A 68784-nucleotide genomic window follows, 5' to 3' on the forward strand; every position below is an offset into this window, starting at 1 on the left:
CTTCCTCCTGCATCGGCTAGTCCTACTTCGCATGCGAGTAGAGTACAACATAGATAAGGTATAGGACATGTTCTATCCCCTAATCCTGTATGAACTACGTTATGTACGCAGTCCCGTAGCCCGTGTCTGACACCCCCCCCCTCTCAAATCCGTCCGGCACGCAAGCCAAGCCGGTGAATCGACCCCGCCGCCGCCTTCCTAGCAGGTCCGCTGGCTTCCAAACCCCTGCTAAAGCGGCAGCGAGGGGAGGCGAGAATGCGGAGGGGCGGCGGCGGCGGCTAGGGTTGGGGCGCTGCCCCTATGAGGAGAGCGATGCGGGGGCTCTTTGCTTTTTTCCGTAAGCTCTCAACTTAAGAGGGGCTGCGTTCATCTGTCTTTTTATCCATGATGGTGGCCCAATCTCACAGATAGAATTGCTCCATAGTGATGCCTCGTTCATAGAGTCCACAGATACTTTTAGTACCATTTCTCCTTCACTACTTGGACATTCCTTCTTGCATTGCTTCAGATCGGACGAAGATGGTGCTTCCTGCAGCTCCTCACTAGCTCGGTAATGTAGATCATGATAAGATAGAAGATACGCACTTAATAAGTATTTAACTTGAATTCAAATCCCTTGCAAGCAGATTCAGAAATACCATAAACTTATTTATATCTTGCTCACTTTGTTGCATACTGATGTCATTCTGTTTGGACGCTCTGTGGCATCCATCGGGCTCAAACACTTTTGAGTGTAAATACCATGTTGCTCTCGCTCGCGCCTTAATAACACAGCATTAGCTTCAGTAATGCCATGAAATGCCAGAAACTGTGACCACCACCTGCGAAGAACACGTCCGACTGATTCATATCAAGTTCAACTATACTAATTTTGGCAAGGGGGCCGAAAATGACGACCACACGATTGTTTACACGAGTATAGAACACCACATCGATCTTTGATATTTACCTCAGCCACATTTGGATCCGGAAATAATCTAGGCATTAGTCCTGTATCCAATGGTTAGGGGGCGTGGGGGACCTTTAGTCATGGTTGGAACAACCAATCATGATTAAAAATCACCCTTTAGTTCTAGGTAGTGTTACCAATCGGGACTAAAAGTTCAGAACTTTTAGGCTCCAACCGGGATTAAAGGACCCTTCATATGTCAGTTTAAAACAAATTCATTCTATCTAGAATCATATGTGCTATGTAGATAGGATGGTAAGGAAATGTGCTATGTAGATAGGATGGTAAGGAAGTTATGCGAGATAAGAGGTCTTGGGTTAGTCCCGCAGATCACAAGAGTTGGTGTTGCATGCAAATTATTTTTTTGGTCTTGCGGGCCTTTTGTTCTAGCCAATGCAACTGTATGGTAACGTGTGGCCAATGGAATAAACTCTACTCGAGTGTTCTAGCTATCATCCTTAATTGTGTTTGTTAACGTTAATTAAGGTTACGGGTTCAATTTATCCGCAAAAAAAAGGTTACGGGTTCAAGATTAGGTCTTCATATATGGGGCCGGACTTAAAAAGGAGAGATTAGCGCGGAGTGTACCGTGACAATGGATCCGTCGTCAAAAAAGCTGAGGTTACTGGAACACGATTGCAAGATCTTGTCACGCTGGTGCAGAAATGTCCATTCATATCTTACTGGGACTACTAGTACTGCTTATCACTTGTTAGTTGCTCCATTACGGGAGGTACTGCAACTTGAGCACACCTGCAGTTGTTAACTTGTTATGGCTACTGCAACTTTGGCAGTTGGCCTCATCCTGTCAAAAGGGTATCCAGTGGACACTGGTGCATGTCTTAGCTTGGCTTGGCACTTAGTCCTGTTTGGGGGAGAGCTTCTAGGAGTGTCGGCTACTCCAACGAAGCCCCAAACAAAAGCTCCCCAAACTGGCCAACTTACAAGACAAACTTGTACATTCAATGAAACGAACAGTAGCATCCAGTGCTTTCAAACAAAAGACACCATCGCAGAGGCGGATTGATGCACTACCTGGTACTATCTTCTCGACGATCGACCGTGACATTCCACAGGGTGGTTTCTATGATCTGCATGGTACAGACATCGCCCACCCTGATCCCATTATCGAGGCAGAAACTCTTCCAGCCTCCAACCAGCTGGCAGCAATTCTGGTACACGTTTAGGCGCGCCTGCCAAGACTTGGTGCTGCTGGTAGAAGTTTTGAGCGTGATCATGCAGCGTTGTCGAAGTCCAATCGCCTCGCAGAAGGCCAGTGGCAAATTCTGCAAGAATTGCAATTGCAAGTAAACAATTGTTGACAATCACAGAAGTCCAATCAACCAACAAACTATGTCAGCAATTGTTGACAATCAATGTATCACTGTGGATGAAAAATGACTCCTAGTGCTGTAGTTACTTATCATTTTGTTTCCTGTTGTGATAACACGCATACATATATTATCAGTAACTATAGCATCAAATAAAAATGTAAGTTCATGTCTCGGCATTCTGAAATGTAAGCTAGTCGGCAGAGGGCTTGCATGCATATACAACAGCAACAAAGCCCTTAAAAGTTTTGCATGCATATCCTAGCAAATTTCAGTTCAGTTTTTGCTAAAAGTTGGAACATGTTTATCCTATTTATAACTTTTTACTCACAATCAATAGAGACAGTTGGGCTTACGAGATGACTTTCAATTGTGCAGGCATTGATCTCCTTCTTTATCCAAGCAGGTGGCCCAATCTCAAAGACACTTTTTGTCCTACCCTTGTTCAAATAATTCATGGAGCGTTGAATCATCTTTTGTCCATCAGTACTGGACTTGTCTTTCTTGCTCTTAGGGGTTTCTTGCTGATCACAAGTACATGTTAATGTTGATAATTCACAAGACAAAAAGGGGCAAATGCTTCAGCATGTAACTCACATAGCAGAACTGATTCATCTTTTCCTCATGACATGTGATAAGTACATTCCACAGTGTGGTTTCGATGACATTGAAGGTGCAGGTATCCCCTTCCTTGAGATGGTTCTCCTGGCAGAACTGCCTCCAACCCTGCACAAGCAGGTAGCTGCTTGTTTTGCATGGGAGTCCATGCACAAGCCAAGATCTAGTACCATCTGTTGTTGAGACTCTCAGTGTTATTGTACAAGGTTCCCACAGCCCAATAGCATCACAGAAAGCTTTTGCCAAAGCCTGCAATAATTGCAACACATATAAATGAATACAATATCTAACATTATTTCAAATCTAGTATGTCAATTCATTGACTAGTTTCATCCCGTTAGCATGCACATGTATTATCAGTAGTTAGAGGCAATCAAATGAAGATGTTGGCTCAATCTCTCCATAATGAAAAAAAAGAAGCTGACAGAAGTCTCCGATGCCAATAAAACCATGACTTAGAATGTTTACAGCTCAGATTCCTATAGAACATATGATTTTATCTTATTTAATAATGAAATGCAAGGTTGTGCTTACAAGATGCTTTTCAAGTGTGTTGGTGTTGATCTGCTTCTTTATCCATGACGGCGGCCCAATCTTGTAGATCGAGTTCCTTTGTAATGATGTCTTGTTCTTACGCTTACGGTTCTGAATGGAAACAGATGGTGCTTTCTGCAGCTTCTCACTATGTGGTAATGTTGATCCTTGATAAGACAACAGAGACATTCACTTCAGTATTTAACTCATTCTAATCCATTACTAGAAGATTCAAAATATAATAAAGTTATGTATCACTTGCTCACTTTGCTGAGCTTTGTTTTCCTTCTGCTTGGAATATCTCTGAAATCCATCAGAGCCAAACACTTTGACAGTGAACACCATGCTGCCCTCATACCTTACCAGCAGAGCATTAGATTCAGTAATGTCATGAAACACCATAAACTGTGACCAGCCACCTGTGAAGAACATGTCCGATCGATCTGCCTCAAGCTTAATGTTATAAACTTTGCCATGGGGTCCCAAAACAATGGCCATATGATTGTTCCGGTGCTCTTTGGGGATGTGCTGTTGCACAAACTTAGCAGGTATTAGCTGCAATAATACATCAAAAGAGTAAAGTGAGGCCATCCAGTAAATGAAAATAAAGTGAGCAAAAAGAATTAGCAGCAACAGTCTGCGAACCATCTTTTCCATGAAATCGGTTGGAAGCACAATGATGAACTGTGGCTTACGAGCGGTGGCTTTGCCACTCACGGCTGCTTCAACTGAATAAAATAAGAGTTACAGACAACCAGTTTGAACTGGAAATAGAAATTCATTCTTAGTACTTAAGAATTAGAAGCAGGCAAGATCACATATACCATTTCGGTTCAAATATCTTCTTGCAAAGCTTCCCTATCCCCAATTATTAACAAGAACATTTTAAATCTTTACAGAATCAGGTAAATGCTTGAACACAAAACAGAAATCTACTTTATCATAAAAGGAGATAACATGCTTTTTAGAGTCTCTCGGAGAAAAGGGAGAAATAGGCTAGAAAGTCCCACCAAGGAAAAAACATGTACCCCCTAATTAAGTCGGTTCACATTGATTAGCAAATTACGACCACTGGATTCTATTTCTCTGGGCTTGAAAGAGGAAACAGAATAGTCAGCGCTTACCACAGAAAGAAACTAGCTGTGAAATTCTGTGGGCTGCTAGGCTACATCAAGTAATCACTAAACGGAAATCATATACTCTTAATTCTGTAAAGGTAACTTCTTGCAAGCTCCTGACCCCCAAATATTTTGAACATAGAAATTTTCTCCCCCTCTTTGATGAAGAATAACTTGCACATTTTAAGGACAACACCGTTGCAGCATTACAATTAGGTTTCAGAGGCCAAGCGGATCACCCACATTACTGATAGATGTTCCATTTTAGGCAAACGGTGGTCCTGCAAAATCAGGGGTTACAATTTGTTTCCTTTCTCAACCGAAATTGGGTTTACAATCTTTCTTATCTTATATAGAACCAAAAGAGGGTCCGCAGTGAGGGAAGAACAGGATAAAATTACAGAAAAAGCTGAAGCACCCATCAAATTCAGGTGACTAATTCCTAATTCATTTGAGACTCCGACAACCGGAGAAGGAACCAAATTCGCAATTCTTGAATCCTATATTCTTGCAAAAGGCGCGGAATCTTTGTTACCTGGAGGCGGAGCGGGAGCGCCGAGGTCACTGAGGCAGCGGGTGTCGTCGAAGGCCTTGACGGTGAGCACGCCGCGGCCGCGGTGGCGGAGGACGAGGAGCCACCCTGCGTCGACGCCGCACGCGTCCGCGAGCTCGGGCCAGCCGCGGCCCAGGAAGGCGCCGTCACCGTCGCGCCCGACCTCGACGCGCCAGAAAACCTTTCCCTTGCTGCCGAGTGGGCCGACGACGAGGGCCTCCCCGGCGCCGATGTCCTCGGCGAGCTCGTCGGGGACGCGCTGCAGAGTGGAAGAAAAAGATCAGCCATTTAGACGGCCGGCCCCCGCGGCGGCGAGAAAAAGCGCCGGCCTTTACAGACCAGACTGTCGCAGGTGAACGGCAGCAGCACCCTGAGGTGCTTGGCGGCCGCGACGTGGTCGCCGGACGACGCCATGGCTGGGCAGAGTGGGGTTTTCCGCCGGGGTACTAGTACTAGACTACTAGTGGAGTGGGGTGGAGAGTGAGGCTGTCTGAGACTTGGGGTACCCAAAGCTTTCCCCTGTTGATAATCTGGTCGTACCTCCAACTACCCTGGTACATTTGGTCAACCCTGTTCATTGGCACTTGGCAGAGAGAATTACACTCTTCATCAATGTATTAAAAACACAGTAAATTGAAAAACTTACCAAGGTGACTTCCAAGCTGGTATGATTGGGCTGACATTTGGACTTGTAATTTCTGTAAAATGTATCGCAAAAAGTTTGCAAAAGACCCCATCTGCGTAAGGGATTTCACTTGATCCAACAATTTTGTACTTTCATAGGTTATCAAACCCGAGGGTAATTGTTTTAGTTATATTTGTTTGGAGTTTGATGGGGCCACTTACCAAGGTTAGATTTTTTTTCTTCAGTTTATGTATGTACGTTGCAAGGGTTCGTTGTGGACCTAAGATTGACCCTTTAAGTAGGTTAACATTCTGGTTTTTTAATCTGTACGGTAAATTATGTGTAGATAGTACGACCAGTGTGGCACCGTGTTTAGTAGGTTTATTATGTGTGCATTGTCAGCATTATTTTTCATTTTCCAAAAAGAAATCTAAGCTTTAGTTTTAGCTCAGTTTGATAAGTATCAGGGTCTGTTTGTTTTGCGCTTGCTTAAGTTTAGAACTTAAGTTTAGTTCCAATAAATTCTTAAATACCATGTGATTTATTGGGACTAAAGGTTCATAAGTCTATAAGTTCAAAGTTGTAGCTTACCAGAGTTAACAGGTGCTTTTGACAGGGGTATCTTTCATTTATCGCTGCTCAGCACCCCCTTCCGCACCCACATTAAATGATCAGGGGTATAAAAATCTTTAGCTCTTTGCATGACTTTAGTCCTGACAACCAAATAGGGTGGGACTTAAGTTTAGTCCCTATAAGAACCAAACAGCGTCTTAATCAAGATTTTTCTTGATTAAAAACATATAGTTCGGTCAGATTCAAAGCCACCGCAATGAAACTGAACTTTTAGCCTCAATGCAGTAGGTTTACAAACAACGTGAATTTTGACTCGCTACTTCTGATTGCTATCTATGAAGTTAACTATTGAGCCTGTCAACAATCCAAGATTAAAGGTTGGCTAGAACCTGATTTTTTTCCATGAACCTGCCATTAAGAGAAAGAAAATTACAGCAGCGTGCTTCCTTCAGAAGAACCCCCGAAGTACACCCGAAGTACAGAGACACACCACGCAGAGGGTAATGCACCAACCAACACCGCAACACGAGCAACAAAATACCCAACACCAGCACCCACCAACAACAGACCTAACACCCTGCGGAGAAAACAAAGGTACACCATGATCAGCCGCACAAGAAGCCTAAACCAAGCAAGATGATGCCATCAAGAAGGTAATGACACCAGGACACCACCACCATCAGTCCATCCTGGGTAGGACAGCGTAGGCTTTCGCCCAGCAACCAACGGTGTTAGAAGGCCTTAACAATGCCCGCAGCGAAGTAAGCTATGTGCTCGGACGCAGCCGTTGTCGGCTCCAGCGAACGTCGGGCAGAGCTTTCACCTATGGCACTTCAAGACACCGCATGGTGCAGAAGCTCAGGAACGCCTCAGCGAGCAGATCACAGCGATAACGAAGAGGCACATCCACAAGGCAAGGGTCTAGAAGAGAACTCTCTCCGAGCAGCGACGACGACGACAACAGAGGAAGGGGTGGCAACATCCAGCCATCGCCAACAGCTACGGGGACCCATGTCCTGAGGCCGGGTAGGCCGGGTAGCGCAGGGCAGTGGAGACTGCCAGCGGGCAAATCCAGCCACCGCACCCGCAGAAGGGGCGCGGATGTCACGATCGGCGACGGCAGGTACCAGCAGGAAGGCGACCGCCCCGAGAGCGGGGGAGTGATCCAGGCCTGGAGCAGGCGCTGGAGGTGGGGAAGCCATGGCGGCCCACACCGGCGAGCAAGACAACCTTGGGGAGGAGGGCGCGACCTGGGCGGGGGTGGTGCGAGGGGAGAGGGGGAAGGGAAGTAGAGGAGGGAGGCTTGGGGAGGCATGCGCCCGGACGCTAACTTCGGTGCCGCCGCTGGGCGTCGTCGCCGCTGCTGGCAACGGCTGGACTAGGGTTTGGAGGGAGCGTTGGCGGCGGGCAGGGTCACCCTGAGTCGCCCAGAGCAGACGACGCGGGGGACGGGTCGCGGGGCTCCATCGCCTAGAACCTGAATCTTTAGCTAGCTTACAAACTTGAAACATCCTCTCCGGTCTCCATCACCACCCGATCAAATTTAATCAATTCGATGAAGTTAAGCCAATAACATCGATCATGTAACTGCACCTGAGTCTGCAGACAGGACTTCCCTGAAGTGTTCAAATCAAGCACTTAACAGTACAAGTCAAAGTACTGGTAAAACCTGTTCATCCAATGCTAGGAACAATACTGAATTGATGTACTAACTTGTCCTAGGTTACCGAGGCTCGATGATGACATGCCACAGGGTAGTGTCGACAATTTTGAAGGTGCACACATCCCCTACCTTGATCCCATTATCCTGGCAGAATCTCGTCAGACCATTAACATGGTGGCTGCTGTGATTGTACGGGATAACACGTGCCTGCCAAGATGTGATGCTGCTCATTGAGGTCTTGAGGGTGATCTTGCAAGGTTCCCGGATTCCAATCGCCTTACAGAAGACCGGTGGCAAATACTGCATCAATTGTAATCACAAAGGTCAGTTAACTTATTTCTGTAGGCAGTTGCCAATGATCCATGTATCACACAGGTTGCTGGATCTCAATTCCTGTTCATGTGGGATTTGATAACATGTTCTTGAAATTCATGCACATGATAGATGTTACGAAAAGAGCTTATACCATGACAAAATAAGTACTTAATACATTGATCTGTTTCATAGCATGTACATACATTTTATCAATTGATCTGTATGACAGCATCTGCATATATATTATCACTAATTAAAGCATCAAGTAAAAGTGTTGGTTCCTGTTTCTGCATTTCAAAATGTAACTGTCTGCAGAAACTTTAAATGCCAAGGAACTAGTTCAGTTGGTCAATGGCAGGGATGCCCAGATCACCCAATTCAAGTCCTCATCAAGGCGAATTTCTCAATTAAAAATCCATCTAGTTCCTCCTAGGTTGGTCGATTTTTTTTTAAAAAAAAACCTTAGATGACATAACCTAGCAAAATTTCAGTTCAGATTCTTGCTAAAAATGAGAATATGTTTATCCTATTTCTAATTTTCTCACATTCTTAGACAAGTGATTGTACTTACGAGAGTATTTCTAATTGCCCACATATTGATCTCCTTCTTTATCCAAGCTGGTGGTCCAATCTCAAAGATGCATCCTGTCTTTGATGACGCCTTGCACCATGAAATCATAGAACCTTTGGAACTCTTTTGTTCTTCATTACTTGACCTGTTGTTCACTCTTTTACGCTTCATACTAGAACCTGAAGGTTTTTCTTGCAGCTTTTGAGTACATGTTATAATGTTAATGCTGATACTTTATAATACAAAAAGGGACAAGTGCTTCAGCATTTAACTCACATAGCAGGGCAGATCTATCTGTTCTTTATAGCGCGTGATAATGACATGCCACACTGTGGTTTCGATAACATTGAAGGTGCAGATGTCACCTTTCTTGAGACTGTTCTCCTGGCAGAACCTCCTCCAGCCCTTTATAAGCAGGTAGCTGCGGCAATTCTTGATTGAGATACCACACACCTGCCAAGATCCGGTACTGTCCATTGACGTCTTCAGTGTGATCATACATGATTCCCGCAACCCAATCGCATCACAAAAATCTGTTGCTAAAGCCTGTTTAAATTGCAATTACAATGGTTTCAGTAAGCATTCTGCGATTCACTATCTATCAGTGGACAAATACCAATTGCTAGATCTAAACTCAGATTCTGGGTTCGATTAAAAGATCCTCAAGTGCATATACATGACAAATGCTATATATATATATATATATATATATATATATATATCTGATATAAAATCAATATATTGATTTGTTTCTTCCTCTTAACATGTGCATATACTGTCTGCAATTTCAGTATGAAATAATGAAATGAACCTGCTGGCCTCTGTTTCTCTATAGGGAAAATAAAAAAACTGTCGACTGAAGTCTCAGATCTAATCCCTTAGCAACTTTTAAGCTCATATTCTTGTTGAACATATTATCTTACAAAATAGGGAAATTTTTGTGCTTACAAGATACTTTTCAAGTGTGTGCCCGTTGATCACTTTCTTTATCCATGATGGGGGCCCAATCTCATAGAAAGATTTCCTGTGAAATGCTGCCTTATTTAAAGAACTCCTGGAGCCGTCTAGTCTCTTGTTCCTTTTACTTCTTGACCACTTGTTCTTGCTCATATGCATCCTACTGGAAATAGTAGGATATTCCTGCTGTTTTGATTGTGTGTTAATGTTCATGTTTGATAAGATAAAAGGGAGAGGTGCTTCAGTACTAACTCAAATAACAGAGCTGATTCATTGTTTCCTTACACCGTGTGACAACAACGTGCCACATTGTGGCCTCCACGACATTGAAGGTGCAGATGTCTCCTATCTTGAGGCTGTTCTCCTTGCAGAACCTCCTCCAACCCTTCCTAAGCTGGTAGCTCCCCTTCTTCGATGGGAGAGCAAGCACCTGCCAGGATTCAGTACTGCTCATTGAGGTCTTGAGCGTGATTGTGCAATGTTTCGGCAGCCCAATTGCACCACAGAAAGCTGCTGACAAAGCCTGCAATAATTGCAATCATGTTGATTTTAGTAAGCAGGCGATGATACACTTTATATTACAGTGGATGAATACTGACTGCTAGATCTGAACTCTGTTTATCTGGGTTCAATAAAAGGTTCTTCTAGTGCATATACTGATATAAATGACAAATACAACTGCTGACAATATAATTTAATAATATTGATTTGTCCCTTCCTGTTAGTATGCACATATATTAGCTGTAGTTAAAGCATCAAATGATCAAAGGAACACGTTGGTCTTTGTTTCTCCATATGGAAATCAAAGCTGTTGACTCAAGTCTCAGATGCCACTCCCTAGAAACTCAACATGGAAATACAATTTATCTTATTCAACAAGGAAATGGTTGTGCTTACAAGTTCCCTTTTAAGTGAGTTGGCATTTATCTCCTTCTTTATCCATGATGGCGGCCCAATCTTGAAGACAGATTTCTTCCATAATGGTGCCTTCTTTAGACGAGTAATGGGGCCTTTTTGCCTCTTTTGTCCATCGCTGCTAAGCCAATTACTGTTGCAACGCTTCTGAATGGAAACAGATGATTCTTCCTGCCGCTCTTGAATATATGGTAATGTTGATACTTGATAAGACAAAAGACATGCACTTCAGTATTCCACACATGATCAAATTCATTGCTAACAGATTCAAAGAGAAGAGCTAAATCTCACATGAGTGTTTTAGAGGGCTTGCCAACAGGGATAGTTTATATCAAAATTACAGTTACAAAGCAGTTCAGCCACTTTTTAGAATGATGGTTTAACAAAGTTATAGTTCTAGGTCCTCCCATAGGCGATAACACTTGATTTTTTTTATTCTAGCACAATGTTAGAACTAATCTAAGACATAGATCTTAGAAAGTTGGATGTTGCAACGTCAAGTGTTGGAATCCTCCAAAACACTCAAGTGTTGTATAGACGCTCCCAATTCAACATATAAAAAAACTTAATCATCTTTTGCTCACTTTGTTGCATTCTGATGTCCTTGTGTTTGGACTCTCTCTGGCGTCCGTCAACCTCAAAGACTTTGACTGTAAACACCATGTTGCCCTCGTACGTCAACAGCAAAGAATTATCTTCAGTGATGTCATGAAGCACCAGAAACTGTGACCAGCCACCTCTGAAGAACACTTCTGAACGATTCATCTCGAGCTCGATAGAAGAAACTTTGCCAAGGGGGCCGGAAACAATGGCCTTACGGTTGTCCAAGTGCTCTTTGGGATGTATTGCACAAACTTAGCAGGTATTAGCTGCAAGAACACACAAAAAGAGGAAAGTCAGGCCATTCCGATCAAACAAAGTGAGAAAACAAATTTGTAGCAACAGTCCGCAAACCATCTTTTCCATGAAATCTTTTGGAAGCACTCTAAGGAACTGCGGCTTACGGGCAGTGTCCTGGCTGCCCATGGTTGCTTCAACTGAACAAAATGAGTTACAAACAATCACTTTGGAGTGAATACGAGTAATCATGAATTGGTAGCAGCCTACTTTAGAAGTTAGCCAACATCCAGTATACTCCTTGTCTGGTAAAAAACTTCTTGACCCTCAATTGCTTAGAAGATCTATTTCTTCCTTTCAATAATCATGAACTATATTATAACGAGTTCGATGCTGGAAATCAGCTTTTCAGTGTCCAAGAAGACCACTAACATTACTGACCTCTCATTTTTTTCCAGTAGAAAACAATCCTACAGCAGGAAGAAAAAGGGTTTGCATTTACAAGTTACAAGGGAAGAAAACGGGGAGAACACAGACGGGTACTCAAAAATCTTTTATCAGCCCAAGTATTCATGACATTATGGGGAATTTGACTGATACTACCTTGACAACATGAGACAATATGGGGAATCGATCTTCTATTTATTACCTGCTCCTGAAGGTGGTTGCGCGCCATGCTCCCTGAGGAGGCAGCAGTCGGCGTCGAAGGCCTTGACGGAGAGCACGCCGCGGCCGCGGTGGCGGAGGACGAGGAGCCACCTCGGGGCGACGCCGCACGCGGCCGCGAACCCTGGCCACCCGCGGCCCAGGAACGCGCCATCGCCGTCCCACCCGACCTCGACGCGCCAAGGCTTTGCCTTTCCGCCGGTAGGGCCGACGACGAGGGCCTCGTCGCTGCCGATCTCCGCGGCGAGCTCGTCGGTGATGCGCTGCGAATAAAGCAGGTGCAAGAAAACAAGATCAGTCAGTCCCACGGCCGGGCCGGAGCCGCGCGCGCCGGTGGATCGGACGAGCGCTGGGCACGCACCAGGGTGTCGGAGGTGAAGGGCAGCAGCACCCTTGGGTGCGCGGCAAACGGCGCCATTGGGGACTCCGGCGGCCACAGACCCACAGTGAGTGGGGAAAAGCGATAGCTTGGTTTGGTCATGTCTACTGCATTTCCATTTTGACTGTCAAAACCTGGTAAACTCTGTCCAAAAGGTGTGCCGTGTAATGTGTGAACGCTCTTTCCCATCTCCAGTCTGTCGAAGAAAAAAAAGTCTCTCCAAGAAATTTGCATTTTTTTCCTCGTATATCTTTTCAGTTTTGATCAGTCTTACGCTTCATTTGACTTAAGTGGCATACTTAAGATTTCTACTCAATCGCATTTTATAACTTTGTCTATGGAAATTAGAGAGGTGTTATTCATCTCATGCGGCCAATTCTAACCGTTTGATAGACAATGGGTATTGCAAAAGCATATGATGATATGAAGGTGGATGTAGGTTTGGTTTACGTAATTTCTTTCCTATTCTCTTATTTGATTTCATTAGGTTTGGGATATATTTTTTTAGATAATGTCCTTTATAGAAGAGAATCACATCACATGTATGTGGTGGCAACTAGTTCGCATGTTTAATTTTTTTCTTGAACACATAGGAGAGCTAGGTATCAATATATTAAGAAGTAATAAAGGAAAAAAACTGCGTTACAGAATTAGGGCTCTGTAACCCACCTCGTACAAAAGACCAGGTAGTTCGCATGTTCACACCATGGTGCCTGAAAGTTTTGGTATTTTTCTGGAGCCTAAACTGTAGGATGTGTGAAAGAATTATACCGATAGAGAATGTAGGATGCTTTTATGAAGTTAAACAGTCTCATTTCATATGTCACTGCCTAAATTTCATATGTTTTAGTTTTTAAACATGGGCAAGTATAAAAAAGTTTTAATTATAGATACACTTTTATTATTCCTACCACTGTACCAAATCTACATGGAAGGGGATCCAACTCGCCTTCAGCATGTAACCTTGGATTCAAAGCAACATCTACCGAAGCACCAGGTCACGCTGCTTTATTCAAGAGCGGGCAAAAACACCTATGGAACTATTTGACATTTGAAGACTTCCAAACTATTAAGATCTTAACAAGACTAGAGCATTAGTCGCAATGTTATGTGAGTAAAGACTTGAGTCAAGTTCACAGCCGTACATTTGGACTGATTTTTTCAGTGTGAGAGCACTGTGTTATGAACAACCGATAACTTTAACCTTGGCTACATCTGATTGCTCTCTTCCTCATGTTTAACTATTGTGTCTGATAAGAATATGATAAGTTCAACTTTGGCTGCAACCTGAAATTTGCAACAATCATCGTGCAATTTTTCTCTCCACAATCAACCCACATCTAATTTTTAGCCGCACAACTTTGGAACACACAGGAACACCAATCCTGACAACAGTATCATCCCACAGTGAAATGATGTACTAGCTTATCGGCGCTCGACGATGACATGCCACAAGGTGGGTTCAATTATTTTGATGGTGCAGATGTCGCCCACCTTGATCTCATTCTCACGGCAGAACCTCTTCCAACCTGACCCAGACATTTGATTGCCATTCCCGTATGCGAAAAGGCGCGCCTGCCAAGAACTGGTGCTGCTAACTGAGGTTTTGAGCGTGATCATCGTGCAAGGTTCCCGAAGTCCAATCGCCTGGCACAAGGACAATGCAACAGACTGCAGGAATTGCAACCACATTGGTCAGCCGATAATTTCTGTACGCAGCTGTTGATGGTTCATGTATCTGGGGATTGAAGTGCATATAGATGACTAATGTTATCCTTAGAACTGAAACTATGTCAAAATAAGCACTTCAACTTATTGATTTATTTCCTCTTGTGATAGCATTCACACACATATCAGTAACTAAAGCATGATAAGGAAATGTTGATTCCTGTTTCTGGATTCAGAAATATAATCTCATTGTAAAAATGTTAGAACCATATCCTAGAAAAAAATTTAGTTCATATTCTTCCTAAAAGTTAGAACAAGGTCTCTCCTATTTAAGGCTTTCTTAAATGAAAAGAAAATTATTGTGCTTACAAGATGTTTGCTAATTGTGCTGATGTTAATCTCCTCCTTTATTCAAGCCGGTGGACCAACCTCAAAGACACAGCCTATCTTAGATATGGAGTTGGCCACTTGACCTTTCCTTCTTCCTCTTAGGCTTTTCCTGCTGATTTTAAATATATGTTAATGTTGGGTATTTGATTTAACAAAAGTGATAGATGCTTCAGTATTTTACTCACATAGCAGAACTGATTCATCTTTTCCTTACAACGTGTGACATCGACAAGCCACAGTGTGATCTCGACAATATCAAAGGTGCAGACGTCGCCTAGCTTGAGATCGCTCTCTTTGCAGAACCTACTCCAACCCGGCCGAAGCCGGTAGCTCCCGTTCCTCCTTGGGAGGGCATGCACCTGCCAGGATTTGGTACTGCTCATTGAGGTCTTGAGTGTGATGATGCAAGGTTCCTGCAACCCAATTGTATCACAGAAAGCTGTTTGCAAAGCCTGCAAAATTGAAATCACGTTAATTTCAGTTAGTGGTCACGTATCACTATATATTACAGTGGATGCATACTAACCACTAGATCTGAACTCTGTTTAAAAAGTTCTTCAAGTGCATATACATGACCAATGTTATGTGACTTCTGATACTATATAGAATCCAGTACTTTAATATATTGATTTGCTAATTACTATTAGCAAGCACGTACATTATCAGTAGTTAGAAGGTCAAAAGATCAAGCAAAGATGTCGGTCCCTATTTCTCCATATGGAAATACAACTTTATCTTATTCAATAGGGAAATGGTCTTACAAGTTCACGAAGAGTGTTGGCGTTGACCTGCTTCTTTATCCATGATGACGGCCCAACCTCAAACACAGATTTTATCCAAAATGGTGCCTTGGTCAAACGCATCACAGGGCCTTTTGGTTTCTTTACTCCATCGTTGCTTGACAAATCATTCTTGTAATGCTTCTGAATGGAAATTGATGGTGCTTCCTGCTTCTCTTCAATATCTGATAATGTTGATACTTGGTAAGACAAAAGAATTATGTAATTTAGTATTTAACTCATGTTCAAATCCATTGCTAACATATTCAAAATATCCTAGTTTTGTTCATCTTTTTGCTCACTTTGCTGCATTCTGATGTCTTTGGTCTTGGACTCTCTCTGGTATCCATCAGGCTCAAACACTTTGACTGTGAACACCATGTTGCCTTCATACCTCAGCAGCAGAGCATTAGATTCAGTGATGTCATGTAACACCAGAAACTGTGACCAGCCACCTGAGAAGAACACATCTGACTGATTCATCTCGATCTCAATATGAGGAACTTTACCAAGGGGGCCGAAAATAATGGCTGTACGATTGTTCAGGTGCTCTTTGGGGATGTACTGTTGCATAAACTTAGCAGGTATTAGCTGCAAGAAACATAAAAAGAGTAAAAACCAGGACATTCCAAAAACATGAAACAAAGTGTGGAAGACAAATTAACAATAACAGTCTGCGAACCATCTTTTTCATGAAATCTTTTGGAAGCACTCTGATGAACTGCAGCTTACGGGTGCCTTGGCCACTTGTGGTTGCCTCAACTGAACAAAATGAGTTACAGATAATCAGCTAAACTGAAAACATTATCATTTGAGTAATTACGAATCTGCAGCAGGGGACTACTGTAAAAATTAACCAAGATCGTATATACTCTTAGCTCGCTATAAAAAACTTATTACAAGCTTCTGGGTCCTTGATTATTAACAAGATCTTTCTTTTATTACTCTTCCAAGAACCATATGTACATTTTAGTGACTCTAATGCTGGAATAATAGAATCTGGGGATATCAGAGTCCAGGCTGAACACTAACATTACTGATCTCTATATTCATATTAGGAGATAGTCCTACTGAAATTAAAGAGAAGGTTTGAACTTTCAACCACCCAAGCATCCATCGCATTCACAGGTAAAAAATTGAACTTTTCTTTTGAGACTTTGACACTACGAGAAGAATAGGTCGAAGATTTCCATTTGCAGGGGGAAAAACTCGAACTTTACCCGCGGCTGCAGGCTGCTGCAGCTAGCGTCGAACACCTTGACGGTGAGCACGCCCCGGCCGCGGTGCCGGAGGACCAAGAGCCACCCGGCGTCGACGCCGCACGCATCCGCGAACTCCAGACACCCGCGCCCCAGGAACGCGCCGTCGCCGTCCCACCCGACCTCAACGCGCCAGAGCTTGACCTTGCCGGCGGAGGGGCCGACGACGAGGGCCTCCCTGGCGCCGATTTCCGCGGCAAGCTCTTCGGGGATGCGCTGCAAAGCAAGAGCAAGATGAGTCGGTCCCACGGCCGGGCCGTAGCCACGCACGCCGGCGAAAGGAGCGCACGCACCAGAGCGTCGCAGGTAAACGGCAGCAGCACCCTTGGGTGCTTGGCCGTGGCGGCGCCACCGCCGACCGACGACGCCATTGGGAGTCCGCCGGACGCCCGTGGACGAGGGTGGTGAGGCTTTGGGACTCCGCCGCGGCGCCGCCTACGTAGGGGAAAGCAACAGCGGTCAGAAGTGGGGTTGGAAGTCTACTGCCTTTTTCTTTCCACTGGTCTCCTCTCTTGATGAGTACATGTAAGTTTTGCTCAATTTTAGAGTGTGTGACTTGAGTTTAAGATTCCTTACGATATTTTAGAGTGAAGTGCACTGGGTAAAGTGAAGTACACTGGATTCTTTAAAGTTTTCTAAAGATTTACACATCAATCTATAAACTAGATCATTCAACATTTTAAGTGGTTGGTTCAATTATGGATCTGGATTCTCACTTAAAGTGCATTGCCTAGCAAGCTGAAGGGCTCTTATCCTTACTTTGAGAAGTTTGTGAATCTTAATTACAATCTAACATAAGTTTTAAAACCCTCTGTGCACTTCACACTTATATTGTAAATCTAAGAGAGTATCCCATAGTTTTAGTTATGAATGAATATGAATTTTATTGTTTCTACCGCTTCTACATGAAGGGACCTGTAAAAGGAAACTAGACTACTTCCTTCATTTCATTTTTTTGGTCATTTTCACTTTTCTAGTTTCATAATTTTTACTTTACATCTAGATAAATAATTTTTAATATGTATTTAAAAAATAAAATGACTTATAATTTGAAACAAAAGGAATAGCATTTAGCAAATTTGCCTCGATTCAAGGAATATCTACCAGAACCACCCACGTCGTACTGCTTATTCAAGAGTGGCCAAAAGAACCTATGGAGCTAATTGAAATTTGATGACTTCCAAGCATATCAAGATCTTAGAAGGCTCTCCTTTAAAAAGAAAGAACTTGCAAGGCTTAGATATGTAAGTCAGGATGAGATCCATTCTGTATTTTTGTCTTTCTCTCTGTGATTTGTCAAGCCCATAACTCATAGATGATTTTGAGTCAGGTCTTGTAAACTAATATAGTTGCATATCAACAACTTCTCTACATGTACAAAATTTTCAGGATTTAAATATACAATTTAAGAGTTTTATTCCTGTTTCGGGTGACTGATTTGTTGGTTAGCTATCTGTTATCTAAACTTTCACGACTCTCGATTATTCCATCAAGAAGTGGGTTTCCACCAATTTTCCCATTCATCTGGCCATCACCATCTCATCTAATTCAAATATTAATGCACACTAACATCATGCAATTAAGCAGATAATACCGAAACAAGTACAAGCACCTAGGGAGTAACATCACCAGACAGAACTTCCCTTAAGTGTTCAGTTCACTCGACAATATAGCCGACTTGCTGAGGAACTTGTACATTTTCATAACGAGAAGGCAATAGCTATTGTATTTAACAGAAGCCAAGATGAACTAATGTACAGTCAGGTCAAAGATTATCGATGCACAATGACAACATGCCACAGCGTGGTTTCAATGATGTTGAATGTGCAGGTGTCTCCTTCCTTGATCTCATTATCCCAGCAGAATCTCTTCCAGCCCGACCCGAGGTTGCTCGCATGCTTGTATGGGAGAACATGAACCTGCCAAGATCTGGTGCTGCTCAGTGAGGTCTTGAGGGTGATTGTGCACGCTTCCCTCAAACCAATCGCATTGCAGAAAGTCAGTGGTAAAGTCTGCAAAAATAAAAATGGTCAGAAACAGATAGCAATATGCGATCTCAAAGATCTATCCATGCAACAAGTGAATGAATACTGACTGCAAGATCTGAATTCCTGTTCATGTGGGTTTGGTGAGATGTTAATGAAGTGCATATACATCAACAATTTTAAGCAAGAGCCCATACTATGCTGAAATATGTACTTCAATAAATTGATCTGTTCTTCTTGTGATAGAATGCACATGTATATCAGCAGTTAAAGCATCACTTGAAACCAATGGTTTATGTTTCTGCAATTAGAAAAATAAGCTCGCCCAAAGAAGTCCTGGTGCCATATATTTGCTAATTTTCAGTTCATATTCTTGCAAATATTCAGGTTTCAGGGTCTACTCTTCGCAATCCTTCTATAAGATAGGTAATTTTATAGGAGCTATGCATGTGTACGTTCCTGCTGTTTGGAAGCCTGACAGCTTGGACTGATATATTTTCAGCTTCCAAACAAAGTTGGAGGAGAAATGGCAAGGAAAACCTATCAGACATCGAGATGCTTCTGCCCAGAAGCAGATGCTGCTGCTGGGAGAGGAGCAGGTGCTCCTGTAGCACAAGTTGGTTCAGTGGCTGTGTTGTTCTCTTTCTGCTGAGTTCTGGTTGCTATTAGCATGTATCAGTACCTGTAGTTTTTGTCGGTCTGTGAATAGTTCTGTTCCTTGTTGGCAGGGAGGTGCGAAGCAAGTCTAAACTGCTAGTGGTGTTAAACTTCGTCAGGGCTATAAATTCTTTTATGTCCATTTTCAATGCAAATGATACTAGGGCTGAGTCCCTAAAACTCTACCCGAAAAAAACACTTGCTGAAAACTCAAATAATCTTTACCTATTCCCAAGTTGGTCAAGATAAAAATACAGTACTCACAAAAAAACGGTTATTCGTGTTTAATATCTTCTTATTTATCCAAGCCGGAGGCCCAATCTCATAAACGATTTTCTTCTGTGATAATGTCTTCTTCGAAGAAGAGATGGAGCCTTTTGACATCTCTTGTCCTTCACTAATTGGCCTGTCATTGATGCTCTTACACTTCATACTGGAAGCAAAAGCTGTTTCCGGTAGCTTCGGAATGTCTGCTAATATATGACACAAGAGACATGTGGTTCAGTACTGAACTGAAGTTGAATCAGTGGCAGATTTAATTTATCTTTTCCTTACAGCGCGTGATGACAACATGCCACATTGTGGTTTTGATGACATTGAAGGTGCAGATGTCACCTTCCTTGACATTGTTCTCCTCGCAGAATCTCCTCCAGCCATGCACAAGAAGGTAGCTGTGTTTGTTGCATGGGACACCACTCACCTGCCAAGACCCAGTCATTGTGGTCTTGAACGTGATCATGGAAGGCTTATGAAGCCCAATCGCATCACAGAAAGCTATTGGCAAAGCCTGCAATAATTGCAATCATATTGGTTTTAGTATGCGGTTGATGGTTAACTAAATACCATATTACCATAGTGGACAAATGCTCACTGCTAGATCTAAACTCCATTTCTTTGGGTTTGTTACACCACCAAATGCGTATACGTAACAGGCAGATATTAAACCGTATACCTATACAGTACTATAATATATTGTTTCATTTGTTCCTGTTAGCATGCACATATATTATCAATTGTTAGAGCATCAAATGATTAAATGAACGTGTTGGTCTCTATTTGTCCATAAGGAAACAAAAGCTGTTGAAAGAAGACTCATATTCCAAATCGTAGAACCTTTTTGGTTCAATAGGAAGTGGTTGTACTCACAAGATCATTCTCAAGTGTGTAAGTGTTGATCTGCTTCTTTATCCATGACGGTTGCCCAATCTCTTAGAAAGAATTCCTCTGTAATGATGCCTCATTTAGAGAAGGCATGAAGCCTTTTGGTTTGTGTACTTTGCTACAAGGAAAATCATTCTCGCTCTTACGCTTCCAAATGGGTACGGATAGTGCTTTCTGTCGCTTTTCAAGATCTGGTGATGTTGATACTTGATAAGACAAGAGTCAGTATTTAACAAACATTCAAATACATTGCAAAAATATTGAAATTCATAATCTTACTTATCTCTTGCTCACTTTGTTGCATTATGTTGTCCTTGTGCTTGGGCTTCCTCTGGCATCCATAGGGTTCAAACACTTTTACTGTAAACACCATGTTGCTCTCATACCTTAACAGCAGAGCATTTGATTCAGTGATGCCATGAAATGCCAGAAATTGTGGCCAGCCACCAGCAAAGAACACATCTGACTGATCCATCTCGAGCTTAATGCTATTAACTTTTCCAAGGGGACTGAACACAACAGCCATATGGTTGTTCAGTTCCCGTTTGGTGATGTAGTATTGCACAAACTTAGCAGGTATGAGCTGCAAGAACACACACAACGACTAAAATCACGCATTCCTCTAGGACAACGAAAAATGAGGAACAAAGTTTAGCAAGAACAGTCTGCAAACAATCTTTTCCATGGAGTCTGGTGAAAGCATACAGAAGATCTGTGGTTTACAGTCAGTGTCTTCACTCCTCGTGCTTGCTTGAATTGAACAAAATATGACTTACAAATAATCAGTTTGAATTGAAAACAGGAATTCCTCAATCAAAATTACTGTAGTGCCGTGGAGAACTAGAAGCTAACCAAGATCTCAAGTTCCCTTAGTTTGATACAAACATATATTGCAAGATTTTTTTAGTTTGATACAAAAATATATTGCAAGCTTTTTTATCCCAATTATTTACAAGACCGGAATCTCTGCACATTTTAAGGGAGTCTAATATTGCAATTAGCTTTCTGAGAATCGAAGAACATCACCAAGATAAATACTAGGAAAGGATGATCCTACATTTACACGGGAAGAGAAGGGGATAATTTCTTCGAGACCATGAGAAGAAAACGTCCCTGAATTCAAATGTGGGGGGAAAAGAAGATCGATCTTTACCTGTGGCTGCAGGTTGTTTAGCGCCGAGGTCCCTGATGCAGCAGCTGTTGTCGAACGCCTTGACGGTGAGCACGCCGCGGCCGCGGTGGCGGAGGGCGAGATGCCAGCCGGCGCCGACGCCGTGCGCGGCGGCGAACTCGGGCCACCCGCGCCCCAGGAACGCGCCGCCGCCGTCCCGCCCGAGCCCGACGGGCCAGACGGCCCTGGACTTGACGCCGCACGGGCCGACGACGAGGGCCTTCCCGGCGCCGATATCCTCGGCGAGCTCGTCGGGGATGCGCTGCAAGGCGTGAAAAAGGTGAGCCATTTCCACGGCCGGCCGGCGCCCGCCCTAGCCAAGCGCGCGGGCCGGCGGAACGGCGGCGGCGTCGCGCTTACTCACCAGCCTGTCTTCGCAGGAGAAAGGCAGCAGCACCCTGAGCTGCTTGGCGGCACCACCGCCATGGTTGGCGGACGACGCCATGGCAGGGCGGGAAGGGGACGTGGAGCGAGGAGGTAGAGGAAGTGGGGGGTTTCTGCCGGTGAAGTTAATGCTGGTCTAACTGCACGGAGTAGTTGGTCAGCGTTCATTCTTGTTATCTTGTACGACGGATGAAGTTGGTCAGCGTTCATAGTCAATCTGTTGCCTTGTGAGCCAAATTGTACTGATCGAAAATAACAAAAACTCACTGAAATGACAATTTTTTAATAAAAAATGCTTGGATATCAATTTCTTGCCGCAAAAATTATGTGTTTCATTGTTACTTGTTGACCATATGTCGTATGACCTCTTGGCTCAGCTCGTATGAGTGGGAGACTTATTTTGTTGCGTCTAAATTTGAGGAAAATTAGGTTATTCTGGACCTTGGATACATCAGTTCCATGTAAACTTTTTGCGACATTATTGGACAGCCTCAATCACAATAGATATAATGCAAATAACTAAATTGGTTAATACATAGGCTCATTGCTTGGGCACCCGAAAACATGTGAAAAGTTAGATTCAAAAGAAATTGATTGAAAACCCCTCTTCTTGACGCTTAACAGGTCTGGGTAAACTTTTAGTTTTAATTACTAATATATTGGGAATTTTGAAAATTAATGATATGAATCTGTTGTGTTAACATAGTTTTATTGTAGCAATGGTATTTATGGCAACTAATATATTACCCCATACTTATCTTGTTACACTTATAACGAGTATAATTTTATTAGAAAATTTCTTTTGCCAACATAAAGTATACTCTTCCTTTATGTCATCATAAGTATATATGATATTTTCTCTTGTGTGATATGTGTTAAAGTAAAATAACGATCCCGTAGCATCACTACTGTCCACGCAGCTCTCAAGAGTGGTATGTACTAGTAGTATACCACAATTCTCAAGCTTTGTTCGCAGAGTCCAAGCAAACAAGTGTGATTGTGATGCCATTGATCTCTCTCGCGCGCGCTCTCTCTCCCTCTCTCCCTCCCTCTCTCTCTCTCTTTCTCTCTCCCTACACACAATAAATGCCAGGCCTAACAATAAGATTAGTCTTAGTGGGGAGTGTCATCGCATATATAGTTACCAAGATTAAGGACTTGGTAACCATACTGGAGGAGTATCATCATCATCATAACACACCTCTCTCATTCTATAAAATTCCTTCATTCTCTCTCCTCATCGTATCAGCAAAATTGATGATGTGACATAAAATTTAATATCGTGAAACTCTCCATAAAACCCTATTCAAACTAGCCTAAGGTCTATCTGGCTATCTCAGAGATCTTGTGATCTTCGTGAGATCTTGGATATCTGCACTATACTTCACTCTACGATAACGAGACAGCGCAGTGTATAGCTACACCACGTACATCATCATAAAATACGAACTTTCCAACGCGTTTGAGGCTTCGAGCCAATAATATTTCCAAAAATCAATTTGGCCATCTATGGCATGATGCAAAAAGAAAACATAATATTGGGAAAACAATCATTTGTCTCATCTTTTAAATAGTCCAAGATTGCATAATCGAAAAGGAGAAAATAAAAATGGTGGTGCAAAGTTATATTTTTTTAAAAAAAAATATTTTACGAGGGCACCAGATTTAAGTTCCATTTTTTGCATTTATATTTTTTTTTGTAGAGGCACCTATGTTGAATGCTTTCTTTAGTAGATTTCAAGGGTCCATGAACCTTTGATTGATCTCCTATTCGGCTATTCCTCCCTTGCAAGATGAGTGACATTTTAGAGTTGTGTCTTAATTTGACCGTTTCTATTTTTAATCACAAATCACATTTTGTGTTGAGTTTGTATATCTGAGTATGATGCGAGCAGATCTATCTTGGAGGCTTTGAACCAACGTTTTCCAAATTATAAGTAGTCTAGAAACAATCATGTGATAGGTGTAGTGTCCGCACTAAAATATATACTCCCTCCATTTCAAAATGTAGGTTGTTTTGAATTTTTTAGATTCATAACTTTTGCTATGTATCTAGATAAATATTATATCTAGATGCATAGAAAAATTATGAATCTAAAAAAGTCAAAACGACCTAGATTTTGGAAAAGAGGGAGTAACTACATGAAATAATGGTCTCCGTTTTCAAGAAATAAATACAAAAATACAGATCAGCTTTAGTTTTATTTTAGCATAATTTTTGATGTACCAATAAAAAGTTTACGATTAAGAACATACAGTTCAGTCAAGTATCAACTCTCAACAAGCCATCACAAATAAACGAAAACTTCAGTCTTGAGGGCAGTGATGCACAGACAAGCTGAGCTCATAGCTCTATGAACTAAAATTTTCAGGCTGATATAACCGCATGAATTCAACTATCATGCATTTTCCTTTCAATCACCATCCGATCCGATTCAGCTAACTCTGCTATGTGATTAAGCAAATCATCTCAAATGATACAACGGCATTGAAGCGTTCAAGCTAAGCACTTATACATTGTATGACAAGTTACTGTTAAACTTGTGCATCCCATGATAAGAACAGTCCACCCAGTGCTTTGCTAGCAAACAGATGCCATTCATCACTCTGGCGAACTGATGATGACATGCCACAGGGTGGTTTTAAAGATGTTGATGGTGCAGATCTCACCCACCTTGATCCTGTTCTCCCTGCAGAACTGCCTCCAGCCTGGCCCTGAAACATGGTGGCTGCTGCCATCGTACGGGGCGACGCGCGCCTGCCACGACCTTGTACAGCTCATCGATGTCTTAAGCGTGACAGTGCAAGGTTTCAAGATCCCAATCGCCTCACAGAAGACCGGTGGCAAATACTGCAAGTGCAATCATATTGATCAACCAATGCAACTGATTTCTGTAAGCGAGTATCCATGTATTACAGTGAATGGATACTGACTGTAAGATAAAAGTTTCTATTCACTTGGCGTTTAATAGCATGCTCAGATGTTCTCGAAGTGCATATACATGACAGATGGCATACAACAGTCGATACTATGTCAAAATGAGTAATTCAATGTATTGATCTGCTTCCTATTGAGATAGCACATGTATGGCAGTTCATATTCTTGCTAAAATATGGAGCGAGTTTATCCTATTTGTTAGTTGCTCATATGAATAGAGGAATATTATCTAAAAAATTAGAGGAATGATTTTGCTTACAAGTCTATTTTCAACTGTGGTAGAGTTGATCTCCTTCTTTATCCAAGCGGGTGGCCCAATTTCAAAGACACATCCCCTAGGTGATGTCTTATTCAAAGCAGTCATTGAGACTTTTGGTCTCTTTTCACCTTTATTACTTGACTCGTTGTTCATCGTATTATGCTTCCTACTGGAAGCAGATGGGGTTTCCTGCTACGTTTGGTTATATGTTAATGTCGATATTTTTGATAAGAGAAAAGGGACATGTGCTTCAGTATTGAACTCACATTGCAGAGATGATTTATTGTTTCCTTACAACGAGTGGCAATGACGTCCCACACTGTGGTCTCGATGACAGTGAAGGTGCAGATGTCGCCTAGCTCGATACTGTTATCCGAGCAGAACAACCTCCAACCCTGTAGGAGCCTGTAGCCCATATCCTTGCGTTGAACAGCATGCACCTTCCAGGATTCGGTATTGCTCATTGAGGTCTTGAGGGTGATTATTATGCAAGGTCCGTGCAACCCAATTGCATCACAGAAAGGTTTTGCCAAAGCCTGCAACAATTGCAATCACACTGCTTTTAGTAAGAGGTCAGCAATTCACTATATATTACAGTCGATGAATACTGCGTGCTAGATCTGAACTCTGTGGGTTCAATAAAAAGTTCATCAAGTGTGACTACATGACAGACGCTATGCAACTGCTGATATTATATAAAATCCTCTTAGCATGCACAAAGAATAAAAACTGTTGACACAAAATCTCAAATGCACTCCCTGATGGCAACTCCATTGGGAATAGGATTTATCATATTCAACAGGGAAATGGTTGTGCTTACGAGTTCCTTAAGTGTGTTGGCATTGATCTGCTTCTTTACAAATAATGGCGGTCCAATCTCATAAACAGGTTTCATCCATGATGACTCCTCATTTATAGGAGTCACGATCCCTTTTGGTTTCTTTTCACCAGCACTACCTGGCACTTTGTTCTTGCAATGCTTTTGAATGGAAAAAGATGGTGCTTCCTGCCGCTCCTGCTCTTCAATGTCTGCTGATGTTGATACTTGATAAGACAAAAAAGGACATGTACTTGAGTATTTAACTCGCATTCAAATTTATTGCTAACATATTATAAAAGTACCATAACATATGTATCTTTTTGCTCACCTTGTTTAGCTCTGGTTTCCTTGTGCTTGGAGTCTCTCTGGTATCCATCAAGACCAAACACTTTGACTGTAAACACCATGTTGCCCTCATACCTCAACAGCAGAGCATCAGCTTCAGTGATGTAATGAAACACCAGAAACTGTGACCAGGCACCTGCAAAGAACACATCTGACGAATTCTTCTCGAGCTCAATGTGAGAAACTTTGCCGAGGGGGCCGAAAATAATGGCTGTACGATTGTTCAAGTTCTCATCGGAGAGATATTGTTGCACAAACTCAGCAGGTATTAGCTGCAAGAACACATAAAAAGAGTAGAGTCAGGCCATTCCAATGATAGACAAACGAATTAGCAGCAACAGTCTGCAGACCAGCTTTTCCATGAAATCTCTCGAATGCACCCTGATGAACTGTGGCTTCCGGGAGGCATCTTTGCTGCTCGCGGTTGCTCCAACTGAACAGAAACGAGTTACAAACAATAAGTTTGGAGTGAATGCAAATTTATTTGAATAATTATGAACTGACTGCACCACAGCATGCAGGGAATTACAGAAATCTTGTTGCAAGCTTCTTGATCCCAATCATCTACCGGATCTTTCTTGTTTTACTCTTTGGAGAATCATATGTATATTTTCAGAGTCCAAGAAAACTGGCATTACTTATTTTTCTATTCTAACTTTTTTTGTTGGTAAGAAACGATCCTACTGCAAGAGGAGATCGAGAGAGTTTTCATTTACAGAGAAGAAAAAGGGTGAACTAGACAAGGAACCGAGAGATCTCATCGTGGCAAGTAAAGTATCCATCACAATCTTCTCAACGAGACATGGACACCATGAGAAGGAAATAAAGCCCCAAGATTTTGGTGTGGAGTCTTCACTCTTCAGTACCTGCAGGCGGAGAGGGAGCGGGGAGCTCCCTGAGGCAGCAGTTGGCATCGAACGCCTTGACGGTGAGGAGGCCTTGGCCGCGGTGGCGGAGGACCAGCAGCCACCCCGCTTCGACACCACACGCGTCCGCGAACTCCGGCCACCCGCGCCCCAGGAACGCGCCGTCGCCGTCCCACCCGACCTCGACGCGCCAGTGCTTGGCCGTTCCGCTGGCCGGGCCGACGACGAGGGCCTCCCCGGCGCCGATCCCCTCGGCGAGCTCGTCAGGGATGCGCTGCAAATCAACCGCGGCAAGATCGGGTCAGTTTCCGCGGCCCGGGCCGGAGCCACGTCGCCGGCGAAGGAAGGCGCGGCGCGACGGCGAAATTCCACGCACCAGGCTGTCGCAGGTGAAGGGCAGCAGCACCCTAGGGTGCTTGATCTCGGCGCCGCCACGGCCGGCGGACGACGCCATGGTCAGGGTCGCCGGGGATGTGCGGGGACAAATGGCAAGGCTAAAGGCTCGGGATTGGGACTCCGCCGCCGGCTGCAGCAGCGGTGAGGGAGTATTGTGAACACTTCAGTTAGTTTATTAAGGGTGTGTTCGTTTCCTGCCCTCTACATTTTAGACCCATCACATCAAAAAGAATCTTATCATTTAGAAGTATTAAATAAAGTCTAATTACAAAACTTTTTGCACAGATGGGTGCTAATTCGCGAGACAAATTTAATGAGCCTAATTAATCCATAATTTGCCACAGTGATGCTACAGTAATCATCCGCTAATCATGAACTAATATACCTCATTAGATTCGTCTCGCGAATTAGCCCTGGGGTTCTACAATTAGTTTTATAATTAGACTTTATTTAATACTTTTAAATGATAATATTCTCTTTGATATGACCCCTCTAAACTTTAAGCTCCAGGAAACGAACGCACCCTAACTTTTGACTGGCCAAGGCCAACCCTCGTACACGTAACTCCGGTCAAAAAGTTTGTCCTTTTTTGTTCAAAGAGAAAAAAGACCTGGTTCATACCAGCAGTAGTGTATTGCTTCCCGCCTCCTATTCTCGGAAATCATAGAAGACTTCCGTTGACAAAGGAAGAACACCGGGAATGGCGAGTGACTATATGGAGAGATTAGAGATTTTAGGCTGTGGGTGTGTGAGCTGACGGTATTTGAAAGGAAAGATTAGGGAGGCAACTGGAGTGACCGGGGAGGTAGGATTGTTTTGTAAACTTGCAATGGTAGTCATGGTTGCTAACTCGCTCATACCTTTTCACTACTTAACTATGGGATTCCGTTTTGTAAATACCAAGTCGACGGTCAGCATTGAAATGACTAAACTCATTTATTGAAATAGTACAATCTTTTTAGCATGATTTAGATATATTGATGATCAAATATGCGCTTTAACTTTTACTATTTCTATTTAAGTTTTACTATCCAAATCTTAATTTCCAAACTATATCGGTAGATGATTACATGTAGGATTGTGTACATCTCTCTGCAACTCTCTGTTGGGATCTCCAATCCATCCTGTGTTACCTTACCTCATCTTTCTGTTCCTTTGATGCAATAGGCTAATGCTCTGTTCCTGTATTGCCGGACAAGCTACAGAACCGTTTGGCACAGATATATAACTGAGATTGCAGCTACATAGGTGAGTTGCACAAGTAAAACCAAACTAATCTACTGTGACATCTGATTGCTTTCTCTGAACTTTAACTTTGAGCCAGAGAACAAATCTGGAATTGAAAATGGAAGGGATGGGCAGTATCATACATTTCATCACTCTAATCTCTGTCCCCATCTGATCTAATTTGAATATTTAACACACGCTAATTTCACGCAATGAATCAGGTGGCTGTAGCTGTGACCTGTAAATGGACCTAGCTAAAGGACACCAGGAAATAGCTCTACCCTGAAATGTTGAATTAAGCACTCAACAGGGTGGTCGATGTTCTGACAAACTTGAACAATTCATATTAAGAGTAGCATTACAGTGTATTTAACTGAAGTCAACAATGAACTGATGTACTATCATATTAAGAATATTAGCATCCCAGCGTTTTTAACAAAAGACACTGATGCACTGTTGTTAGTTCAATTGGTTAAAGCTTATCGACGCACAATGACGACATGCCAGAGCATGGAATCAATGATGTTGAAGGTGCACACGTCACTTCCTTGATCTCATTCTCCCGGCAGAACCTCCTCCAGCCTGACCCGACCTGGTGGCTGCTATGCTTGTATGGAAGAACACGCACCTGCCAAGACCTGGTGCTGCTCAGTGAGGTCTTGAATGTAACCGTGCAAGCTTCCCGAAAGCCAATCGCATCACATAAGGCTGCTGGCACAGGCTGCAACAATTCCAATAACATTGATCAGAAATTGATCACTGTAAGCAATCACTGACAATTTATATATCAAAGTGGATGAATTCATGCTCATGTGAGTTAGAGAATATGTTCATGAAATCAAGACAAATGATACACAAGTTCTGATCTATGTCAAAATAAGTACTTCCATATATTAATTTGTTTACTTCTGTCTATCATCAGTTAAAGCATATAATGGAAGCGTTTCTGTTTCTCCATTGAGAAAGATAAGCTTGTCCAAGAAGTCCTAATGCCATATCTGGAAAATTTTCAGATCATATTCATGTTAAATACTGAAACAAGTTTATCCAATTCCTAAATTAGTCGCATCAACAGAATAACTGTTGTAACTTACAAGATATTTTTTAATTGTTTTGGCACTCATTTCCTTCCTTATCCAAGCCGGAGGCCCAATCTGGTAGACGCATTTCACCTGTAACGATGCCTTCTTTAATGAAGTGATGGAGCCACTTTGCTTCTTTTGATCTTCACTACCTGAGCTCAATACCTGCTCTTTCGCTTCCTACTGGAAGGAAAAGGTGTTTCCTGCTGCTTCCATATATCTGTCGATGTTGATATTTAATAAGACAAAAGGAATATGTGCCTTGATGGTTAACTCAAATTCAATAAATAGCATATCTGGTTGATATTTTCCTTACAATGGGTGATATTGACATGCCACATCGTGCTTTCAATGATATTAAAGGTGCAGATGTCGCCTTCCTTGAGACTATTCTCCTGGCAGAACCTCCTCCAACCCTGCTGAAGCATGTACCGCTATCCCTGGATGGGTAACCATGTACCTGCCAAGATCCGCTACCATTGCTTGAGGTCTTGAGTGTGATCGTGCAATGTTCCCGCAACCCAATAGCATCACAGAAAGCATTTGGCAAAACCTCCAGTAATTGCAATCACATTGGTTTCAGTAAGCAGTTAACAGTTCATAATATATCAAAGGGAAAAAGTCCAAATTACTACCCTCAACTATGGTTGAAGTTCACATAACCCCCTAAACTATAAAACCGTCTATTTAACCCCTTAAGTTTCAAAAAACAGCTTATTTTCACCTTTGGCACCTAACTAAAACTGGTTTTGACTATAGGCATAGTGGTTTTGTCTATTTTAAAGGATTAGAATGGCTAAGTCATCAGCATTGTCCTCTCTCCCTCTTCTTCTCTCCTCTCCCCTCCCTTCCTCTCCCTGGCTGCTGTTCTCTCTTGCTTCTTCTTCCATCACAAGCCACACGAGCCTGTGCATCTTAAACCATCGATCTTGCACAGCTAGAATTATGCAATCTACGCGTACAAGCAGCAAGCAACAAGTGCGGCCCCGGCAGTGGCAGAACTGGAGAGAAAATTAAAGTGGGGCCAGACAAACATATGGAATAATCAATTTCATCCTCAAACTTTCAGTCGAAGCTCAGCTTCGTCCCTAAGCTTCCAAAATGACCATTTCAGTTCTTAAACTTCTCCATCCGGCTCAATTTAGTCCTTCATCCTACGTGGCATGCTATGTTGGCATACATGTCACATCTAGTCAACTATGGTTTATAAAAAGATAACTTTTCTATAAATTTGATCATTATAAAAGTTTCACCTTGACGAAACTAAAATGATGTACAATTTTTAAGGAAGGGAGTTGATCCTGAACATATTTATTATACATGTACAAAAGTTTCTTTTTGTGAAAAAAGATTCATGTAGACACAAGTTAAAGTTTTGTTGTGTCATCTTTAAGTATTGTGTACCAATGTGTGTTACTGCTAAAAAATAGAAACACTTAGATGCTAACATAGCATGCCAACAAGGCAAGACACGTAGAATGAAGGACTAAATTGAGCTGCATGAAAAAAAAAGTTGATAATTGAAACGACCATTTTGGAAGTTTACGGACGAAATTGACCCTTGATTAAGAGTTCGAATCAGCTATTCCGCCAAAGAAAAATATATTTTTCTTTTAATTTTGCATTGATTTTCTACAAAAATTTGATCTACTTTTATCAATAAACCATATACTATACATTGGTTTTTTAATTGTTGAGGGGGGCCATGGCCCCTGCCAGCCCCCCCTCAGTTCCGCCACTGGGCCCCAGCCCCTCCCTGGCTCAACCAACGCCACTTGTCAACTCAGCCCACGCATGCCTCGTCGCTGTTCTGTTCCGTCAGCCGCACACGCACAAGTTTGCAGGAAGCACAACAGAGCCCGAGCAGGAGCTGCAGCACACCAACCACTGCACGAACCAGCAAGTTCTCACCAGAGGCATAAGCCGGGAGATGTTGCCAGTGGAGAGTGCATTGGTGAGCAGCAAGCTTGCGGTGCTCCTGTTGCCATCGGCGCTGGAGCTCGCCCATGACAGTTGACATGAGCAGCAGCGCACTGTGTCCATGTGTCCAAAATAGTTACAGTATGATCAAAACTGGTTTTAGTTGGGTATGAAAGGTGAAAAGTGAGCTGGTTTTGTAAAGATGGGGGTTTAAATAAAGTTGAGGGGGCCACGTGAACTTTGGTCATAGTTCGAGGTAGTAATTTGGACTTTTTCCATATCAAAGTGGACAAGTACTGACTGCTTGATCTAAGTTTCGACTTTTGGGTTCGATAGCAATCACTTCAAGTGCATATACATGATAAATGGTACACAATGGTCCAATACTAGTACCAAATTTTGTACTTAATATTTCGATTTGTTTCTTCCTGTTAGCATGTGCACATTTCATTAGAAATTAGAGCATAATTTGATCACATGAAAATGTTTCACTGTGAGGAATTCAAAGCTGCCAACATAAGCTCCAGATGCCATACGATAGCAGATGTTCAGCTCATATTATTTTTGAACATACAATTTTATCTATTTAATAGGCAAAGGGTTGTTCTTACAAGACGACGTTTGAGTGTGTTGGCATTGATCTGCTTCTCTATCCAGGATGGTGGCCCGATCTCATAGACAGAGGTCTACTTTAATGATGCCAGGTCCAGAGAAGTTTTGGAGTCTTGTGGTTTCTTTTCTCCAATAACAGTTGGTAAATTGTTCTTCAACTGCTTCTGAACGGAAGCAGATGGTGTTTCCTTCTGCTCTTGAATATGTGGCAATGTTGATACTTGATAAGACAAAAAAAGATATGGACTTTAGTATCTAACTCATTCAAATCTATTGCTAACAGGTTCAAAATATCATAAACATCTTAATAGTTTGCTCACTTTGTAGAACTCTGTTTTTCTTGTGCTTGGCTTCTCTCTGGTATCCATCGGGCTCAAAAACTTTGACTGTAAAAACCATGTTTCCCTCGTACCTTAACAGCAGAGAATTAGCTTCAGTAATGTCATGAACCCTGAGAAACTGTGACCAACCACCTGCGAAGAACACGCCCGAATGCCCCACTTCGAGCTTAATGTTATAAACTTTGCCAATAGGGCCCAAAATGATGGCCATACGATTGTCTAGGAGCTCTTTGGCGATGTACTGTTGCACGAACTTAGCAGGTATTAGCTGCAAGAAGCAAGAACACATAAAGTGAGTAAAGTAAGGCCATTCAGTAAAAAAAAAAAAGTGAGCAGAACAAACTGTTAACAACTATCTGCAAACCATCTTTTCCATGAAATCTCGTGGAAGCACTCTGATGAACTTTGGCTTATGGATGGAATCTTTGCTGCTCGCGGTAGCTTCAACTGGAGAAAATATGAGTTACACAAAAAAAAATCTGTTAGGTCTCTGAGACATTACTATCTCTCTGGCTCCATCATTTTTTAAGGCAAATACTGGGAAAAGATCCGACTGCAACAAGAGGCTTTACATTTTACAAGGAGAAGAAACTACCACCGAAAAGTTTCAAAATGTTGCCCATAATTTCTGTGAGACATGGATACCAATGAGAAATTGGGAAGAAGTGGTCCAAGATTCCCATGGGGAATCCTCCGCACCTGCAGGGGGAGCTGGTGCGCCGCCGAGCTCCCTTAGGCAGAAGGTGGCGTCGAACGCCTTGGCGGAGAGGACGCCGCGGCCGCGGTGGCGGAGGACGAGGAGCCCGCGAACTCCGGCCACCCGCGGCCCAGGAACGCGCCGTCGCCGTCCTGCCCGACCTCGACGGGCCAGATGACCTTGCCGCTGGCTGGGCCGACGATTAGGGCCTCCTCCGCGCCGATTTCCACGGCGACCTCGTCGGGGATGCGCTGGGGATAGGGCAGCAGGATGAGCCGGTCAGTAAAAGATGTACATGCTTCCGCGCGCGCGCGCCGGCATTCGAGCGCGACGGCGTCGGTGGCACTAACCAGAGCGTCGCAGGTAAATGGCAGCAGCACGCGTAGGTGCTTGGCCTTGGCGGCGCCGCGGTTGCCCGGCGAAGCCATGGCCGGGCGGCGGCTTGCTCCGTACTACTAGTAGTGACTAGTGTGGTCGTTTGGTACCCAACCGGTCAAAGTTCGGTCTCCGCAACGCATTGCCTGGATACTGGATACGGCTGCTAAAATCATGACACCAGTTTTTTCGAAAAAAAGTATGACTTCTTTCAAAAAAAAGAAAAAAAGTATTACTTTGACAAAAAAAGTTGGTGGCCAGAACTAGAAAAAATATTTTTCTGTAAGTGGGGATACTAAGAGAAAATATTATTTAGTTACAAACACATCAGTATATAATTCTCTCAACACTATAATGTAACTTAAGAGAAAAGCATGTACCTTTTGTTGGAGTTCTTAGCAAGACTACACGTAGGTGCTATTTTTTTGCTTGCTTGTGTGCACGTGGCCTTGCACTTGTTTCTTCAAGAGTAACCAGAGTTGAACTTGGCGTAAACCACGGTGTAACAGACAGCGTAATCGATGCATGTGACTTAGGTATGGTTGGGATATTCTCGTCATTAAGTAAAATGTTTGTAAAGTTTGACGAATTTTGAAATATATTAGCTATTGAGGCAACAATCTGAATTTTGTACGGGAAGTGGCTGTTGGCCGGCCAAGAGCCGATATATTCCTCGGATAGCTCACTTGGAAGCCACTTGGAATTCTTGTCAGCTCTCTAGTTTCTACTGGCAGGATTCGTGCAATGTCGGCTGTAGGAAAGGGAAAGCTGATTGCTTCTTGTCACGTGGCTCCCCAACGGCCAGAGACTACAAGAATCACAATTTCCAAAATTCACCATATACTTTTACAATTTTCTATTAAAATAATATTATTTTAAGATATATCAAAACATATCACTAATTCTTAATATTTTTATTTGAAAACATATTCATACATTCATATTTTTATCGAAGAAAAACATTTTACTACAAGAGGATTTTCAACAATTTCTCTCTCCCCAATCTGTGTTGGACTGATAATGTCATGTATGATTATCACTAATCACTCCTATTTATCAATTTTCTTCTCCCTAATGCTGTTAAAGTTTGTAACGCGATGATATTTACTGGAGTAGTTACTAGGATGATTTGTATAACAGAAATCTTGATTCATATCTTACTCAAGGTGCTTGCCCCACTAAAATGTCATACACTGTTCAATTGATAGTTTGGCAAAATTAAACCTGCTGTGAGATAATAACATTTATAGTTGGAATCATACTACCATCACTAGGTACAAGAATTTTTTCCAAAGAGTTTAAGGGCAATGTTTATACCTAGGTGGTCTGAAGCTCATTAGGGACACAATGTACTCCCTTTTGTTCAAATGCATATTTTAGGATTCATATTGGTCAAATTTTAACTTTGGCCATCAATATGAAAAAATAAAAGAATTGACAATTAAGATAGATATTACTAGATTCACGAGGAACAGCATTTTCAAATATTTAATTCTTTGAAACGTTATAATTTTATAGAAATTATTGGTGAAAAGGCCACACATTGCTACTATACTGGTATCTATTCAAAGCAAAGCTATTATACTGGCACATATATTTCATAAGAAAATTGCTCGTGGAGGGAGAATTGCAAAGGGTAAAACCGATTAGGGAAAAACCCACTGTTCGGATTTGAGTGAAAGAAATGCAACTCCTTCAATCCTAAGAAGTCTATCTGACCTTCTCTCAAATGCACCAAATATACGCCTATCATAATTTCAGTGGATCTTTTTTGCACCACTCTTCCATATCTATCCCTAAATAAATGCACACTAATCAATCACATCTTATACACACCTTAACTCTAGATTGATGGACAATATATTCTTTTCACCCCTCACCTTAATTCTTGTATCCAAGTTCGAATAAATTTGCCATTGAGATCTAAGGGAGTCAGTGTTTCTGTTCTCAAACGGAAAGTGCAAATTAATAAGAAAAGCAATAGGTAAATATCCTTATAAGATGAAGTTGGAAATCAGCTTATTGCCACCTGGTCGCTGGCACTCCAAAGGATACCTGGATTTGTCCGTCATCGGGAGTGGTGTTTATATATATGCATAACACAATACAAGGAGAGATGTATTGATATGCACTAGTTTCATGCAATCATGCACTCCCTGCAGAAGTTTTGAAGCCAAGCACTCAGCAGGTCAAGTCAATTTGCTGACAAGCTTGGACCCTCCATAATAATAAGAGTAAGACCCAGGAACATGGGTGAACTTAATTATGTACAATCTAGTCATAGAGTCATAGCTTAGCGGCGTGTGATAACAACATGCCACAGCGTGGTTTTGATGACGTTGAAGGTGCAGACGTCGCCTACCTTCAGCCTGTTCTCCCGGCAGAACTTAATCCAGCCTAATCCAATATGATAACTACTGTTCTTGTGCATGAGGCCACGAACCTGCCAAGACCTGCTGTTATTGGCTGAGGTTTTGAGTGTGATCGTGCAGTGTTTCTGCAATCCAATCCTAGAGCAGAAGTTCAGTGCCAAAGAATGCAAAAAATGAGATCACATCGGTTAGAAAATTGAATACAGTAAAGCAATGCCAACTATCCATGTATCACTTTGCATACATACGACTGATACATCTTAATTCTTGTTCGTGTTGGCTTGAGTTCTTTAAATCCGATACTATATGAAATGAATTAAAGAAGTAATAATTTGTGATAGCATGCACATTTATGTTATCAATAATTAAAAATATCAAATGAGGTGTAGTTTCAGACTCTCCAAAATGAGACGTAAGCTCGTCGACATAAGCTCAGATGCCATGCTATATCCTAGCAGCTTATCAGTTAATATTCGTTTTCAGAATTTAATGGCTTCAATCCTATTCCTAACTTGTATCAATGGGAAAATGATTATCCTTACAAGATGCTTTGCTATTGAGTTGTAGTTCATCTCCTTCTGTACCCAAGAAGGTGGCCCAATCTCGTAGACAGATCTTAATGAATTAGTGGAACCTTTTGGCCTCACTCGTTCTTCACTACTTAGTCTCATGTTCCTTGTTGGATGAGCAAGGTGACTCCTTTTGCTTTTTCGTATCTGCTGATGCTGGTGCTTCATAAAATAAATGGAATACATTTTCTTCAGTATTTAACTCATAATCAATCCATTGCAAACAAATCTCTATATATTAGAACAACTGATATATATTTGTGCTTACAGCGCTTGATAGTGACATGCCATAGCGTAGTCTCCATGATGTTGAAAGTGCACAGGTCGCCTGTCTTGATCCTGTTCTCTTGGCAGAAGCTTTTCCATCCATATCCTAGAATGCAGCCGTAGGTCTTGTATGTGGCACCATGAACCTTCCATGACCTGGTGCTGTCTATTTCTGTCTTTAGCGTGATTGTGCAAGTATTCTGGAACCCAATCCCGCGGCAGAACTTTATCGACAATGGCTGCAAGCATTGTGATGCAACAACTGATTTAATTAAGCATCAACATTTGATCATAGTGGACAAATACTAATGGCTAATTAGTTATGAGCACTTCTTCATGTGGGTCTGCTTAGAAGTTTTTCTTGGTTCAATACATATGAAAAATACTATAGAAGAGCTCATATTTTGTCAAAGATTTTCTTGCCTTTTTAGATAAAGAATGGTGTTCTGGCATTTTGATTCATACGGTCACAATTTTTTACTAAAATACTGTTTATTTTGATTATACCATGCATGTATATATAGTTTCTATTTCGCAACCTCGCAGACTAAAAATTTGTTCACTTCAATTGCTTATTGAAATGAATCAGATTCTAGTTTGTGAGATGAAACTAAAGTGGTGCATGTGGACAAACGGAGGGATGGTCAATAAATTATATCATATAAGAGGCAATGTGATAAGTAGAATTAAATAATAAAAAAGAGAGAGGGCGCTCAAGCAGAGCAAAAATTGAGCTTACTAGAAGGCACTCGAGCGCGTATGTGTTGATCTCTTTCCTTATCCAAGATGATGGCCCAATCTGATAGTCAGGTTTCTTCAGTGGCAGTTTCGTGTTCAAGTATGTCACTGAACTTTTTGGCCTCTTATTTTCTTTACTGCTTGACTTCTCATCATTGTTTTTACGTTTCCTGATGGGAGAAAGTGATTCTTGTTGCATTTCAACATCTGTCAATGAGGAGAACAAAAAATTCATGAGCATATGTTCGTATCTGTCAATATACTCAATATAATAAAAGAACCAATTCATTTTCTCACTTAGTAGAATTCCAGCATCCTGGTTCTTGAAATCTTTCTGGTGTCCATTGAGCCCGAATGCTTTGACTTTGAAAACCATGTTCCCTTCATATCTCAAGAGCAAAACGTCACCTTTGGATATTCCATGAAACTCCAGAAACTGTGACCAGCCACCTGCGAAGAACATGCCTGATGGATTGTTCTCAAGTTCAATCTGCCAGAATTTGCCAAGGGGGCTGAAAATGACAGCTGTTCGACTATTCAGGTACTCCTCAGTGACATAATGCTTCACAAACCTAGCAGGGATTATCTGCAATGACATATATGTAAGTAAAAAATGGTCTTGATGCATCTGAATTCTAAATATTCAATTAGATGTCTAGTTTGAGCAAAACATAATATCTGGAAGAGTTTGCAGACCATCTTCTCTGTCAAATTGGGGTAAACAATCCTGATGAACTGTGGCTTACAGGAAACCCCTTTGCTGCTTCTAGATGCCATAACTGAAGAAATGTGAGATATAAATATCAATATGAACTGAATGATAATATCTGCTAATTATTAACAATAATGTAGCCATTAAACAAGATACATAAATAAGCTATACATGATGACCAGTCCAACAGTAATTTAAGGGACCATTTATAACCCCCTGAGTTCCACATAACATTTGTATGAATTTCACAAGAAAGTATTCTGCCTTTCACAAAGTAAGCCTAAGATATTGCTCCTCTTGTTATATGGTAATCTCTTAATGGTAAGGTCCAATGCCCTTTTCAACCTTATGCGCCAATGGATTTATCCATGCAATTCTAAGCCAGTGGTGAGGTAGATTTATAATCTACTTCCCAGCCATGTACATTTTCCTACAGGCTTATACCTCCCAGTTCTAGTTTAATACGAGATCAATGCTTCAATTATTCTTTCAAAAAAGATATCGAATAGGCTATATAGTTTCTGCCCACCAATCTTCTAATCGGAAAGTAATCTTTTCAATCCCCATCTGATCAGGGAAAAGGTGCCGAAATTAGCATTACAATCTTGTAATCGGCAAGTAATAATCCTTACGATGCCCGAGCTGATTACGAAAAAGATGCCTTAGATAGCAATGTTCAAGATTCGTATGGAAAGGCATGTTCACCTGCAGCCGGAGCTGCGAACTCCTTGATGCAGAAGCTGGTGTCGAACGCCTTGAAGGTGAGCGCGCCACGGCCCGCGTGGCGGAGCACGACGAACCAGCCGACGCCTACGCCGTGCGCGGCCAAGAACTCCGGCCACCCGCGCCCCAGGAACGCGCCGTCGCCGTCGCGGCCGACCTCCACTCGCCACACCTTTCCGAAAGGGCTGACCACGAGGGCCGTAGGCCCCTGCGCCCCTCCGCCTCCGCCGCCGCCGGCGTCGAAGCACCCGGCGAGCTCGTCGGAAATCCGCTGCATTGGGAATCAGTGAGTTCAGTAGGCCGTCGATGGGTGAAGCGTCAGCGCCTGAGCTCGACGGCGATCGAGGAAGGCTGTGCTTAGCTTACCAGCTTGTGGAAGGACGGAGGCATCAACGCCTTGAGTTGCTTGGCCGCGGCGCGCGCGCCGACGGCGCTTGGCGATGATGCCATGGCTACGGTGCAGTGTCCTGGCGTGACAGTTCGCCTTTTTAATTAGGGGAGTAACTCAGCGATGGAAATTGTAGGGAAAATAAGGAAAGGGCGGTCTCACCTTCCTTTCAGGAGAGCGATGGAAATAAAAGGGTTGAGAAAAAATTTTAGGGAAAGAGATCTATTTTTTATGAGAATCTATTAAAAGTTGTATTTTTACATCTCGTTCCCTTAGACTAGTCCCAATGAAATATTTCATATTGATGTTTCTAAGATAGCCATACAAACAACAAGGAAATGATAGCCATACCTCTCTAATGCACAGTTGACAATTGTACGGTGTGGTTTCATAGACTCCAAATAGCATTTAATTTTATAAATAATCAAGAATTGGTACCCACTTACCAGTATTCTCATCTAGATAAAATTAGTTTTCTCTCCCTTCTTAAATTTAATACAATATTATTAAGAAATTCTATGTTGATACAACCTGCTTAAGATTTGTTCCTGATTTTTCGATGAAAGTGGAGGATAACTCGATTTGAAGAAGGGCCGATGTTGTGCTGCCCGACTCTAATACCACAAGGGGCTGCGTTTCAGCGACAGTTACACGCTTGCTGTGCCAAGAATAATCTTGAACCTACAAGCAAATCGAAGACAAGTAAGAACAAGTAGACAAACAAACAGCACACAGACCTTGCCCAAGGTATAAATATGATACACACGAAATTGGGGTTCTGAATCAAACAAAACGGATGGTCTAATCGACACACACGCTCATGAGAAAGTAACAGAAGCTAAACTTTCATCTAAACAAAAATCCAAATCTCAAATGGTCGCTGCTACTTCTATTTATAGGGAGGCTGCTACCAGGATGCGCTGGATGAGCCATCCAAACCCTAGGATGCTCCCCTTATGGGCTCTACTAAAAACAACGCCTAGAGGCTCAACAACTGGGCTTCTGTTCAGCCTGGATTCCAAATGTCTGGCTGATTATGCTTGGTTCCGGATGAATCTGATGATGAGGTTGGATCCATCTGAAAGTACACTTCAAGATCTTTCCAATAAGTACTCATGGGCCTCAAGGAACCTCCAAAGTGAAGAATTATGGCCATCTCAATCCGGCGCTTTCTGCAGGTCCAAATGTGTGGTCTGAAAGGCTTGTCCGAACTTGCTTCCTCTAGGTCCAAACTGGCTGTTGTGTGATCTTCCTCTAGGTCCGAACTTGTTACTCGCACCCTCACACTTGGCTGGTTCTTCACTCATGTTTCTAAATATAAATTCATCATCATAATTTAGTAGCATCCAATTCTGAGAACTATATGTATGGACAACTAGAAACGAATTTACCTGAGAATTATGCATGTAAGCTCGATCTCTAGTTATGCGATTTTGTTGTCCTTACTATTCCATAGGTATGGATATATTAGGGGCAGGATATCCATATCATCCTCCTCTTCTTGCATTTGAGTCATCCTCGACTCAAACTCTTGCATGATTCTTGCTTGTCATTTAAAATCAGTCACACTACCATGTTCTGCAATAGGCATGAAAGGAGGAGGCCAGGGGGAATTTGATTGCAAACACAAAGCGATAGGCATGTGCATAGTTTGGACCCATTGTCTCAAACTGAATGCGAAGAGGTTGATGTAGAGCAAGTTGAGGTTGCTGCAGTCAATTTGTTCTTGTAGCCAAATATGATGAAATAGTCATGTTGCTGCAATAGTGACCTTGTATGTGCGGCTATGATGGTGATGCTCCCATCATCCTCCTCATATTTTTATTTTTTACCAAATTTAGGCTCCACACTCACGTGAAATATGAAGTTGATTTTTGCCTGACATGGTGCCAAAACCGCGGGGAACATAACTTTATGGCAACATTTCAAACCATTTGAAAATATTTTATTAAATTTACCAAGATTTTAGTCATCAAAATACAAGCATCATCCCTGATTTTGCAAAAAAGTTAGTCTAACATCTAAATCCAACAGTCCAGACCATTGTACAGTTAATTCTCTTTAACTAAATTTAGCCTACGCTCATGTCAAACATGCAGTTCATTTATCTACCCATAAGCGGAGATACTGCGGCGGCAGTTTGGTAGGGCTGCTGTGGGTAGCATTCATATAATTTCTTATTTATTGTTTACTGAAAATTTAGCCTCTACACTCACACCAAATATATAGTTGATTTCTACATTACAGATCGTCGAAACAACTACCTGGTCTGCGCAACTTTAAGGTAGCGTATTAAACCATTCTATAACATTTATCAAGACTTTAGTAATCAAAATACTAGCAATTGGAATGCTCATCACTGATTTTGCAGAAAGAAATTAGTCTAGCATCTAAATCCAACAGCCCCAACCAAATAGTATAGTTAATTCAATTTTATTTTACTAAATTTGGCTTACGCTCAGTTGATTTATCTACCAACAAGCGGAGAAAACTACGGAGTTTGGTTTCTAAAAGCTTTTGGGGTTTGGCAGGACTGCTGTGGGTAGAATTCATATAATTCTTTATTTATTTATGACTAAAATTAGCCTCCACACTCACACCAAACATGCAGTTGATTTCTACGTTACAGTTCCCCAAAATCGCTTGCATTACAGGCTGTCAAAACCGCGGGTGACTAGATTTCTATGTTATAGGCTGCTGAAACCGTGGTAACTGGTTAGCTGATCTGCGCAACTTCAAGGTAGCATTTCAAACCATTCCAAAGCATTTTATTAAATTTACCAAGATTTTAGTCATCAAAATGCTAGCAATTGGAATGCTTATCCCTGATTTTACAAAAAAAAATAGTCTATCTAACATCTAAATCCAACAGTCCCGGCCAAATAGTATAGTTAATTTTACTAAATTAGGCTTACCTTCACTCCAAACATGCAGTTGATTTATGTACCCACAAGCGGAGAAAAATACGGAGTTTGGTTTCTAAAAACTTTTGGAATTTGGCAGGACTAGTATGGGTAGAATTCATATAACTCTTTATTTATTTCTTACTAAAATTAGCCTGTACACTCACACCAAACATGCGACGGTTCACCAAAACCGTGAAGATTGGATTTCTGTATTACAGACTGCCGAAACCAGGGGCGACTGGATTTCTACGTTACATGCTGCCGAACCCGTAACATCTGGCTAGCTGGTCTGAGCAACTTTAAGGTAGCATTTTAAACCGTTCCAAAATATTTTATTAAATTTACCAAGATTTTAGTCATCAAAATACTATTAATTGGAATATCATCCCCGATTTTGCAAAAATATTAGTCTAACATCTAAATCCAACCGTTCTGACCAAATAGTATAGTTAATCGTTTACTAAATTTGGCTTCCGTTCACTCCAAACATGTAGTTGATTTATCTACCCACAAGAAGAGAAACTACGGAGTTTGGTTTTTAAAAACTTTTGGGGTTTGGCAGGACTGCTGTGGGTAGAATTCACATATTTTTTATTTATTATTAAAATTATCCTCCACACTCACACCAAATATTTGGTTGATTCTACGTTATAGTTCGCCAAAACCACGGAAACTGAATTTCTGCATTACAGGCTGCTAAAACAGCAGGCGACTGGATTTCTGCATTACAGGCTGCCGGAACCGCGACAACTAGCTAGCTGGTCTGTACAACTTTAGGTAGCATTTTAAACCATTCCAAAGTATTTTATTAGATTTACCAAGATTTTAGTCATCAAAATACTAGCAATTGGAATATCATCCCTGATTTTGCAAAAAAGTTAGTCTAACATCTAAATCCAACAGTCCCGACCAAATAATATAGTTAATTTTCTTTTACTAAATTTTGCTTACGCGCACTCCAAACATCCGGTTGATTTATCTACCCACAAGCGGAGAAAACTACGGCCCGCGCAACAAGGTGTGGCGCGTCGAGGTCGGGTGGGACGGCGACGGCGCGTTCCTGGGGCGCGGGTGGCCGGAGTTCGCGGACGTGTGCAGCGTCGAAGGTGGGTGGTTCTTGGTCGTCCGGCTCCGCGGCCGCGGCCTGCTCACCGTCAAGGCCTTCGACAGAAGCTGCTGCCTCAGGGAGCTCTGCACCCCACCACAGCAAGGTAAAGACCGATTCCCTTTGCGAATCTTGAAATTCTTTTGTCACGGTGTCAAATTCTCAGAGAAATTGAACGAATGTTCACCTCTTGTCATGATGGTGTCCAATTCTAGGAGAAATTGCGAGTAGATTTGGATTACATTTGTTTCTTGTGTCTAACTTTGAAAGAAGTTAAAGATTGTTCACTTTAATGTGGTGGACACTTGGCTGGATTGGTATGTTTTGAGTTCCTTCTGCGATCTTACATCTTCTTACCATTTAAATAATTTAAACTCCATCTTCTTGCATCAGTATTGTTTCTCTGGAAAAAATGGAATAGAGATACCAGCAATGCTAGTGAGCCTTGGAATCCTTAAAATGCCCAGCTCATTTAGGGAAGCATACAAACAAATGATGTTGTAGATAATTGGGATTGCAGAAGGTATATGTATCGTATGTAGATTATGTCCTATCATGGTTATCTCTAGAGTAGTTCCCCGGGTGCCAATTTGCATTGCGTGTTACTTTGTGGCGCGCCAGCATTTGCGAAAATGATAGGGTCTAGTACTATCTGCAACCATGGGATCTAAATGCCTCTTCATAATATTAAGTATACATATTATTTCGGTAGGTAGATATCTTGTGTTACAGTAACGTTTAGTTACCAAGATGTGTCATGGCAAGAATCTGTATGTATTGTTTGAATTGATTGGTCGCAACTCATTTTGTTAAGGTCAAGCAATCATATGAGCGGCAAAGACAGTATTCTTTCACCAGATTCCATGGGAAAAATGGTTAGCACACTGTTAACACAATTGGAAGTCATCTTGTAATAAGCACAATCATCACCTTATTTCCTTTCTCAATTGATATGATCAAGTTAGAAATATGATATGAAATTTTGCTAGGATATACGTGTGCAGCATGCTATTACAAAAGGGAACAAGTCAACCATTGAAGTACATGCATTGGTTTTCTATAGTTCAGCTGACGCATAATATTTGACACGTGTATGCACTTCAAGAATGTGATTGCAATAATGTCCTACATGGATCCTCCACTTGATTGGTGGTTCTGCGATACAGAGATCATCTATGTTTAATTTCTAGCAGAAAATATTTTGGAAATCACTGTGATCGATATTCTTGCAGGCTTTGCCAGCGTCCTTCTGCGAGGCAATTGGGTTGTTGGAAGTCTGCACGATCACACTTAAAACCTCAATGCGCAGCAGCAGCTATTGGCAGGTGGTTCTTCACCCATACAAGAATAGCAGCCACAGTGTGATGTCCGGCTGGAGGAGGTTCTGCCGGGATAATGGGATCAAGGTAGGGGACGTCTGCACCATCAGAGTCCTCGAGCAAAAGCTGTGGCATGTCTTCATCGAGGGTCCATAAAGCTGGGCTAGAAGATACATCAGTTCATCTGTGACTTCTCTTAAATACTGGGCCGGTGCTACTCCTATTATGATTAGATGTACACAAGTTGGTCAGTGGGTCAGCTTGAGTGCTTGATGCACTAAACACTTTATACTTCAAGTTTGCTCAGTTCATTTATGTATTTGGAGGCTATTTGTGTAATTTCTTGAATTTAGCATCATTAAACATTATATTTAAATTAGATCTGATGGTGCGTGGTGGAGAGATGAAATGTATGATCATAGTGTCCGCCCCAGCTATCCCCTGCATTCCAGGTTTGCATACTAGCAGATATATACAGGGGCCGATCTAGGATAAGACTTGGGGGGGGGGGGGGGGGGAGGGGTGCTGAGGCTCTTGTAGTTAAGTTAACATGATGTTAATTTAGGAGGTGCTTATAGGGGTAGGGTTGCGTACGTATGTTCATAGGGGTACGTGAGTGTACGTACGTGATGTTTTATGTGTAAACTTTAGAATTAAAAACCTAAATGCTACATAACCTCCTCACCTATTGAAGTTGGACTACTTCACCTCCCAAATTATAAAAATGGATGTTTAATCCCTTCAACTTTGCAAAACCGTTTACTTAGCCCCCTTGCCCGGTTTTGCGTAGTGGTTTTGGCCACATTTCGTGCTGAGATGACCAGAAATGCTGAGTCGGACAGCTGATATGTGGGGCCCACTTGTAAGTGAGAAGCTCTTCCCTCCTCTCTTCTTCTTCCCCTCCCCTTTCTCCCATGGCCCAACGGTAATGTGACAATGCACTCTAAAGGAGGGTAATAATGTGACAATGCATTGTGCTGGCACCATCCAAATTGAAATCAAAATTATATCTGCATAGCCCAATTCAATAGGTAAGTTATGTATGCGTAGCCCAAAATTATTGAAGCATTGGATAGGGATTTTAGGATAACCTTTTCTTTTTAAAATGGCTAGCTGGGTTTGTTTAAGGCTCAATGGAACCAGTTCCTTAGTAATTGGACGTCACTGGTCGTGTTCCAAAATTTTGGGCCTCTGAGGGAGGGGGAATTTTCAAGATGAAACTTTTGATGAAACGCAGTAATAACAACATAGAAATTTAATTTGAAGAAAACTATCGAAATCTGAAGCTCCCATGGCGGCGCAAATTTAGCCATGTTTGGGGCATGACGTGTTCCCTAATATTTCCAAGAGAACTATGTTGATTCTTGTGAAACAATTGCAGACAGATGCTACATATTATCAATCTGCGAACGGTGCGGATCGGAGCGCTCCTAAACGTAACCCGCCGCTCCTCCTGTGCCAGAGCAGGTTCGTGGGTCGAACCGCTCCATTGGAATAGCTGCCCCGCTAGACCCGTGGGTAGCCAAGGGTCGACCCCATTCGTGCTGCCAACAGATACCGGCCAACAAATTAATTGAGCGTTGAGCACTTGAACTAAATGATGATGCGCATCGCCTGTAAGGCTAGCTGCTACTGACCGATCACGTGTCAACAAAGTCAGCCAACAAATAAACGAGCTTTGCGATCATCTTTGTCCAATGACTAAACAAGCAGGCAACAAAATAGAAAAAAAAAACTCTGGAAATTGCTTTCACCATCTTCATACATGGATTTGTATATTTAATGATTGAACATAGAAGATGAATAAAATAAAAAAATATCCAAAAAGAGACTGGAACTGAATTACTGAAAAAGAGGTAGACAGTACAAAATTTGTAAAGTTACTATCTTTGACATTCAATTTGGTCTGCATAAATTGCAGAATAAAGTACAGGGACAGCTGAAAAATCAGAAGATGTAAATTTTTCACACACTTTAAACCTCTTTATAGATACATATTTAGGTTAATGATCCAATATATGTTTAGGCTTCATCAGAGACTAGCTTTCTCCATGCATTAGGCATCATCCAAATCACATCCTACAGGGAAAAATATGGCCACAATATTAGCTGTCTGAAGAAACATTGGACAATTCAGCAACATCAGAGACTAGGATGTTCAATCATTTTAAGTAAACATAACATCAAGGATATGTTTTGTATCCTAAAATTAGCAGTTTGTATCATGAAAGCAAGGAACACAAAACAGAGACATCAACACAAACTTCAACGAAGATTACCTTATTGCAGTTTCATGTATTATCCTCACCCATTATCAAGTCATTGATAGATGACGTACTGAACTCTCTTTTTTTACCTCTGCCCTGAACCAGTCCTGGGTGCAGATGAGTGCTTCTACTGTCTCGGCAGTAAGCTGCTACGAAAATCGTTGATTATTTTTTTGCTGGTGCTGAAAGCTGATTCAGAGGCCACAGAAGATGCTGGAAAGGCCAATAGATCCCTTGCTATACATGCAAGAGTGGGATACTTGGCTGCATTGCCCATCCACCTCTTCAAGATGTCAAATTCTCCAAAACGCGGAACTGGATTCTCTTCCAAATATCTATCCAGTTCTGTTGTCATCTGTGACCGAAGATCATGGCTAAGCTGCCGATCCCAAGCTGCCCATGGATCAGTCTTCATGGAAGGCATTTCGTGATCGGTGGATCCCAAGTGGCCCATAGATGCTACATTTGGCTCTTTTCCTTTACAAGAATATGCTTGAAACAACTCACGAACTAGTTTTTCCACCCTATCAAATCTTTGCTTGGCTTTGGTTCCAAATGATTCACTGAAAAGGAAGTCTATGAATTTGAGCTTATACCTTGGGTCAAAGACAAATGGCACACAGAGTAATACATATGACTTGTTCCAATATTTGTTGAATTTCTTCTTCATTGCCTTTAACACCATGGCGATTTCAGCAACTTCAATCGAGGACTCTTGCTCCAAAGCTAACTTGATCTTCCACATTTCATGGAAATAGAGATTTGAAGTAGAATATTGGCTGCCAGAAACAATGTCTGTTGCATCCTTAAAGAATTGTAGCAGCCTACAAAGGATCGCAACCTTCTTCCACTCATGCGAAGACGGTGCATATGTGTACTTTTGATCCTCACTTTTCAACTTCTCAAAGGCTACCCTGAACTTCAATGCTGTTTGAAGCATCGACATCGTTGAGTTCCATCTTGTAACAACATCAAACCCTGGCTTGTTTTTACATGTAATTCCTTCTTGTTCAATTATTTCCTTTGAACATCTGTTTCCTAGATTGTGAGCCACAGATATGCTTAACACTTTCATGAATGTTCACAACAATCGATTCCACAACTCTAAGTCCATCCTTGACAATGAGATTTATGACATGTCCAGCACACCGATGGTGAAGTAACTCTCCTTGTGCTGGTAGAAATTTCATATCCACAAGATTGTGCCTCAACAAGTCAATCATTGTATTATTTGCTGCAGCATTATCAAGAGTTATCCCAAACAACTTATCTTCGATTGACCAATCTTGAATGCAGTTTTGGATATTGTTGAAAAGCTCAACTCCGGTGTGTGGTGTTTTAACATCAATGAACTTGATTATCCTTTTCTGCAACTTCCACTCAGCATCAATGAAGTGACAGGTTACAACAATGATAGGAGGTTGAATCCCGATCTTCCAGGAGGTACGGTAAACTTGATGGAGAACTCGACGTTGATGATCCAAGGCTCCGAACGAACAGAACCCCGCAATCACTACACCACTGCTCCGTTGGTTATCACCCGTGTCACACTAATGACCTTGCCACGAAGGCTTATTCCTACAAGTGCAATCAAGAACACAAGCAAGAACAGGAGATGCAATCAAACAGACTTGATTATAAGGTGGAGTCTCACAAACCGATGAACGGCGACACTATTCGGTGATAGATTGAATCTAAGCAAAACCCAAAATCCTAAAGTGGTGACGGCTACTGAATAAAAAGGAGTTAGGGGCGTGCAAGTCCCCTGGACGCAACCCTAACGGGCTTCAACACGGGCCAACGGCCCAACGGCCCAACAGACAGTGACACAGCACCCTGACAGATTCTGGACGCCCACTTGTGTCGACGATTCCTGTCGACTCAGGAGGAATTTTGAGGTGGGACTGGTGCTATTGGAAGCTCTATGAAATTCTGGTTCCAACCATATATAGAATGTCCAAATCCAACTCCGTATGTGGATAGGGCATCAGTTTTGGTGAAGTAAGATTCTAGAATCCGAGGTGGAGTCGAAGTCAAGTTGGGCATGGACTCCTCCTTGGTGTGAACGTCCTAACTCCTCCTCCTTGGCTCCTTGGCCTTCTCTAAGTCCTTGCTGGTCCTCTCCATTGTTCCTAATCAATAACACATGCATGGAACCAAGCGTAAGTTCTGAAAAACAATTGACAAGGTTAGAACGTACCTAGAGATCCAACTGTCACGCACGTGCTCTAGTGATCGGTTCTTGCAAAGTATGCAAAGGAGAGATGTCCTCATCATCCTCCCCCTCTTGAATTGAAGTCGTCCTTGACTCAAGCTCATCTTTCTCACCCAAGTATGGCTTCAAATCTAAAATGTGGAACTAACCCCAAACACGGAAGGCAACTCAAGTTTATATGCATTGTCATTTATCTTCTCAAGAACCTTAAAAGGTCCAGCGGCACGTGGCATGAGCTTGGACTTTCGCAAATCCAAAAACCTATCTTTTCTCAAATGAACCCACACCAAATCACCGAGTTCCAATTTTACCTCCTTCCTTCCTTTACTAGCAGCAATTCGATACTTTTTATTTTTTTTTAATTTGCAACTTAGTAGTTTCATGCAACTTAAGGATAAATTCAGAACGTTGTGTAACATCTAAGTTCATAATTCCAGAAGGTGGTAAAGGTAGCAAATCAATTGGAGCACGAGGATTGAAACCATATACTACCATAAACGGACTTAACTTGGTTGTGGAGTGAATAGATCTGTTATAGGCAAACTCAATATGTGGCAAATACTCCTCCCACAACCTCAAATTATCTTTCAAAATAGCCCGCAATATAGTAGACAAAGTACAATTAACTACCTCCGTTTGCCCATTAGTTTGTGGATGATAAGTAGTAGAAAACAACAATTTTGTTCCTAATTTATACCATAAGATTCTCCAAAAAAGGCTCAAAAACTTAGCATCCCTATCAGAAACAATAGTATTTGGTACACCATGCAAGCGCACAACCTCATTAAAGAACAAATCAACAACATGTGAAGCATTGTCGATCTTGTGACAGGGTATAAAATGTGCTATTTTAGAGAAATGATCAACAACCACAAAGACACTATCCCTCCCTCTCTTTGTTCTAGGAAATCTTAAAATAAAATCCATAGAAATATCTTCCCAAGGTGCACGAGGAACAGGAAGAGGCATATAAAGACCATGTGGATTAAGTTGAGACTTAGCTTTGTTGCATGTGGTGCAACGCGAGACATAGCGCTCCACATCACGTCGCATCCGTGGCCAAAAGAAGTGAGCGGCCAGCACATCCTTCATCTTATTAACACCAAAATGTCCCATCAAACCGCCGCCATGCGCCTCCTGCAACAGCAAAAGACGAACGGAGCTAGCTGGAACACACAGCTTGTTAGCACGGTAGAGAAGGCCTTTACGCAGCAGAAATTTTTGCCACGTTCTTCCCTCTCTACAATTCTCAAAAGCATCTTTGAAGTCCAAATCAGTAGCATATAATCCCTTTATGGTCTCTAAACTAAAGATTTTATGAGAAAGTTGGGATAGCATGGTATAACATCTAGATAAAGTATCGGCAATCATATTATCTTTCCCTTTCTTATGTTTAATGATGTAAGAAAATGACTCTATGAACTCAATCCATTTAGCATGACATTTATTTAGATTAGCTTGCCCTTTAAGGAACCTCAAAGATTCATGATCCGAATGTATGATAAATTCTTTAGACCACAGATAATGGTGCCAAGTTTATAAAACTCGCACTAAAACATAAAGTTTTTTGTCATATGTAGAATAATTCAGCGAAGGACCATGCAATTTTTTCACCAAAGAAAGCAACAGATTTACCTCCTTGTACGAGCACTCCTCCAATGCCAATCTCGCTTGCATCACACTCAAGCTCGAAGGTCTTCTCAAAATTAGAAAGTTGCAGCAATGGTGCTTGTGTGAGCTTCGATTTGAGAGCATAAAAGCTTGTTGTTGTGCTGGTCCCCATTGAAACGGCACTCCGTTCTTCATCAACCCGTGGAGAGGTGCTGCAATGGTGCTGAAATCCCGCACGAAACGCCAGTAAAAACCTGCAAGACCAAGAAAACTTCGAACCTGTGTGACCGTAGTTGGAAGTGGCCAGCTTGTGATGGCAACAATCTTTGCTTCATCCACCTTAATGCCCTGCGATATAACAACATAACCAAGAAAAGACACGCGATCGGTGCAAAAGGTGCCCTTTTCAAGGTTACCAAATAAACGTGCATCGCGCAAGATATTAAAAACAGCACGCAAATGTTCAAGATGTACCTCATATGACTTGCTGTAGACAAGGATATCATCAAAATGAACCACCGCAAATTTACCAATGAAAGCACGTAAAACCTCATTCATCAATCTCATGAAAGTGTTGGGCATATTAGTTAAACCAAAAGGCATGACTAACAATTCATAAAGACCAAATTTGGTTTTAAAGGCAGTTTTCCATTCATCCCCTAAAGCCATACGAATCTGATGATATCCACTACGTAAATTAATCTTGGAGAAAATAACAAAACTACTCAGCTCATCAAGCATGTGATCCAAACGAGGAATAGGATAACGATATCGAATGGTAATGTTATTGATGGCTCGACAATCATCACATATGCGCCAAGTGCCATCTTTCTTAGAAATCAAAAGAACAAGAACAGAACAAGGACTAAGGCTCTCACGAATGCACCCGCTGTCCAGAAGGTCCTGGACTTGTTGCTGAATTTCCTTAGTCTCGTCGAGGTTGGTCCTGTAGGCGGCACGGTTTGGCAAGCTCGCCCCTGGAATCAAATCAATCTTGTGCTCAATGCCTCGCACAAGTGGTAATCCGGGGGGTAACTCCGATGGAAAGACATCCATATACTCCTGCAAAAGGTTAGCAACAGCAGGTGGTAAAGCAATGGATGCGACCTCAATGGAATATAAAGCATGTTTGCACACTAAAGCATAACAAGGTCCAGTAGAGGCAGATAACTCATCAAGATCAGATTTAGTTGCAAACAAAACAGGATTGTTTAACTTAATAGGCTGCTGATTTTCAGAATTGAAAACACCCTTTTGTTTAGCATTATTATTTTTCTCATTCTCAAATTGCACAATTTCAGTGGGAGTCATTGGCAGCAATACAATTTTCTTGCCCTTATGCATGAGAGTATACTTATTAGATCTACCATAGTGAATAGCATCAGTATCAAACTCCCAAGGACGTCCCAACAAAAGAGAGCAAGCATCCATAGGCACCACATCAAAATCAGCAAAGTCATGGTAAGATCCAATTGAAAAATGTATCTTTGCTATTTTTGTTACCTTTACCTTACCTTTGTTGTTAAACTATAGAATGTGATAAGGATGTAGATGGTCCCGCGTGGTCAAGCCAAGCTTCTTGACTACCTCAACATTCACCAAATTGTTGCACCGTCAATGATTGTATGCACACGACAGTCCTTGATGATAAGAAACATGTTGAAAAGGTTGTGATGTTGGCGTTTGTCGTCCTCTCCCACCGTGGCACTCAAAGCTCGGTGCACAATTAAGGTCCTGTAGTTGTTGATTGCCGATGTACCAAGAACTTCCTTAGCACCATCATCGGAACCTGAAATGTTAGCTGCAATAATATTTTCATCTTCAATATCAGAAGCACTAGCATACCCACCGTCAGCAGTAGCAATGATGGTCCATTTGCTAGGGCAATCTCGCTGCATATGGCCAAATCCCTGGCAGCGATGGCACTTGATGTCGGATGTGCGACCAGTGGAAGTGTTAGCCTTTGCTGCAACACTAGGAGGCGTCTGGGACTTACTGCTATCTTGTCCCTTTGATGTTGAAGGTGCAGTGCTGCGTAAAACACCGGTGGAGGGAGGTGTGGCTGCACGTACGCTCGAGGAGGGCGCCGCTTTGGCTGGCGCCGGAAGCTGCCTTGGCGTGAAGGTGTTGTTCCACCGCTGCTGTTGGTGACCCTGCAGTTCTTTTTCTGCCAACATAGCAAGTTGAAACAAACGTTGTATAGAATGATATTCCTTATAATCAACTATGTTCTGGATCTGACGCCACAAGCCCCCATAAAACCTAACAATCTGATCTTCCTGATCCTCAATTACCCCACAATGAAGCATACCCTTCTGCAACTCTTGGTAGTACTCTTGGACAGACATGTCACCCTGATCAAAGCGTTGTAATTTCTTATGAAGATCACGTCTATATGATGGAGGAACAAACCTAGCGCGCATCTCTTCTTTTAACGCAATCCATGTCTGTGGGGCATTACGTGCAGTGACAAGTTCATTCCACTAAATCATAGCGAAATTTTTAAACTCACTAGTGGCTTGTCTAACTCTATGATGCTCAGGAACAAGATGGGAGCTAAATTTTTGTTCTACCATCATCTCCCAATCCAAGTAAGTCTCAGCATCATAAGATCCACAAAATGGTGGAATAGAAAACTTAATCTTAGCATAAGGATCATTATCTTGCTCAGGAGCATGAGGATGACGTCTACCATTACCTCCCATACCTTGACGATGACGTAGAAGGCGACGGCGCTGCTGTGCATCAACCTCGTCATCGTCGAACTCATCCTCTGTGTCGTTGTGGGCAAGGCCGTCGGCAACAGGGACGATGGGGGGTGGAGCATGGTGGGGAAAACGAGCCTCCACCCCGTCCAGCCATGCGGCAAGACCATCAACACTTGTATGAATTCTCTGAAAGGTGGTTGTTGTAGTGGTCTAGTACTTGTTGAAAGCGTCAGTCATCGTCCGCATCATGTCCTTTAGTTCCATATAGGACACACACTCAGTATCGTCTGGAAGTGTAGAAGGAGAGGTCTCGTCCATCGGCGCCTTTCCTGTCATGGTTAGAGCAAAACAGAAACAAAGGCAAAAGGTTGCGAATCCTACAACTGCACTCTCTGAAGTGGAAGTGGAAAACAAGCAGTAAGATGCGTCTTACCCCACTCTTACCAGTGTCTTACCAGCACTGCAGGTGGCAAACGGTGACTGGTATGACAACACGAAGAGAGTGGATGTGATTGCAAAGGGTAGCTGTTCTACTCGGGAGAAGGTGGAGCTTGGGAAGGCTCAAATGCAGTATATGTATGTGGCACACAAGTTAGTAACAGATAGCAATGCTGAATAAGTATCCAAAGAACTTGACCTAGTTGCTGGCCTAAAAATATATTAGAATAGTGGTAGCAGCAAGCAAGGAACAAGGATCAAAGATGATGAACAACAAAGGCAGAATCAGTAGGTATCCAGCAGCTCACACAGAAAATAACAATTTACCCCCCATTTTATCTTTTAGCACTAGTAGGAATCAAATTTTTGTTATTTTGCTTTTGTTTGTTTGATATTTTTTCTCAACTAGGGGCACAAGAGAAGAACAGCACCAAATATCAGCTCGGACCGATGAAAGATGTGATCGGTACAAATTCAGGAGCGTTTGGGAAAACTGGTGCTGGAACTTCGGAGCCCGAATCAAGTGCCTTCCTATTTTTTTTAATTTTTTTGAGAACACCGAACCCAGCATAGCGAGGGACTCATATGTGCAACTTTTCGAGGGCTTTCCGGGAAAAAAAAATTACCTTAATCGGAGTTTCAAGCGAAAAGTTATGTCCGTTTTAAAGAGGACCCTCCGAATTAGGTTTTGTGGTGGTGGAAACTGAATCGGATGCGAATTGGTGGATTGGTGGATGGAAATTTTTTTATAGATTGATTTGTTTTTTTGATGGCAGCGGATGGAAGAAACAAAACTGAGCTAACACAAATCTAAACCAGCAACTAAACTCAACCTAGGACATGAACTCAGAACTACGGACTCCGAAACTAAATTGTGCAAAAGGCTGAGCGAGGGTTGTAGGTCAAAACGAGTAAAATGTTTTTGGCTTTTTTGTGGACTATAGGATGGAAATAAAATAAATCTAAAGGCACACGAGTATACCTCACGGGCAACCCGATAACTGATACCACTTGATAGGAGGTTGAATCCCGATCTTCCGAGAGGTACGGTAAACTTGATTGGTGGAGAATTCGATGTTGATGATCCAAGACTCCGAACGAACAGAACCCCGCAATCACTACACCACTGCTCCGTTGGTTATCACCTGTGTCACACAAATGACCTCGCCACGAAGGCTTATCCCTGCAAGCGTAATCAAGAACACAAGCAAGAACAGGAGATGCAGTCAAACAGACTTGATTATGAGGTGGAGTCTCACAGACCGATGAACGGCAGCACTGTTCGATGACAGATTGAATCTAAGAAAAATCCAAAACCCTAAAGTGGTGATGGCTACTGAATAAAAAGGAGTTAGGGGCATGCAAGTTCCCTGGACGCAACTCTAACGGGCTTCAACACGGTACACGGGCCAACGGCCCAACAGACGGTGACACGGCACTCTGACAGATTCTGGACGCCCACTTGTGTCGACGATTCCTGTCAACTCAGAAGGAATTTTGTGTGGGATTGGTGCCATTGGAAGCTCTATAAAATTCTGGTTCCAACCATATATAGAATGTCCAAATCCGACTCCGTATGTGGATAGGGCGTCAGTTTTGGTGAAGTAAGGTTCTGGAATCCGAGGTGGAGTCGAAGTCGAGTTGGGCATGGACTCCTCCTTGGTGTGAACATCCTAGCTCCTCCTCCTTGACTCCTTGGCCTTCTCCAAGTTCTTGCTGGTACTCTTCATTGTTCCTAATCAATAACACATGCATGGAACCAAGCGTAAGTTCTAGAAAACAATTGACAAGGTTAGAACGTACCTAGAGATCTAACTGTCGCGCACATGATCTAGTGACCGGTTCTTGAATAGTATGCAAAGGAGAGATATCCTCATCTAACAATGTAACCCAATATCTGATTGCTAGTCCACATATCTGTAGTTAAAGAGAATCTAAAGTTTCCATTTTGCAATGTCTCCTTGAGTGCAACTTTCTTATGAAAGATTCTCATGCAGTCGTTCCTTGCTGTAGTCCTACATGGAACCTTGAACAGTGTATTTAGACTTGACACAAGCTTCTAAACCCATCATATTCTGTAACGAGGAATGGAAACCCATGCAAGGATATCATTCGCATAAGCTCATTTCGTGATACATCTGGATCATAACTCCAATCCTTCAAACGACTACCGCATGGAGACCTTAACGTAGAACTCAAGTCTTGCACAATCCTAAGATTTCTACTCCGTTTCTTACATCTTCTCAAATGGGTCAGAAGAGAACTTGTCCCCGCACCTTGTTTGGTAGCCATCAGAGTATCACAATGTTTGCACCTTCCTTGCACAACTACCCCATGTTCGATTACTGGTTCAAATTCTTTCCAACATTGGGATCTGAAATTTTTAGTTGCCCTTTCAATTGCTGCCCTGACAGATGGATCAGTCCCCTCAGATTGGTGAAGGCTATTGTCAACCTCAATATCACACATATCAATATCTTCATTGAAACCTATCAACAAAAGAGAGTAGATAATTGTTTTCTGGTCATCTATTGCAAGAAGAAAAAACATATACATTTGCATTGCAGGACTATCACAATTCAAAGGATATGCTACAGCCAGCAGCTTTTATATAAGTAATTGCTTGTACTCACCAACAGATGTTGTAGGTGAAGTGACAGCCTCCGGGGACCCCACACGGTATGAACAGCACCAAATATCAGCTCAGACCGATGAAAGATGTGATCGGTACAAATTCAGGAGCGTTTGGGAAAACTGGTGCTGGAACTTCGGAGCCCGAATCAAGTGCGTTCCTATTTTTTTAATTTTTTTTGAGAACACCGAACCCAGCATAGTGGGGGAATCATATGTGCAACTTTTCAAGGGCTTTCCGGGAAAAAAATTACCTTAATCGGAGTTCCAAGAGAAAAGTTATGCCCGTTTTAAAGAGGACCCTCCGAATTAGGTTTTGTGGTGGTGGAAACTGAATCGGATGCGAATTGGTGGATTGGTGGATGGAAAATTTTTTATAGATTGATTTGTTTTTTTGATGGCAGCGGATGGAAGAAACAAAACTGAGCTAACACAAATCTAAACCAGCAACTAAACTCAACCTAGGACATGAACTCAGAACTACGGACTCCGAAACTAAATTGTGCAAAAGGCTGAGCGAGGGTTGTAGGTCAAAACGAGTAAAATGTTTTTGGCTTTTTTGTGGACTATAGGACGGAAATAAAATAAATCTAAAGGCACACGAGTATACCTCACGGGCAACTCGATAACTGATACCACTTGATAGGAGGTTGAATCCCGATCTTCCGAGAGGTACGGTAAACTTGATTGGTGGAGAATTCGACGTTGATGATCCAAGACTCCGAATGAACAGAACCCCGCAATCACTATACCACTGCTCCGTTGGTTATCACCTGTGTCACACAAATGATCTCGCCACGAAGGCTTATCCCTGCAAGCGTAATCAAGAACACAAGCAAGAACAGGAGATGCAGTCAAACAGACTTGATTATGAGGTGGAGTCTCACAGACCGATGAACGGCAGCACTGTTCGATGACAGATTGAATCTAAGAAAAATCCAAAACCCTAAAGTGGTGATGGCTACTGAATAAAAAGGAGTTAGGGGCATGCAAGTTCCCTGGACGCAACTCTAACGGGCTTCAACACGGTACACGGGCCAACGGCCCAACAGACGGTGACACGGCACTCTGACAGATTCTGGACGCCCACTTGTGTCGACGATTCCTGTCAACTCAGAAGGAATTTTTAGGTGGTATTGGTGCCATTGGAAGCTCTATAAAATTCTGGTTCCAACTATATATAGAATGTCCAAATCCGACTCCGTATGTGGATAGGGCGTCAGTTTTGGTGAAGTAAGGTTCTGGAATCCGAGGTGGAGTCGAAGTCGAGTTGGGCATGGACTCCTCCTTGGTGTGAACATCCTAGCTCCTCCTCCTTGACTCCTTGGCCTTCTCCAAGTTCTTGCTGGTACTCTTCATTGTTCCTAATCAATAACACATGCATGGAACCAAGCGTAAGTTCTAGAAAACAATTGACAAGGTTAGAACGTACCTGGAGATCCAACTGTCGCGCACGTGATCTAGTGATCGGTTCTTGCATAGTATGCAAAGGAGAGATATTCTCATCAAACAATGTAACCCAATGTCTGATTGCTAGTCCACATATCTGTAGTTAAAGAGAATCTAAAGTTTCCATTTTGCAATGTCTCCTTGAGTGCAACTTTCTTATGAAAGATTCTCATGCAGTCGTTCCTTGCTGTAGTCCTACATGGAACCTTGAACAGTGTATTTAGACTTGACACAAAGCTTCTAAACCCATCATATTCTGTAACGAGGAATGGAAACCCATGCAAGGATATCATTCGCATAAGCTCATTTTGTGATACATCTGGATCATAACTCCAATCCTTCGAACGACTACCGCATGGAGACCTTAACGTAGAACTCAAGTCTTGCACAATCCTATGATTTCTACTCCGTTTCTTACATCTTCTCAAATGGGTCAGAAGAGAACTTGTCCCCGCACCTTGTTTGGTAGCCATCAGAGTATCACAATGTTTGCACCTTCCTTGCACAACTACCCCATGTTCGATTACTGGTTCAAATTCTTTCCAACATTGGGATCTGAAATTTTTAGTTGCCCTTTCAATTGCTGCCCTGACAGATGGATCAGTCCCCTCAGATTGGTGAAGGCTATTGTCAACCTCAATATCACACATATCAATATCTTCATTGAAACCTATCAACAAAAGAGAGTAGATAATTGTTTTCTGGTCATCTATTGCAACAAGAAAAAACATATACATTTGCATTGCAGGACTATCACAATTCAAAGGATATGCTACAGCCAGCAGCTTTTATATAAGTAATTGCTTGTACTCACCAACAGATGTTGTAGGTGAAGTGACAGCCTCCGGGGACCCCACACGGTATGCTGTGGCGAGATCAGGACTTTCACAATTGAACGCTAGTGCAGAGAAGCTTGAGGTAAAAAAAAATCATTGTTAGTGCAATAAAGAACCAACAATTTAAGCAAATAACAGCAGCAGCAATATATATTCATCAACAGATCCCAGAGGCCATTGTTTCTGAAAAAAGCGTTCAGAGAAATTGCAGAGACCACCCAGTACAAACTGGCTCACTTTGTATCAAAATATGCAGAAGTTCTGAAGACTCGAACAGAGAAATTTAAATTGATGTCACATGTTTATTAATGGCATAAAGCAATCTCAAATTTTCATATGAAGTTCACAAAATAATCTCTATGCTACTATTTTTTTTTGTTAACATTCAGCTTAGTGAACTCAAATGTTTTTTTCTTTATTCTTATAAGGTGATTGGATCTCTGTGGGTACTTGCAATAGTTGGAGATACTTGCAGATTCACCACATTGTTATATGTTGGTAAGTATCATTGAGAGTGGATGCTCCAAGGGATGCATCAGCAAGTGCACAGCACAGTACAAAGCATGCAAAAGAAAAAAAAAGATGTGATAGCCCTGGTATGTGATTGCCATCAGCAGCAGCAATATATATTCAGTACACATGTACATGAGGGTTAAGCCATCACTCAACACGTCGGGAGCAAAGCAAAACAGGAATAGTGGGTCGTAGTAACAGGTCAATCAAACATCAAGAAATTGCTATAGTAAAAGAAATATTTAGCATCTGAAGGAAAGGTTTGTGCAGATATCTCACCGGATCACCATGTGATGGGAGAGGGGCGGGATCCAAGCTTTGAGGGTTCTCATTGTAGCGGCGAGGTGATGGAGTTGGGGCTGAACCGTCTGGAGGCAATACCAATGGTGACGAAGGTCTGGCCATCGAGACTGCTGCAGGGAAGCTTCGCTCTTGCTGATGATGGGATCCAAGACCGAGAGGCAGGGATGCTGACTCCATCGCGGAGCTCTTGACAGTGGGTCTCCGTTTTGGTGGACAGGGACGATGAGGCGTGGCTGCGTAGGGAGGAGCAGCCAGCAGTGAGAGGCGGGGGAGGTGCGGAACGGTGCTGTCTCGAGGGGCGGCGCTGTGCCGAGGAAGGAGGAGAGTGCCGCCAGGTCGATCCTAGGGTTGATTGGGGTCAATCGGATCAGAACCCTACTGTCCCTCTTTTGTTTAGGGCCGAACCGCTTCCGCCCACCGGCTAAAACAAGGAGCGGATCGACTTCACAAGTAGATCGAACCGAACCCCTTGCAGATTAAACATATTATGTAAAATTCTTTCGTTTAGCGAAGAGGCCTTATATCAGACAAATGCTAAAAAATTAACATAAATGTTTCTTAGAATTATAGTCACTGAAAACTTTGGGTTCAAATATAGTCTTCGCGCATATGCATGGAAAGAAACGGATCTAGAATCAAAATAATCGGAATTGAAAACTAGCAAATAGTAGCTAGCAACGCACGATGACTTGCTCAACCCCCAAATGTGAATATGCATGAATGCTAAGAGAGCTCGAGTAAACATTATAGTGATAAGAGAGCCAAGCACTTGATCGCTCAAACCAATTTGCTAAAAAAAAACAAACTTGCTCCGTCCATGATAAGAGAACTTGAGTAACATCCAGTGACACTGATGGGCTGGTGTATTATTTGGTCCTTGCTTAGGCACGAGTGATAACGACATGCCACAGCGATATTTCGACAACATTAAAGGTGCAGATGTCCCCTACTTTGAGCTCATTCTCCTGGCTGAACTTCTTCCTGCCGGACCCAAGGAGGTAGCAACCATTCCTTTGCTTGGTACCACGAATCAGCCAAGACCTGGTGCTGTTGATTGAGGTCTTGAGTGTGATCATGCAGGGTTCCTGCAATTCGATTGCATCGCAGAATCCCTGCGCCAAAACCTGCAATAGTTGTAACGAAATGGGTTAGATAACTGATATCTCCCGTAAGTGATTGTCAGCGATCCATGAATATATCAGTGGATGAATACTGGCAGCTGATCAAACTCCTTTTCACATGTTGATAAAAAATCATTCAAGCACATATCATAGATGACAAATGTTATAGAAGTGCCAATTAAATACTATGCCAAACTAAGTACTACAATATACTGATTTGTATCCTCTGGTATGCATCTATCCTTAGCACATATCAAATATATGAGCTCATGATCAGATTCTCCAAAATAACATGCAAAGATTGTTAAAGAAAATATCAGAGGCCTTGACACATATATCTATAAGATGATTCATATTTTGATGACAACCGGTCGACTTTGTCGCAATCTGATTTTTCTATATGAACATGTAAATCTCATGATGATGCTTACAAGATGCTTATCTCATATAAATCTCAGAGGCCTTGATCTCCTTCTTTATCCAAGTTGGCGGGCCTATCTTATATGCGGACCTCGTGTACGATGATGCCTTGCTCAAATAAATCATGGAGCCTTGTGGCCTCAGTTGTTCTTCACTACCTAACCTTTGGTTGACGCTCTTGCGCTCCATACTGGAAGAACAAGGTGATTCCTTTTTCTTATCAATATCTATTGACGTTGATGCTCCATAAGAAAAAAGGAACATGTGTTCAGTGTTTAACTCACACAATCCCATATTAGGAGATCCCAAAATATCGGAAACGTATTTATGGATGCTTACAATGTGTAATGACGACATGCCACAACATGGTCTCGATGACATGGAAGGTGCACAGGTCACCTTTCTTCAGTCTGTTCTCCTCGCAGAAGCATTTCCAACCCTCTCCAAGAAGGTAGCAAACTTTTTTGTATGTGACACCGCGCACTTGCCATGACCTGGTGCTATCTATTGCAGTCTTGAGCGTGATTGTGCAGTCTCTCTGGAACCCAATTGAGTGGCAGAATTTCACTGGCAGAGACTGCAAGATTGTGATCAGATTGATTCCACAACTGATTTCATTAAGCATCAAAGATCATCTGCAGTGGATGAATACTAAATGCTAAGTAAATCTGAACTCATTTTTATGTGGGTTTGATGACATAAATTTGCACAAACGCATATGAAAAGATGATACAAAAGATATCGTTTCTGTTAAAGTGTTTCTTCAGAAATATTTAGTTATCCTGGTTAAGGCATAAGCGAGGCAAGTTGGTTTTGAGGAGTGCTTACAATAAGGCGCTCAAGCATGTAGGCTGTGATCTTCTTTTTTACCCAAGCTGGTGGCCCAATCTGATAGTCAAGTCCATTCAGTGGTGATGCATTGTTCAAAGATGTCACGGAGCTTTTTGACCTCTTCTCTTCGTCAGAACTTGCCCTCTCATTATCGGCCTTGCGTTTCTTAATGGGAGAAGGTGATTCCTGCTTTATACAATCTGTCAACAGTCGTTATAAACACATATATATTATTCCAAACCATATCCATTGTCCGTGGATTCAATATATAAAAAACTAGTACCAATATATAAAAAACTAGTTCTTTTTCTCACCTTGTTGAATGCTGGTGTTGTGATTTTTCAAATCTTTCTGGCATCCACTGATCTCGAAAACCTTGAATTTGAACACCATGTTCCCTTCATACCTCAAGAGCAAAACTTCGCCTTCAGATATTCCATGAAATGCCAGAAACTGTGACCAGACGCCTGCGAAGAACACGCCTGACTGATCATTCTGAAGCTTGATTCGCCAAAACTTGCCAAGGGGGCTGACAACGACAGCCATCTGTCGGTTCAGGCATTCTTCAGTGATATAATGTTTCACAAACCTTGCAGGGATCTTCTGCAATGGCCGCCATGTAAAATGTTCAGTGTTATTCATACATCAAAATCCAAAACATTCAACAAGATACATATGTTAGAATTTGCCAAAACTTAAATTAGCGGCACGATTATCCATAATCTTAACATAACCTAGTTCATGACAAATCAATCTAATGCGGAATAAACGGTAATCATTATACCAGCGTTAGCAGTAGCAGCAGCCATTTACGCCTGATCCGTAGACGAAGTAGGCGTTCTTGTCGGTGTAGGAGATGCAGCGGCGAATCGGCGTCCTCCGAGCGCCAACAAGAGTGCTTGGCCTTCCAAACCCCTCCAATGCCCTTAGCGATCAGACTAGCGGTGGCTAGGATTTTAGATTGAGATTAATTAGGTCATTTAGGTGCTAACCACGACCTTATGTTTATAGGCACTGTGGGGCTGGGGGCCAGCCTCTGGAAACAGGCCTAATGGGCCTGCTGATCACAGCCCATTAGGGTTTTATCATTAGATTTCTTTAATCACGTTTAGATGGTTTAAACGTTTCCTTAACAGTGAAGATCACAGTATCTTAATAGAAATTTATTTCCAACAACATATGGTGTGAGCAGAACAGGGTGTGCAGAACAGTTTGCAGACCATCTCCTCCATGGAGTCCTGCTGAATAATCGTGAGGAACCGTGGCTTACAGTAAACCCCTTTGCTGCTCCCGGATGTCATAACTGAAAATAATATGATATATAATTAGCAATCGTATAAACGGAAAAATGGTAGAATATGCTATTCACAATGATGTATAATTATGCTGTACATGAGAACCTGTACTGTGATGTGAGCATTTGGAATCCCATGGAACAGTCGTACAATTTTGTTTACCTGCAGTCGTAGCGGCGAACTCCTTGATGCAGAAGACGGTGTCGAAGGCCTTGACGGTGAGCACACCGCGGCCCTCGTGCCGGAGCACGACGAACCAGCCGACGCCGATCGATGCCGTGCGCGGCCAGGAAGTCCGCCCACCCGCGCCCCAGGAACTTGCCGTCGCCGTCGCGGCCGACGTCCACGCGCCACACCTTGCCGAACGGGCTGACCACGAGGGCCGTCGGCCCTGGCACCCCCGTCCCGCCACCGCTGGAAGCGTCGAAGCAGCCGGCGAGCTCGTCGGAGATGGGCTGCCGGATCAGTAGTGAGTTCAGATCGTCAGTGAAGCGTCTGCGTTTGAGCCCTTCGGCTATGGAGGGAGGCTGCGTGCTTACCAGCTTGTGAAAGGAAGGAGGCATCAGCACCTTGAGCTGCTTGATCATGGCGAGTTGGCGACGGTGGATGTAGACGACAGCTTGGTCTTGCGGAGTGTATCAGTGTCTGAATATATGAGTATATAGACTGTCGATCGAGCGAATCAAATTAAAATGAGGATCACGGACTAAACGACTCCTTTCCTTGTTAATTAGGTGATTAAATTCAGTGGTCGCCTGATTTGGCTATTATTGAGCAATTGTAAGTGGCAGCCGTCTCTGATTGTACAGGATCAATAGGTAATAATGTCGATTATTTTGTGGTAGTAAAGTACTGGATTTTCACTATTATTTCTACTAAAAGTAAATCAGGTAGCTAAAGAAAACAAAAGTATGAAATCTGCTACAAGTCTACAACACCAGAGGATTTTCTAGCATTCATATCATAAAAGCACCCAGTACAAAAGCAAAAGACATGCAGAAATAATGCAAACTCTCAGGGATCACGCTATAATATTCATATGGAAGAATTCATCATCTGCTATATTAGATGTAATATAATCTTAGGAAGGACTATATATCAGAAAGAAGAAACAGTTAAAAGAATAGATATGATATTAGGGGGTGTTTGGGAGCATTCTGATGTGGGCATGATAAGTATAAATATAGCCAAGAAGAACATATGGTGAGCTTGTTTCTATATGCACTCTTAATAATTATAAGAATGGTTTGCTATCTAATAATATTATTATGATTAGGAACAACAAAGAAGCTCAAGAAATAATAAAAGATAGGCACGGAGGAGGAAAAGACTAGCAAGGGTGTCCAAACCAAGTGTGAGACCCATGACATATCAAATTCGAGTCCAACTCGGAATTTTAGACCAGGCCAGCTTAAAAACGTCATCCAGGCTATATACACTACTAGAAAACACGCTAAAGATTCACCTCAAAAATACGGCCGTGAAGAAGACCCGATACTAATGCTAGTATTAGTACCGGATCTAGTTCATTCCGGTATTTTTGAGGTGGACCAAAGCCTATGGAGCCTTTTAGTATCGGGTGGTAACACCACACTTTTAGTATCGGGTGGTATAAAGCATCCAGCCACATTAGTACCCGTTGGTGTTACCATCCGATACTAAAGGGTCCTCCACGGGTTATTTCAAAAGGAAAGTATCTCGCTCTCAATCACAATTGCTGTTTAGGTGAGATGGTAAGGGAGGTATGCGCGAGGCAAGATGTCGCGGGTTTGAATCCTAGCCACCGCACACGTGCCTATTTCGTGTGAAAAAATCGCGTGACTTGTACCCAGGTTTAATATATTTTTTTGACAAAAATGCTTTGGTATCGGGTGGAACCTTCACCAGGGTGTTTTACCCTATGACAAAGACCGAGAATTTTAGTCTCGGCTTTGCAGTACCGGTTGGGAAACTGGTGAGGCCTTACCAACCGGTGTGGATCGGCTCTTTTCTAGCTAGCAGTGATACGGAGTCTGTTTTCGATGTTCTACGTATGCACAGATTACTAAGAAGATAAGCTTTCCATTACCACTGGTCCCATATTACTATTAGGTCAACAAGAATTATCAAAATAAGTGGACGGGCCATCGGTTGGCTGGCTCTAAACTCTTTGTATTCAGTAGCCACAGCTCAAGAAAATAGGAGGTTTGCTTAGATTAATTCTACCTTGGACAGTTCACCATCACCGGTTTGTGAAACTTCAGTGAGCTTAATCATGTATCTGCAATTTTTGTTGCGCTCTTTATTATTTTTGCATGTGTTATTGGATTCACAGATAAGGATTTGCCTTCGTGGCAAGGTCAACTAGATAGGACAGGGTTGATAACCAAGAGATGACATATTATTGGGCAACTGTACATGTCAGTCTTCTCTGATTGTGCAGGATCAATAGGTAATAATGTCGATTGTTTTTTGGAAGTAAAGTACTGGATTTTCACTAATGTTTCTACTATAGGGAAAACTGGTAGCTAAAAGAAAACAAAAGACATGCACAAAAGTATGAAATTTGCTACAGCACCAGAGGATTTTCTAGCATCATGGCGAGGAGAAATCCGTCATTCATCAATCATCATAAAAGCACCCAGCACAAAAGCAAAACACATGCACAAATCATGCAGTTTAAAGGGAAATCTGCTCCCGTCCATTCCAGGTGTCGCCTCTCCCGGAGCCCACTCATCAATGGCGGTGAGTGGTTTATTTGTCTCCTGGTGTACATGCGCCGTGATGTATGTGCCGCGCTCCACTACGGGGACGACACGTCTCCTCCTAAGGCCAGCTTGTCGGCGGCGTGCTCCCCCTCCCCAGAGCCACATCAGTTCTCTATGATTGGAGATGATTGAGATAAATGGGAATATCGGAATTCTATCGGTGAGAGAAAAACCCGGTCATGGCAGCTTCGTTCTGCTTTGTTCCTTTAGGAAGTTTGCACGATTAGTGAAAAATCTGGTCCCTACAGGATGACTGATACCAACTGTAGTTCTGCGCAATCGAAGAGTTGAGAACCAGGTTTTTCTTAAGGTGCCTAGCTATAGAACTGAATTCAAGATTAAAAGTTCAGAAAAAAGAGGTGCCTAACTCGCTGCTGTTTTCACAAGATCAGTTCCAGATAGAACACCCGGTACGTAGTTGCTGTAAAGGTGCATCCACAAACACTTTATGAAATAGCTCCAACCGCAGATGCTTTACAGGGTGATTGAATTGAATGACCAAGCAGCACATACAGTGAAACAGTAACTAACTTGGAAGCTGAGGTATTTCGTTGGTGCTGACCACGGGTTAGACCAGTTGGACACGCGCGTAGGAACTGCCGCCTCTCGTTAGGGCCCAGGGCTCGGCAGCGGAGTCGTTGGCCGTGCTATCCATGGCCCATGCGCCGTGCCGTCCGTCTGAAGCGTTCAGGAGTGGACGGCGTATGCGTGATCGGAGCACTCACGCCTGGAGCAGTAGCCCGCGGAGACGTTGAGCAGCTTCACCGCGCCGCCAGCCACTACTACAAAAATTATTTATTTTTAGGAACAGGTAAAAACGTATTTGCAGAGGCGGGTAGAGCATCCGTTGCTAGTTTTCGCAGCTAAAATTAGCTGTTTACAGGGGTAGGTGCGTTACCCGCCCCTACAAATTCATTTTCGGAGGGTGTCCCGCCTCTGAAAATGGATCTCCTGCTATTTTTTGCGATTTGCATTCCCGCCAATTTTGATCTCTCAATCTAGTTCGCGATCGTGCGTGGAATATATTCGGTAACTAAAAAACTTATGCATACAAAATTAAATTATATGGAAATCAAATATCATTATAGTACATCATTAAAGTGTACATTGAATACATGTTTTTGCTTTATTCCTCCCTAGGAACCCTACTTGAGGCGGCACGGTGCCGTTGATTGTCCCACTCATGAAGTCCAATGTATTTATCTTCTGTTGCCAAATCTTATGCTTCGTGAAAAAATTTGCCCCTCACGTTGACCGCTTCAATGAAACGGCACAAATCATCGACTACATCTAGAAGTTATTTCTCGTGGAGCCGGCCACCGTATTTCTCCGGGTGAATTTGCAATTATTGAATCCATGGTAAAATTAATTAACCAAGTGCTAGTTACAGTAAAAATAATATACACAAATGCATCTTTCCCTAATAAAAAGTAGCGCCTTACACATTCGGGATCAGTAGTATATCTCCCTTGCACCCTTAGATGCTCGCACATGTAGTACCCATAGTACACGGAACCCGCGGGTTGCTTGTGGCACGGGAATCTTGTACGTATAGTCATTTTCTCTTGTTTGCTGGCGGGATGATTTGATCCTTTATGAATGTAGAACTGGTAAGCCCTATTTTAAAATGAAAGAAATGGAAAGTTAATTTATATATATACTTCTGTAGAGAAATAAGCATGATGTGCATAGGGAAGATAAGAAATTCACTCACAATTGTAGAATTTCTATAAATTCTTGGTATCTCTGGGTTGACCAATCCAAGGAGTCCAATACGAGTAATCTTTCAAGTTTTGGCTGTAGATGGAAAGCAATCCAGTGATTTCTGAAAAAAAATATTATGTACGATTTGTAAGCAATATAGTGGTTTATTATATCAAATGGTTCATATTAGACTTACTGGATGTGGTATGGCGCAAATTTGACATCCATATCTTCCCATCATGTCATCATATGTAATATGTAGGCCGCAACCCTCTTCACAGTATCTTGGTGAAATTTATATCGTTCCTTTTATTTTTTCTTCTTTGTTGCAAATGGCTTTAGGTAGTCATCGTCGTCCTTCATCCATTTTAGCTTAGCGTGCCTGACCTCGCAAATCGCTATGGGGTCAAGGTACCAGACCTTTTTCTTTAAAGTAATAGCATCCATTGTTTGCATCCTGTAGAATATAATGTATGATAATTAAATATTTGTGCATATACAGTACTTTAGGTTGTAATATAAATAAAATTAGTATCGATGAGGCACTTATTACATGCACCAAAGTTGAACCATTTCAATACCAAGTTGTTGGAGGTGCAACATGTGTTGGATGTCTTCAAAATCAAACGTGATATCAAAGATTTGTTGCCCCTTGAGTCC

The 68784-nt window shown here is 42.2% G+C and overlaps 9 protein-coding genes and 1 long non-coding RNA gene across 13 annotated transcripts; all 10 read right to left on the reverse strand.

Moving 5' to 3' along the window:
* Positions 1 to 1757: 1757 nt before the first annotated feature.
* LOC112900598 (putative B3 domain-containing protein Os04g0347400) lies at positions 1758 to 5517 on the reverse strand. Its single transcript, XM_025969442.1, has 8 exons — positions 5443 to 5517; positions 5086 to 5362; positions 4078 to 4160; positions 3699 to 3987; positions 3433 to 3599; positions 2878 to 3147; positions 2637 to 2804; positions 1758 to 2235 (listed from the first exon to the last, which is right to left on the reverse strand). Exons 1-8 carry the CDS (start codon positions 5515 to 5517, stop codon positions 1981 to 1983), a joined length of 1584 nt encoding a protein of 527 aa, XP_025825227.1. The 3' UTR covers positions 1758 to 1980.
* A 2466-nt stretch (positions 5518 to 7983) lies between these two features.
* LOC112901370 (putative B3 domain-containing protein Os04g0347400) lies at positions 7984 to 11944 on the reverse strand. 2 transcript variants are annotated; one of them, XM_025970266.1, is made up of 7 exons: positions 11307 to 11944; positions 10705 to 10925; positions 10093 to 10330; positions 9799 to 9990; positions 9127 to 9396; positions 8851 to 9048; positions 7984 to 8264 (listed from the first exon to the last, which is right to left on the reverse strand). In XM_025970266.1, the coding sequence occupies exons 3-7, from the start codon at positions 10132 to 10134 to the stop codon at positions 8025 to 8027; spliced, it is 942 nt and encodes a 313-aa protein (XP_025826051.1). In that variant the 5' UTR covers positions 10135 to 10330; positions 10705 to 10925; positions 11307 to 11944; the 3' UTR covers positions 7984 to 8024. The 2 variants fall into 2 exon arrangements, 1 of the variants encoding a protein (XP_025826051.1); XR_003230271.1 differs by having other exon boundaries at positions 8851 to 9029; positions 9799 to 10330.
* Positions 11945 to 15402: 3458 nt separating this feature from the next.
* On the reverse strand, positions 15403 to 17071 carry LOC112900599 (putative B3 domain-containing protein Os04g0347400). Its single transcript, XM_025969443.1, has 5 exons — positions 16994 to 17071; positions 16662 to 16916; positions 16174 to 16203; positions 15744 to 16032; positions 15403 to 15641 (listed from the first exon to the last, which is right to left on the reverse strand). The coding sequence occupies exons 1-5, from the start codon at positions 17069 to 17071 to the stop codon at positions 15403 to 15405; spliced, it is 891 nt and encodes a 296-aa protein (XP_025825228.1).
* Positions 17072 to 18417: 1346 nt separating this feature from the next.
* On the reverse strand, positions 18418 to 20992 carry LOC112901597 (putative B3 domain-containing protein Os04g0346900). Its single transcript, XM_025970548.1, has 5 exons — positions 20798 to 20992; positions 20489 to 20709; positions 19898 to 20129; positions 19607 to 19812; positions 18418 to 18712 (listed from the first exon to the last, which is right to left on the reverse strand). The coding sequence occupies exons 3-5, from the start codon at positions 20079 to 20081 to the stop codon at positions 18473 to 18475; spliced, it is 630 nt and encodes a 209-aa protein (XP_025826333.1). The 5' UTR covers positions 20082 to 20129; positions 20489 to 20709; positions 20798 to 20992; the 3' UTR covers positions 18418 to 18472.
* On the reverse strand, positions 20552 to 22119 carry LOC112900600 (putative B3 domain-containing protein Os04g0347400). Its single transcript, XM_025969444.1, has 5 exons — positions 22039 to 22119; positions 21657 to 21936; positions 21177 to 21193; positions 20798 to 21086; positions 20552 to 20709 (listed from the first exon to the last, which is right to left on the reverse strand). The coding sequence occupies exons 1-5, from the start codon at positions 22117 to 22119 to the stop codon at positions 20552 to 20554; spliced, it is 825 nt and encodes a 274-aa protein (XP_025825229.1).
* A 2373-nt stretch (positions 22120 to 24492) lies between these two features.
* Positions 24493 to 27755, reverse strand: LOC112900414 (putative B3 domain-containing protein Os04g0347400). 3 transcript variants are annotated; one of them, XM_025969256.1, is made up of 9 exons: positions 27663 to 27755; positions 27287 to 27560; positions 26771 to 26853; positions 26638 to 26692; positions 26404 to 26556; positions 26076 to 26299; positions 25522 to 25791; positions 25256 to 25444; positions 24493 to 24909 (listed from the first exon to the last, which is right to left on the reverse strand). In XM_025969256.1, exons 1-9 carry the CDS (start codon positions 27738 to 27740, stop codon positions 24661 to 24663), a joined length of 1575 nt encoding a protein of 524 aa, XP_025825041.1. In that variant the 5' UTR covers positions 27741 to 27755; the 3' UTR covers positions 24493 to 24660. The 3 variants fall into 3 exon arrangements, with proteins under 3 accessions (XP_025825041.1, XP_025825040.1, XP_025825039.1); XM_025969255.1 differs by having other exon boundaries at positions 26076 to 26284; positions 26404 to 26692; XM_025969254.1 differs by having other exon boundaries at positions 26404 to 26692.
* A 2667-nt stretch (positions 27756 to 30422) lies between these two features.
* Positions 30423 to 33963, reverse strand: LOC112901246. The gene is made up of 6 exons (XR_003230265.1): positions 33912 to 33963; positions 33564 to 33812; positions 33229 to 33311; positions 32844 to 33132; positions 32523 to 32743; positions 30423 to 30544 (listed from the first exon to the last, which is right to left on the reverse strand). It is a non-coding gene; the product is annotated as an uncharacterized LOC112901246 (long non-coding RNA).
* Positions 33964 to 36880: 2917 nt separating this feature from the next.
* LOC112900601 (putative B3 domain-containing protein Os04g0347400) lies at positions 36881 to 39767 on the reverse strand. The gene is made up of 7 exons (XM_025969446.1): positions 39684 to 39767; positions 39300 to 39588; positions 38579 to 38661; positions 38180 to 38468; positions 37884 to 38089; positions 37146 to 37383; positions 36881 to 37039 (listed from the first exon to the last, which is right to left on the reverse strand). The coding sequence occupies exons 1-7, from the start codon at positions 39765 to 39767 to the stop codon at positions 36966 to 36968; spliced, it is 1263 nt and encodes a 420-aa protein (XP_025825231.1). The 3' UTR covers positions 36881 to 36965.
* A 7118-nt stretch (positions 39768 to 46885) lies between these two features.
* On the reverse strand, positions 46886 to 48709 carry LOC112901038 (zinc finger BED domain-containing protein RICESLEEPER 1-like). The gene is made up of 2 exons (XM_025969853.1): positions 47315 to 48709; positions 46886 to 47114 (listed from the first exon to the last, which is right to left on the reverse strand). Exon 1 carries the CDS (start codon positions 48375 to 48377, stop codon positions 47430 to 47432), a length of 948 nt encoding a protein of 315 aa, XP_025825638.1. The 5' UTR covers positions 48378 to 48709; the 3' UTR covers positions 46886 to 47114; positions 47315 to 47429.
* A 12178-nt stretch (positions 48710 to 60887) lies between these two features.
* On the reverse strand, positions 60888 to 64260 carry LOC112900602 (putative B3 domain-containing protein Os04g0347400). Its single transcript, XM_025969447.1, is given in 9 exon segments — positions 60888 to 61130; positions 61566 to 61789; positions 61887 to 62124; positions 62376 to 62578; positions 62693 to 62981; positions 63599 to 63681; positions 63836 to 63944; positions 63946 to 64128; positions 64213 to 64260. Coding segments are annotated over 9 exon segments (1620 nt in total).
* Positions 64261 to 68784: the final 4524 nt, after the last annotated feature.

Source organism: Panicum hallii, chromosome 7 (assembly GCF_002211085.1).
Source record: "Panicum hallii strain FIL2 chromosome 7, PHallii_v3.1, whole genome shotgun sequence".
NCBI classification, from domain to species: Eukaryota; Viridiplantae; Streptophyta; class Magnoliopsida; order Poales; family Poaceae; genus Panicum; species Panicum hallii.

Coding starts and splice junctions, on each gene's coding strand:
- LOC112900601 (XM_025969446.1), bottom strand. CDS start 39,767: ATGGCATCATCGCCAAGCGCCGTCGGCGCGCGCGCCGCGGCCAAGCAA. Junction 38,090..38,179: donor GGATGCTGGAATTCTACTAA/GTGAGAAAATGA, acceptor CCTCATTGACAG/ATGTTGAAATGCAACAAGAA. Junction 37,040..37,145: donor GCATGTCACTATCAAGCGCT/GTAAGCACAAAT, acceptor TATTTTATGAAG/CACCAGCATCAGCAGATACG.
- LOC112900414 (XM_025969254.1), bottom strand. CDS start 27,740: ATGGCGTCGTCCGCCGGCCGTGGCGGCGCCGAGATCAAGCACCCTAGG. Junction 26,854..27,286: donor CGCTCCCTCTCCGCCTGCAG/GTACTGAAGAGT, acceptor GTTTCTGTTCAG/TTGGAGCAACCGCGAGCAGC. Junction 26,693..26,770: donor GAGATTTCATGGAAAAGCTG/GTCTGCAGACTG, acceptor GTGTTCTTGCAG/CTAATACCTGCTGAGTTTGT.
- LOC112900600 (XM_025969444.1), bottom strand. CDS start 22,119: ATGGCGTCGTCCGCCAACCATGGCGGTGGTGCCGCCAAGCAGCTCAGG. Junction 21,937..22,038: donor TCTCCTGCGAAGACAGGCTG/GTGAGTAAGCGC, acceptor CACGCCTTGCAG/CGCATCCCCGACGAGCTCGC. Junction 20,710..20,797: donor GGACAACATAATGCAACAAA/GTGAGCAAGAGA, acceptor TGTCTTATCAAG/TATCAACATCACCAGATCTT.
- LOC112900599 (XM_025969443.1), bottom strand. CDS start 17,071: ATGGCGTCGTCGGTCGGCGGTGGCGCCGCCACGGCCAAGCACCCAAGG. Junction 16,033..16,173: donor CACAAGTGGCCAAGGCACCC/GTAAGCTGCAGT, acceptor TGTTTCTTGCAG/CTAATACCTGCTAAGTTTAT. Junction 15,642..15,743: donor AGACATCAGAATGCAGCAAA/GTGAGCAAAAAG, acceptor TGTCTTACCAAG/TATCAACATTATCAGATATT.
- LOC112901597 (XM_025970548.1), bottom strand. CDS start 20,081: ATGATCACGTTCAAGACCACAATGACTGGGTCTTGGCAGGTGAGTGGT. Junction 19,813..19,897: donor GCATGTTGTCATCACGCGCT/GTAAGGAAAAGA, acceptor ATATATTAGCAG/ACATTCCGAAGCTACCGGAA. Junction 18,713..19,606: donor ACACGAATAACCGTTTTTTT/GTGAGTACTGTA, acceptor TTATTTTTGCAG/ACTTTACCACTGACTTTCTG.
- LOC112901370 (XM_025970266.1), bottom strand. CDS start 10,134: ATGTCGTGGAGGCCACAATGTGGCACGTTGTTGTCACACGGT. Junction 9,991..10,092: donor GCACGTTGTTGTCACACGGT/GTAAGGAAACAA, acceptor TCAAAACAGCAG/GAATATCCTACTATTTCCAG. Junction 8,265..8,850: donor GGGCAATTAGAAATACTCTC/GTAAGTACAATC, acceptor CAATTGATGCAG/TATTTGCCACCGGTCTTCTG.
- LOC112901038 (XM_025969853.1), bottom strand. CDS start 48,377: ATGAAAGTGTTAAGCATATCTGTGGCTCACAATCTAGGAAACAGATGT.
- LOC112900598 (XM_025969442.1), bottom strand. CDS start 5,517: ATGGCGTCGTCCGGCGACCACGTCGCGGCCGCCAAGCACCTCAGGGTG. Junction 3,148..3,432: donor ACACACTTGAAAAGCATCTT/GTAAGCACAACC, acceptor CAATTATTGCAG/GCTTTGGCAAAAGCTTTCTG. Junction 2,236..2,636: donor GCACAATTGAAAGTCATCTC/GTAAGCCCAACT, acceptor CAATTCTTGCAG/AATTTGCCACTGGCCTTCTG.